At 42.3% G+C, this 50481-nt stretch overlaps 1 protein-coding gene across 1 annotated transcript; it reads right to left on the bottom strand.

The window, feature by feature from the left end:
- Window positions 1–11460: 11460 nt before the first annotated feature.
- LOC145347658 (MOB kinase activator 3C-like) lies at window positions 11461–47721 on the bottom strand. The gene is made up of 4 exons (XM_080195335.1): window positions 47529–47721; window positions 42156–42721; window positions 29112–29314; window positions 11461–11766 (listed from the first exon to the last, which is right to left on the bottom strand). Exons 2-4 carry the CDS (start codon window positions 42571–42573, stop codon window positions 11737–11739), a joined length of 651 nt encoding a protein of 216 aa, XP_080051461.1. The 5' UTR covers window positions 42574–42721; window positions 47529–47721; the 3' UTR covers window positions 11461–11736.
- Window positions 47722–50481: the final 2760 nt, after the last annotated feature.

Here is a 50481-nt window from a genome sequence, read left to right as displayed (position 1 = left end):
AAAAACCAGAGCACCTGAAGGAAACACACACAAACACAGGAAGAAGGTGCAAACTCCACACAGACAGTTCCCCAAGGCTGGAATCGAACCCAGGTTCCCAGAACTATGCGACAACAGTGCTACCCACTGAGCCTCTATGGTGCCCATCCACATTTTTTTTTAAAAATGTACAAGCAAATGGGTTATAGACATTTGAGAAAGCCAATAACACAGGTCCCTGTTCAAACTCACGAGAAGCCACCTGCAACCTATTCAGTTATGTGTTAACCACTCAACCTCACTGCTGCAAACATTAATCACGTACTGATGGGACATATGTTTCAATCTGTGCATTCTTCATCAGCAATCACAAGGGGAATTAATTTATGCTGCTACTGCTAATGAGATCAAAGAGCAGGTCCAGTGCTTGCGCTAGTTTAAAATGGTAATATGCTGAGCTTTTTTAACTGCTTTCAATATAATCACGCACAAAAAGCAAGGTTAACATAAACTGCACATAAAAAAAGTAAAGAAATAAATATTTAGTGTCTACACAGTCAAAAATACAAGTTGCATAAGGGAAACCTAGGTGTTAAAAGGAGTGTGGAAATTAAGGTAATTAATATTACAGAGAAAAGTACTGGAGAGACATAAGGGACTAAAATTTGACACATTCCCCAGGACCCGATTACCTTCAGCCTAAGGTTCTAAATGAGCTGCAGAGATGTGGATACTCTGGCTGTAACTTTCTAAAATTTTCTAGGCTGTGGAACAGTCTTGCCAGTTTGGAAGTTAACAGATGTGACACCAGTATTCAAAAAAACAAAGAGAGGGAGAAAAAAGGAAACTACAGGTCTGTTCACCTGACATCAGGTATTGGGAAAGTGCTGGAATCTATTATTAAGGAAGTCTTAAAAATGTAGTTGGAAAATCACAGTACGATCAACATTTTTCAAAAGGGAAAAAGTATTTGACAAAGTTTATTTGAGGTTTTTTGGGAATGTAACTAGTAGAGTAGTGAAAGGGTTATATGGAAAATTTAGTTAGCTAAGAAGGGAAAGTTAATTAAGGGTTCTGTTGGATTAGAAACATGGGCACATCAGCAGAAACCAGGAAGGTCTTATTAAGTGACTTGTAAAGGAGAAGACTGCAGAACTGAGATTATAAGCAGATGTTCTGTCTGGATAATGATAAAGACAAACAGAATGTACTGGCAGAGGACTAAGGATAAGAGATAAACTAGACTGCACAATCAGCAGAAATGGACAAACAGGAGAACACCTGGTCAGCCTATGAAAAGTCAACAACTGAGTAATGAGGGGTTGACATGACAGAAGGTGCAATTAAAGCAGTAAATCTTTGGAAGTAGCAAAATTCTGTCTTAGAATGACTAAGGCAGCTGTCTCACCATGAGCTCCCTTGAATAAATGATCAATAATTTGTTTGTTAAGTTTGTAAAGTTGCACCGTTTGGCACAGTCAATGGTATTGGATCATCTGGATGGAGCTGCTAACAGGTGAGTATATTTATCTACCACCCTTGGATAGTGCATTAAGTCAGCCTGAGCATAGTCCAGCTGAGTATCCAAACAATTAAAAGAGGCCAAAGTATAGGAGACACCAAGGAGAGAAGGCAGATTCTTGTCTTAATGATTGTCCAGTGGTGAGTTCCGAACTACATTCGAACTAATAGGGAACGTAACCATTCATGGCCAAAACTTTATTTACGGAAGAAACAACATAACAGGTTCATGCAGCTAAAACTGCAGTACAGTTAGGTCAGACCCCTGGACACTGCACGTGGGTAAGTCAGTCAAAGCCACGCTGGTCGAGAAACTAGACCACACAGGGGCCCCCCAACCCACCCTCCCCATTTACCAGAATCTTATGAAAATATACCATAGGAGAGAAACCACGTTAGGAAGGATGATGTGCTGGCAGGAAGTGGGGAGAGTTGTAGTCAAATGTTGTCAGCAATGCCTGCTCAACACAACTCACGGACTGATCAAAGTCCACATGTCACACTAGCCCTGACCAAAAGGACCACGTGAGCAAATGCAGATAAATGTTGCAAATAAACTTGACTATGGGAAAGTCATTTGTTTAATTTGCAGAATGTTACTCATCGTTTTGATGCCTCTGGGGTTGGTTACTGGGTTCCTGGTGGCTGAATCCAGGATCGATACTTGACTATGACTGTCTATTGCACTCTGGCACGCCACAAGCAATGTTGAGTGTGACATGGAGCACAGAATGGTGAAAGGGCACTGCCTTGCCATGTCCCTCACTACCCAAGGGCTACACTTACCTTTGTGCTCCCAGCATGGTCATCAAAACTGGTTTTTCATTTTTGAAAACTAGTAGTGGCTCCCCCAGAGTGACATTACGCTGGCGGGGCAGAACAATTAACACCCTTGGAAGCATCGCCACTAAGCCGTTAAATCATATTTAAATGTATTTAAATTGATTACATCACTGGTGGGGAACAGGGAAGATCTCAAACTGAGATCCCACCACCGCAAATCCCATTATAGTCCTCTTGTGAGAGTTTGCAGTCATTAAGGGATTTGTGCCTGCGATGAACCGGTGCTGAGAACCGCAGTCTATATGTTCCTATTGGAATCATAGAATCCCTACAGTGCAGAAGGAGGCCTTTCGGCCTATCATGTCTGCACCGACTACAATCCCACCCAGGCCCTATTCCCGCAACCCCACATATTTACCCTGCTAAGCCCCTGACACTAGGGTCAATTTAGCATGGCCAATTGGCCTAACCCGCACATCTTTGGACTGTGGGAGGAAACTGGATTACCTGGAGGAAAGCCACACTGACACGGGGAGAATGTGCAAACTCCACACAGACGTAACCCAAGACTGAGAATTGAACTCTGGGCTCCTTGTGCTGTGAGGCAGCAGTGTGCACTAGGTCACCCCTTCAGTTTGAATCTGGACACCAAATGTGCCTAATTGGGCAGGTGGTCACTGCTGGCTGCATGGACTTGTTATATTGTTTCTTCTGTAAATAAAGTTTTGGCCATGACTGAATACGTTCCCTATTAGCTCAAATGTAGTTCGAAATTCACCACTGGACAATCACTAAGACAAGAATTTGTTCTTTCGCTGAATATTTCTGAGCACAAGCTTCTTTCTGCAGATGCTTCATTGTAAACAGCAGCAACTATTAATGAAGTTGAGCAGCTGAGTAAGTGAGATACCTGTTTCAGGCACCAAAATGTAAGCGATTGTGAGATATTATTTTAGAACTCTCACTGTTTTGTTGATCAATTTGCACCATCTCCTCAATGTAAATGCTCTTTCAAATTACTTAACTTCTTAAACTGTAGCGGAAAGCAACTATTGGAGCAAATTACTTCATTAAAAGGGATAACAGGGAAGCTGAAATTATTTCTCTCATTTGTTTTTGGTGGAATAATTGCACCAAATCAATTATCACTGATGAAAAATGTGCATGTATGAACATCTCACAGTTATTAAGAAATCAAATGTCTATTGTTCAATCCTATGTAAGTTCGAAAGATTGCAAATGCTGTAACATGCCTTTAAGGGATTGCATCATGATAAAAACTAACTTTAGGACAAAAAGCAGAAGTTTCTTTTTCTCACAGAAAGTGGTCCACATGTGCAATGAACGTCCAGACAACAGTTGAGGCAGAAACCTGGAATTGTTGAAGTGGGTAGATTTTTTTTTCCTGGATGAATTAAAAGAAGTTGAATGGGATTCCTCATCTGCAAATATCTGCTGTTGAGTTCTTATAATGGTAAGAACCATTATATTTGGCCGGACCGCCTGCCCAATTAGGCAAATCTGGTGTCCAGATTCAAACTGAAGAGACACCATGGTGCACACTGCTGCCTCACAGCACAAGGGGCCCCCAGGTTCATAGAAGAAATGTGTCATGTGATCCAGTTTTAAGAACATAAGAACATAAGAAATAGGAGCAGGAGTAGGCCATCTAGCCCTTCGAGCCTGCCCCGCCATTCAATAAGATCATGGCTGATCTGTCATGGCTCAGTTCCACTTTCCCGCCCTCTCCCCATAACCCTTAATCCCCTCTCTTATCAAGAACCCATCAACCCGCGTCTTAAAAATATTTAGCGAGGTAGCCTCCACCACTTCAACGGGCAGAGAATTCCAGAGATTCACCACCCTTTGAGTGAAGAAGTTCCTCCTCAACTCTGTTCTAAACCGCCCCCCCCCCCCTTTATCTTGAGGCTGTGCCCCCTAGTCCTACTATCCTTTCTGAGCGGGAAGAGTCTCTCCACCTCTATCCTATCCATCCCATTCATCATCTGATACGTCTCAATGAGATCTCCCCTCATTCTTCTAAACTCTAACGAGTACAAGCCTAATTTATTCAGCCTCTCCTCATAGCTCAACCCCCTCAACTCCGGCATCAGCCTAGTAAACCTCCTCTGCACTCCCTCCAAGGCCAAAATATCCTTGTGTAAGTACGGCGCCCAAATTTTTAAGCAAAGCACATAATCTCAGCTCTGTTGCTGAAGTGTCTTCAAGCTTTATACCTTATGCAGCTGTTTACGTGTGCCTAGACTTAGTAAATGACCCCACAACATTTTTACCCAATTTCTTATTCGTGCCTTTTATACCATTATAAGAACTCAACAGCAGATATTTGCAGATGAGGAGTCCCATTCAATTTCTTTTAATTTATCCAGGAAAAATAAATATCTACATGCTTCAATGATTCCAGGTTTCTGCATCGACCTTTGTCTGGAAATTCATTGCACATATGGATCTCTTTCTGTGAGAAAAAAAACTTCTGCTATTAGTCCTAAAGTTTGTTTTTGTTACTTTTGGTCTATGTCCCCTGCAATGGTCAGGTTAGAAACTCCAAAGTGTTCTATGGAATCATAAGTTTTGGGATTTGAAATTGGCTAGGGTGAGCATGATATGCTTTACTTCAGGTATGATTGAACTGACCCACTAGGGAGCTTTTATCAGACAAAGTTTATTTAAGAACATAGTTAACATGTATATTAAGAAAATTAACAAGAATTTTTATCAATTATAAACAAGAAACAATCATGAGAATGTATAACCCTTAGTGAAGATGTCTACAATGTTCCAATCAACCCAATCCCATAGACAAAAAAGCCCTTTTCACATGTTTAACACAACATGGACTAAGGCTCATGTGATATTAGAAATTGAGTCATTTGGATGGAGAATTGAAAACTCTCAGCCTTGGTCCACTGAGGACAGGTTGAAGTCAGAACAGCTTCCCAGAACATCAGGGACTTTAAACAAACCACTAACAGCAGATTCTTCCCTTCAGGAAAGCAAAACCTTACATTAAGATCACCAGCAGAATTTCCAACTAAAATAGGGAGAGAGACTTCTGTTCAGCTTGCTATCTCTGTTAAAACCCAACTTCAGCTCAGAACTGAAAATTCTGAACCTTTAACTCACTGGGAAAAAAACCTGTCCAAAAACACGTGACCATCTTCCTACCAACGTAGGGTTGTAAAACTAACCCCAGAGTAAATATAAAAAATCCCATTTAAACCACTTACGTAGCAAAAACGGACTCATCATAGTCAGCCCAACAACGTAATGACACCAGCTAAGGCTGTGAGCTGAGAAACACTGACTGTGAGAGCTGCAGAAATCATGATGTTAAAAAAATCTCTCAAAGGTACACTAACAGCATGTCCCTTGCTCTTGAATTATACTTTATAGTATCCTGATAAATTATTTTCATTGCCATTCACTACTTCACACCCATTTATGAGGCCATTTCTTGAGTTCCTGCTTTCCAAACTGAAAAGCCATGGATGGCATTCTCTGGCAACGCTTACCCCAAAACCGGAGAATCCCACCCACGGTCAATGGACCTTTGCGTGATCCATCCCCCACCTGCCACAATTTCTGTGGTGGGCGGGATGGGAGAATTTTCCCCCACATCCCTCTAATCTTTCCTCACAACATTTTGACCCACCACTGGGGACCAGCCTTGTAGCTCTTTTTTGAACTGTCTCCATTTAATACCTCCTTTATTTCTTAGCAATCAGGACTAGACAAAACAATCAAGTTGTGCTAGCAGAGTACAATACACTCAGTCATGTCTTCCTGGGATTTAATATTTCACCTGAGGAGTTGATAGCCACTCTGTGATAAATTGGACAATTAAGTGTAAGTGCAATTCTGGAGGTCTTAATCCCCTCCATGTGTCTGTGTGCATTTCCACAAGCTGCTCTGGTTTCCTCCCACAGTCCAAAGATGTGCAGGTTAGGTAGATTGGCCAAGTGAAATTGGCCCTTAGTGTCCCAGGATGTATAGGTTTGGGGGATTAGTGGGATAGGGCCTGGGTGGAATTCTCAGTTGAAGAGTCGGTGCAGACTGGATGGGTAGAAAAGGCTCATTTGGCACTGCAGGGATTCTATGAAACCTACAACAGTCCAACAATTATACTCATAAGCACATATGATTTGAGAACTGTACCTATTCCATGACTTCCCCTCACAAAGAGTCACACCTAAGGGCTAAATATTACTCTACCTGCAACAAACTTGGACGAAACATAATTTTAAACATTTCTTTTCAAAGTGGCAGAGAGAACCAATGATTTACAAAGTAGTTATCAATAACTTTATTTTCAAACAAAATAATAAAATTCAAAAGCAAGAAGTATTAAAAGTACATGTAAGAGAAACATAATGAGAATATCTGTAATGTCTTAATTATTCTTATAATGGTAGATTTATGGTTCATACATCTTTGTCCATTACAAAATCTAAGCTCTCCACAACATGCTGTAATTTCTATCCATCTCCAATTCAATGTAAGTTCTTGTAGGAAAGTTATTCACAATTTCTCCAGATCATTCACTTTTAGAAGATGATCTTTACTGTTCAAAGCTCCTGCTTCCACCACCATTGATGTCAAAAGTGACATTTCTGGCGAATATCATCTTTCTCATATTAAATTAAAAAAATAAACTTGTACTTTTGTGATTAATAGATTTCTAGGGATGAATGTTCTGTACAAAAATAGATGCTGCTTTGCATGATTTTAATTTACAGGCATTTGCCAAAGGAATGGAGAGTTTGCATGTCTGAATTGGAAGCAGAAGATTTCACAATAGATTATGTCAGTCATTAAATCAAAGAAAATAAACTTCTTTTATATTTGTCTGTGAGATGTGGGCATCACTGGCTAGGCCAGCATTTATTGCCCATCCCTCATTGCCCTTTGAAACATTTAACATGAATTTAGCAATTGAAACTAAGGCAATGAAATTTGACTAACAGCTCAGCAAGTTCATATACAAAGTTATCAGAGTCGTTCACAACAGGAAGGCTCCTAGTTTGATTTCCAAAATCTGTACTGATTTTAGTTGGGTTCGGGCAGAATGGTAGTAGGCATGCTACAATTAGCTTTGGTGATGTTCGTTTGGAGAGGGGAAGCTACTTACAGTATTTGCTCTTGATTGCGATACAATGACCTCTGCTGGAAGTGAACGTATGTAGTTGTTCAGTACAGACAGTATCAGTCTTGGCAATGACTCCTCCATTCTTGAGCAACGAACTTACACTCAGCATCAAGGCTTGCATTTGAATATTGACTGCATGAGTGAATTATCCGTGGACAACTACCATACATCAAGGAATCAAGAACTTTGGAAGACGGAGTAAACTGGTGAGTAAAAACAACTTTAAAAATTACCAAACAAACTTTGTCATGGTGATCCCATCATAACATCATTGAAATTAAAGAAAGCTTTCAAATACTACTTATTCCTAAACACTTATATAAAATTATAAAACACAAGTAAGAAATAAAACCATGTAATTTTTAAAAGATGCAATTTGTTGAATATCAGCATGAAGTCCCAAGGTAAATTGACATATTTTAAACTATGAGGCTAATTTAATTATGGCTCAGTCATCACAAATTGGAGACTTGCTCAGGCTCCATACATCTAAGTCAGTGACTGGTATACAGTTTGCAGTTCTCTTGAGCTGAACTCAAAAGTGTAAATAACTAATAAGATCAAACGTTACTAGCTGACAATCTAATTGGTTCTTCACCAATGTGCTCACAACACTAATTGGGGTGTGATTGGTGCATGTCAAGAGGATCTTTGAAATGTAAGTATTTCATTATTGTGTGTGGAATTCTGGTCAAACTACTTTTCAACAATCTACTGCCACCCATATCCCACCTATAATCTTACAACGGAAATGCTGATCCCACATCACATTCTTTGGTCATGACAGGACCCACAGAAGATGATGAAATCACTAATAGCTTGGCATATGCGAACACTGAGGCATCTAACACTTTGCCAAACCTGGTCTCATCGATAATTCTATATAGCAGATGGATAAATATTTTCTTTTCAATGTGGCTCAGTTGTATTACTCTCATCTTTAAGTCAAAGATTTTTGGTTTAAGCAACACTACAGGACTTGACTACGTAATCTCGACTGAGATTTCTATGAAGTACAGATGTAATGGAGTGCTTCCTTGTCAGAGGTGTAATTTCTGAGATATTAATCCAAGGCTCCACCTAGCTGCTCAGATAGGCATAAAAGATCCCACAGCATGATATGAAAAAGTATGTTGAGTCCTCCCATTGTTCTGGGCAATATATACTTCTCAGCCAAAACTAAAAGGAAGCAAGGCAAGGAATTTTGTTTTGATGATGCATTATTTGTAATGATGCAGAAAACATATTTTGTCAAAACATTTTTGAGTCAAAGAAGTGACACTGCACATTGAAATTATATAAAAAAAAAAGTTATTTCATGTTTGACCAACAGAATATTAAGGCAGACTTTCCTGGATTTGTTTCTTGGGTAAACTGAATCATTTGATGCAGTGAATATCAAAAAAATGGTGCAACTTGGAGGACAGCCCTGTAAAGGAATCTGTATGTCTTTCCTCTCAGTCAGGTTAAGTGACAGACTTTACAGCAATCTGATTATATTTCATTTTCAGTAAATGGATGGTGTGTTACATGTTGTGCATAAGCTTGGTTATAAGTAACATGCTTATTTGGTAGTATAGTGAATGTTCCTGGGATAAAAGATTGTCCAAAGATGAGAGGTTGGGGATTTTATAAGTATGAGGGGTGATCGGATTGAAAAAAATACAATATTAAAGGGTAGACACTGAAACGTTGTTTCTACTGGCTGGGGTATCTGGGCACAGTCTCAGGGTAAAAGGTCAATCATTTTGAACCGATATGAAGAGAATCCTTGGAGTTGTCCAACTTAGAGGGTTGTGGATGCTTCAGTGTTGAGTGTGTTTAAGCTGAACTGGACAGTTTTGTTTTGTTGTCTCAAGGAATCAAGGGATTTGGGGAGCGAGCAGGAAAGTGAAGATGAAGGCACAAGATCACCAATGATCTATGAATGATAGAGTAAGCTCAAGAGCCCTACGCTTTAATCTTGCTCCTATTTATTTTACCCATTCAATCCACTGTGTAGAAAAACATTTCAAAGCATTTGGCAATTTGATTAAATGGCATTTTAAAGAATTGAAATTCTTTAGGTAAAACACTGTAAAAGATTCCAAGACAAAAACATTAACAATAGTTTTTTTCTTTTACAATATTGGAGTCTATTGGCTAATGTTTATCAAAAGACATGATTCTGATACAACTGTTGCCAGTTTTCACAAAGCCCTATTGCTACTTTGAATCCAGTCTCCGGTGTGTTCTGAAGCTCATTTTTTAATATTCATGAGATACAGCGTTGGCCAGGCCAGCATTTTTTGCCCATCCCTAATTGCCCTTGAGAAGGTGGTGATGAGCTGCCTTCTTGAACCATTGTAGCCCATGTTGTAGGTACACCCACACTGCTGTTAGGAGGGAATTCCAGGATTTTGATCAGCAACAGTGAAAGAATGGCAATCTATTTCCAAGACAGGATGGTCACTTAGAGGAGAATCTCCATGTGGTGATGTTCCCATGTATCTGCTGCTCTTGTCCTTCTAGATGGTAGTGGTTGTGGGTTTGAAAAATGCTGTCTAAGGAGGAGTTCCTGCAGAGCATCTTGTTGATTGTACACAGCAGCCATTGTGCATCATTGGAGAAGGGACTGGATGTTTGTACATGAAGAGCCAGTCAAGCACGTTGCTTTATCCTGCATGGTGTCGAGCTTCTTGGGGTCTCTGATACTGCATTCATCCAGGCAAGTGGAGAGTATTCCATCACACTTCTGACTTGTGCCATGAAAATGATGGACAGGCTTTGGGGAGTCAGGAGGTGAATTATTCACCACAGGATTCCAAGCTTCTGAACTGCTCTTATAGTATTTATATGGCTAGCCTAGTTCAGCTTCAATGATAACCCCCCCACAGGATGTTGATAGTGGGGTCTTCAATGATGATTATGCCATTGAATGTCAAGGGGAGATTCTCTCTTGTTGGAATGGTCATTGCTTAGCACTGCATGGCGTGTATGTTACTTACCACTTATCAGTACATTTAAAACAATGGTTTCAAAAAAATGACTTGTATCCAATTCAAAATTGGTTTAGGTATTTTAAGTTTTATGCTAAGTCCCTTCATGCAGTTATTTGCTAGATTTAGAAAATACAAAAACTGACATTTCACTCTCATCTGGTGGTGTGTGACTAAATTGCATCAGTTTTAAATCCTGTACAAGTACAATATATACTGGACTAAAGCAAAACCTTTCATTTGTGTCAAATCTTATTATTTCTGTATTTATCTCTTCATGTCTTGATTTATCAGAGGTGAGTGATTCGTCTTCTTGGTCCAACACTACATGGCTTGTGTATATCTCTGACGTTACTATGTTATTGTTCTTGTAAATAAAGGAAGGCCACAGTTTGACCACTGCACCATTAGTTATTATACTACCCTGTTCATTGGAAGACAATCAAAATCAATTTATAAACTGAAAAATAATTAAATATTTTGAGTCATTTAAACATTTGATTTAAAACTAATCTATCCAGACAGTGATGGTACAGTGCTGCTGGCATTTGATGCTAAGGCTTATGTGATACATGTCTGATACCTGGTGGTCCAACATTGAGGTGGTTCAGGTTTGATCCTGTTGCTATTCGTCTATTCTAGTGCTGGGGTAGAACATACCTATTAATTTATGGTATGTGGTTTCTGATTCTTGGCACCCTGGTTCTGGAGCAGCATATGCTTTCTGTACAATAGCTAAGTGGACCAGGGATTACTGTGATGAACTGTAGATTCACTGTCAATGTGACTTGGCACTAAGACTATAGAGAATAATTGGTGGTGGCCATTTAGGCTCCAAGTTCACGGTCACACGTGTCTCTGAATAAACAAAAGAGTGCTTTATGAACCAAATAGTTTCGGAACAGATAGTCTTTTTGGAACGACATCAGATCCTTTTGTTTTGAGCAAGTGTATTTTGTTAGATAAATCAAATTGTGCAGGAGTTGCTGAACTGCCTTTAGTTGACTGATTAAATCCATCCATTGAGGGGGGGAGGGGGGGAGCGGGTGAGATAGACAATGGCCTCCCTAAGATGAAGGTATTTTGATAGCAGAGTTTATTCTATCACTATAAATGTGATCCCTTGAGGGCGTTTTATGAATTTTTGATTTAGGCTTCGAAATGACTTCTCTTGGTGAACTTTTGCAAGGACTCAGATTGTAGATTTTCACTTTCTGGTAACCTTCTTTGCACCAGACAGGACGTGGCTCAGTTGTTGGGTTTTGTGTCACTGGGGAGAATCGCTGTGTGACCTCTCTCAAGCTGGAATCAGTGGCAAATTTTCTCTGTCATCACTTTCTGTTAGAGAGAAAAAGAAAAATGAAATACGTTTTTATTTCCCTCTTAGAAGAGGACATTTTACAGTTCAGGAGTCTTTTCAAGCACATTGGGCAGAAATTCGTGCCCAACCTTCCACGTTTCGTGGCAGCGGGAGGTGGCCAGCCATAGACCGGCAGGGAGATCACCTGGTCCCCACTGTTGTCAATGGGGTTTCCCATTGAATGCACCTCTCACCACCAGCAGGGGCAAGCCATCAGTGGGACTGGAAGATCCTGCTTGCATGAATGGCAAGAGAATTCCAGCCGTTCAGCTTCTGGAACAGACAAGCCATTGGAAAATTCTGCTATCAATGCCACAATGCAACTAAAAACAGCTTGCTTTTGTAATGTAACAAAACGTCCCAAGGCACTTAACATGATTAACCGCTACAATATGATTATACCACTACCACGCAGGAACTTGAACTAAAAGTTCACTGGAACTGCTGTTTTGGGTTGAAACACTAATGTTACCGTCATATGGTGGTGCTGACCCTGCACCGTGTGGGAAACAGTCATCTGGCAGTGATGGCTCTGGGCAGGATCCTGCTGACAAATGAACAGACCAGTTGATGGAGTGATTTTTTGCACCCCTCTGCTTCCATACTCATTTGCAAGTGGGACCAAAAATTGTATCCAAGAGATTTTTATAGCATTTTGCGATGTGGTCAACTGGTTTCGTTTTGGTTGTCCAATGCACTCGAATAAGTTCTGCAAAATACTCTCCGGTTTAAAAGGCCCACAGAACAATTTTAAAGTGAAACAAATTTCAAAAATTATAAACATGATTATAAATAAATTACAACATCGGCCTAAACAGAACTGTTCCATTATGCCACATGTAGCAGTCAACTGTTCAGTTTTTTTTGGCTACTTTTGTTACGATGACATCCATTGAATCACTAGATACTTCATTGATTATAAAACCATCGTCCAATGGTTGTGAAAGCAGTTGTATAAGTATATCAATTTCTTCTTTTTCTTTGACGTAATATTAACTGATACTGGACACAGAAGGCCTCAAGTGTAAGTATGCAGGGGCTCAACAGGGGATGGAATCTTACCATCCCCCCTGCCAGAGTTGGCAGTTCTCTGCCCACCCCACTTCCCCCTGATCATCAGCCCCTCCCCCACCCAAAGTCAGAGCTGACACCCAAGACCACCTCTTCAGCCCCCATGGCCATCACCAGCATTCCCTGCTCTTCCGCCTGCTCCAAATCGGAATGAACCCCCCCTTCCCTCATGAGGCTCCAACTAAGGCCCACTCCTTGGCACAGGTTGGCATTGCCATATTGACATAGGTATGGTGCCAACCTGTGCCAAGAGACAGTGCCAGGGTCTTTGTCAAGCCACTGTCTGGCTGTGACCCTCTCCCTTGGAGTCTATACTTATCTTTACTCCTCCGGGAGGATCCACAACAGGTTCAGATCTAGGTGAACCTGTTGTAACTGGCTCTAGCGTGACATCACACCAGCACCTGCTGAATAACTGGTGAGGGGGAAATGTTCTGGAGAGCGTCCCCAAATTTGAGCATGCGCTGCCTTTCCCATGGATGAAGAGAATGGGCTTAAATTCAGCCCCATAATTAAATTTGCTTGGTTTCCATTTTATGATATTGTTTTTCATAAGTTCATAAGATATTGGAGCAGAATTAGGCCATTCGGCCCATCGAGTCTTCTCTGCCATTCGATCATGGCTAATGTGCTCCTCATCCCCATTTTCCTTCATCCCATAACCCTTCTACCCATTACCAAATAAAAAAATCTGTCTACCTCCTCCTTAAATTTACTCACTGTCCCAACATTCACTGCACTTTGGGGTAGTAAATTCCACAGATTCACAACCTTTTGGGGGAAGTAGTCTCTCCTCAACTCTGTTTCAAATTTGCTACCCTTTATCCTATGACTATGATCTCTCATCCTAGAATGCCCCACAAGAGGAAGCATCTGCTCCACATCTACTTTATCCACACATTTAACCACCTTGTATACCTCAATTTGATTTCCCCTCATTCATCTCCCCTCATTCTTCTAAATTCCAGAGAGTATAGGCCTAAACTGCTCAATCTCTCTTCATACGACAAACCCCTCATCTCTGGAATCAGAGATTTTGCGCCAATAGTGGCCTTTTTTCCGCCGCTGTTTGAAGAGTGTCTCCTTATTGTTTTATTTAAGAGGGATTCATTGATTGAGTCCCTTTGCCACTTACTTCTCATTATCCACAATCAATAAAACCTTTCATACGTTACTGAATTGATTTGGGATTTTGTGGCCGACTTTTGCTCTCACCAGATAGTGCTTAGTCAATACAGCTCTTCCCTTTCACTGTCAGTTAAAGGATGTCTATTAACAATAAAGGATCTTTGTGTTCAGCAGAAGGTATTGTTAAAATGATGTTGTACATCTTCTTGCCAATTACTGGATGATTTGGCTTACACAATTGAATAGAAGATCATTGACATCGGTGGATAACCTCCGGGTGTGGACACGGAGGGATTTGAAGCTAAAGATGATTGTTTTGAAATCAAGGCATTGTTGGACAATGGCTTCAGCCTTCCCAGTATTTAATTGCAGAAAATTTCTGCTCTTTCAACACAGGATTGATAAGCAGTCTGATAATTTAGTAACAGGGAAGGAGTCCAGAGATGGTGGCAAGATAGAGCTTGTCGTATAGATGTGAAAATCGACCTAGGAGTTTTTGATGTTGCAATGGGCAGCATTTAGATCAGAAATAGAAGGGACCAAGGATAGATCCTTTGGACGTACCAATGGTAACAGTACAAGAGGAAAAGGATTGCAGAGATGGAATATACAGGTCAAAAATAGGAAACAGAATTCTGATTCTTACCATTCTGGCTCATATCCTCCTCTCCTGCTTATTTTTGCGCACAGTTTAAAGTTTTTATTTATTAGTGTCGCAAGTCGGCACTGCAATGAAGTTACTGTGAAAATCCCCTAGTCGCTGCACTCTGGTGCCTGTTCGGGTACACTGAGGGAGAATTTACCATGCACTTAACCAGCTCAGACTGTGGGAGGAAACCCATGCAGACATGGGAAGAATGTGCCAACTCCACACAGATAGGGACCCAAGCCGGGAATCAAACCTGTGAGGCAGCAGTGAAGCTGCAGAAGGTCAATATGAGTAAGTGGTGGGGCAACTAACATTCAATAAAGAATCATTTATTTGGATTTGAAAAGCTTTGAGGGTGTCTTTTATTTTCAAATGTATCAATATGGATTAGTGACAATTAGTGATTTTTTTTTTACTTGTTAACACCATTCCTTGCGACTAAAGCTGCATTTTCAAATCAGGAAACAAATATCTTACTACAAAAAAGGACCTGAAAGGAGTTGGCAGGTACTTTGAGTGATAGCGTAAAGGAGTAAAGAAATTTACTGTAAGCTTACTAGAATTTTTATTGAACTGTGAGGCGTGTTGGTTTAACTTGATCCACTGGATGGTGATGCAGTGGTCACGTCATTGGATTAATAATCCAGGCTGATAATGTCTAAAATTGTGACATGGGTTCAAATCTCACCATAATAGTTAAATCAATACAATCCTGGAACTGAAAGTTTGTTTAAGTAACCATGAAACTATTGATTGTTGTAAAAACCCGTCTGATTCACTGCTATCCTTTAGGGAAGGAAATCTGTCGTTCTTACCTCGTTTGACCTACATGTGGCTCTAGGCCCACAGATATGTGCTTGACTTTGAAATGCCCTATAAGATGTTCATTTGGGGATGGATGACAGGTGCATCCCATGAAAGAATATTTTTTTTCACAAGGCATCATAAAACAAATTAGAAGGGTTACTAAAAAGTTAAAGATGTGCCCTTATTCCTTCTTTGAACACTTTTTACTGTCAACTTCCAATGGCAACATTACCGTTTACAGTAGCACGTACAATTTTTACTTTGTTAACTCTAAAGTATGCTGTCTGTCAAAATGTTTACCACCAGTACTAATTTGTCCCCAGTGGCCATACAACTCCCACGCATGAAAGGAGTTTGGGTAGTGGATTGAGAAATCAGTGAGGAAGTGTGATTATTAATGAGTCAATGAGTGGATACAACATTGGTGTGGAAAGCTTTTTAAGTGTGCACAGTAGGGAGTTTGCCTTCGGGAAATAGTGATAATTGTAAATAACACTACAATTGAAATTTGTGAAGGACAAGCAGGAAGAGAAGCACTTGTGTGAACTCTGTCACTGTTTTCACAATCGTTGAATTCTCATAAGTGCCTTAGAATCCCTCCCTGCAGAAGGAGGTCATTCAGTCCATCGAGTCCTCACTAACCACAATCTCACCCAGGCTCTATCCTCATAATACCATGCATTTATCCTAGCTCGTCCCCCTGACACTAGGGGCAATTTAACATGGCCAAACAACCTAACCCGCACATCTTTGGACTGTGGGAGGAAACCAGAGCACCCGGAGGAAACCCATGGGGAGAATGTGCAAACTCCACACAGTGACCCGAGGCAGGAATTGAGCCTGGGTCTCTGGCACTGTGAAACAGAGTGTTAACCATTGTGGCACCATGCCGCCCTTCTGTCTAAGGAAATGCTTGCATCATTGCTCAGAAGCTGATTGCAGGCTGTTTTTGTGGCGACACACAAGGACAGGTAACATTCCAGTCATCCGTTTTGGCAAAAAGAAAGACGGCCAGGATAAAGTGGAATTTTGTACTCTTCAGTAAAATTATCCACAAAAGGATTTTGATCTCCTAAAAACTCGCAATAATGTTTTTTGTCATGATAGTGGAGGAAAAACACCAAATTACGTGCAGACAAAAATGGACTTCAAATAATAACCTGTGAGTTTAAAAAAATGGACATACAAGTCCAAAGCTGGTTGAGGATGTAAATTCAGTCACTGGCTATTTGCTGCTATTAAGAGAGACAACGGAGCCACAACTTGTTTCCAGATAAGGATACCTATCTCAAGCTAAATAAAACTCAAGACATACAGTAGCAGTAGCTAATGACTGGGATACAGGCCAGCCACAAAGCTTGGTCAAGTGTGGACTAGTGCTGGGTGTGTCCGAGTGTGGGTGTGAAACTGAAGCTAAAAGCCAGCCAGCGGCAAACACCCTTGCAAATGTCTTTTTCTCAGGCGTTATTCTCCCTCTGTTTGTTGAAGCAAGTTAGTATCAAATGTGTGAAAGTGAGACCCCTTTTAGATTATTGTTTTCATTCTTGATTTCTGAGATCTGCCAAAATGAATGCTGTTTGAGCAGCTACACATGAAGGGCATATGACAAGAATGGGGACATGGAGATAGTACAGAGAACATGAAGCAGCATGGGGGTAAAACTACAGCTGAAAACAAAATGGAGCAGCTTCTCAGCCAAACTACAGAACATTGGAATATTGAAACCTATTATTCACCTGCTGAAATCAGCACTACTGGAATCACAGATTGCAACACTACATCATCTACTCCTCACAGACAAGTCAACAGCTGTTTCATATTATTTTCTTACTTTGGACTCAATTCTCATTTCTAAGCTGTATGAACGTATATGCCAGTGTTTGATAATTTTCTTGCATTTAGTAGTAAATAAACTCATCCTTTCTTTAATTCCAGAAAGCCTGGTTAAATTTTAAAACATAAATATTGGGCTGGGAAAAGGCATTTGCAAAGGGAGGGGCGTTTAAATATTAATCTTGTTGTGACCAACCTTGGGGGCTGAATAGAGACGGAGAGCCAGTTTATCCCTCCTCACCCGGGTGTGTAACAACTTGGTAGTATCCCAGGCGGATGTTAACAAATTGCGGCTTGTACTAAGATAATTACTACGGAGGGGAAGGAGGCTCCTAACAAACAGAGCAGTCTTGTGCAAGTTAACAGATTTGGGGAACATCATCTGAGAACCGATTGTAACATCTCTTAAATTCCTACTAGAAATTTTAGCCTTTTGGCTAAGATCAAGTGTAGTATTGACATGCTGTACTTGGTTGAAGTCATTAGGTTACATTTTAGCTTCATTTGAGGCCATTTTTAAGCGGCATTTCGGCCTTTTGGCTAAGATGCAAATAAGATCAAGCCTTGGAGGAGGAGCTATGCCTACCCCAATCAGCTTGGATCATGTAGATCAAGCCCAAGACAGGAGGTGAGAGGCCTGTCTTGTCAGCTTGGATCAGGAATGTCTCAACTTGTTGACACTCTGAATTGGACTTGATTGGATTGAATTGGATTGAAATAAAGTATACAACATGGACAGAAATCTGATGATCCTGTAAAAATCACACACTAGTTTTAAAACATATCATATACAATACTTTTTTTATTTTTCACAAGTAGACTTACATCAACACTGCAATGAAGTTACTGTGAAAATCCCCCAGTTGCCACACTCCGGCACCTATTCAGGTGCACTGAGGGAGAATTTAGCATAGCTCATCTTTTGGACTGTGGGAGGAAACCGGAGCACCTCGAGGAAACCCAGGCAGACAGTTACCCAAGCCGGGAATCGAACCCGGCTCCCTGGTTCTATGAAGCAGCAGTGCTAATCACTGTGCCACCATGCAGTTCAGTCATGTGAACTACGTTTTGGCATTTAAAAAAAAAAATTCTGGACAGTAGCACGGATGTCCAATGGCCTCAATGGCACATTTTCTACCTGTTTTGCCAGCAATACATGTGGCTGAACCTTCGTGGAGAAGGTGTGGAAGTCAAGTAAGGAGATATCCTATCCCTGCAGACTCATCTTCGATATTTTCATTCCTGGACAGTGGGGATGGGATAGAGTTGGGACGCCCTCCTCTCCAGGCAACCAGGAAAGTGGGCAAGTGCAATAGTGAGCTGGTTAGAAGACCCACATTAGTTCTCTGGGAAATCAATCCACTTGCATAAAGGATGTTAGACCATCTAATCCTCATCCTCCTCCACCCCATGGTGCTCTGTGTCCCTCATACTACCTCCATGTTTCCATATGTCCTCGATGCCCTCCCATGTTTAGCCACTCACCCAACTTTTACTTTGGTAGACATCAGGAGCCATACTGCAAATGGAATGAATAATCTAAGAGAGATCTCATTCATTGATACTGAAAGAAAAACCCAGTCATGAAACCCATTAAAGAAATTTAAATCCACTCAAGTGGTTAATTTGCTGTCAAAATAAACATCTTAATTTCACAAACCACATCACACATTTAAAAACCATCAGTCAAAATGTGAACTTAGCCCCTTGCTGAGATAAGTGGTTCTGAACCATATGAAGCTCAGGTAAGCATTTATAATGAGCTCAGCTGTAATAACAAAGCCTGGGAAATGTAAACAATGGAGTCTATTGAAACTGAAAACCATTTTTTCTAAGCTATATCAGATGCCCTGTCAATCAAAGCAGTGCATGTGCAACTGCAAGCAATTTCTTTTTCCAAGTGAAGGCTGCTGAAGACCTTTTTTATTTTAAAAAGGATAGTGGACTTTTAAATCTGTTCAGATTATTAACCAGAGATCCTAATAAAAACAGAGCTAACTTACAATACAGTATCTCACAAGTGAAACCAAAAGAATTCCTTTGTATACACTTCAAAGCCTGTCATTAAAAGAATTCCAGGTTTGGGTTACTGGATTCTTGGTTCCCCACTAGGGATTGGAGTTCCTCTCTGGCTCAAACCTGCTCTTAAAAGCCTTGAACCATGATTACTGATGGAGCTTGAACACATTGAAACTGCAGGATGGATTTAAACTGCTCAAACCTGCAATGGATCTGGCAAGCACAGGACTGCTATGTGCAGAATGACTATCTGTATCCTTGTCTCACACTGACAAAAGTGCTGGAATAACAGGCAAGAATCCCAGAATCAGGAATCACCCACCATTTTAAAAGGCTCCTGAGTCACTTTGACTTAATAAAAATCTGGGCCACAGTATCTGACTCAAAATTAAACTTTTCCATTGTCCCCAGCAAAGATAATTCATGCTATTACTTGAGCAAATGAAGATTAAGAGCAGAATTTTCCCATCCCACTGGCCAAGTGAATTGCAGCGGGCAGGGCTCGGACCATGCAAAGGTCTGTTGATTTGATTTGTTTATAGTTGTCACATGTATTAGCATACAATGGAAAGTATTGTTTCTTGCACGCTATACAGACAGAGCATACCATTCATAGAGAAGGAAATGAGAGAATGTAGATGTAGTGCTACAGTCATAGTTAGGGTGTAGAGAAAGATCAACTTAATGCAAGGTAAGTCCATTCAAAAGTCTGACGGTAGCAGAGAAGAAGCTGTTCTTGAGTCAGCTGGTACATGACCTCAGACTTTTATATCTTTTTTCTGAAGGAAGAAGTGGAAGAGAGAATGCCCGAGGTGCGTAGCATCCTTAACTATGCTGGCCGCCTCGCCGAGGCAGCAGGAAATATAGACAGAGTCAATGGATGGGAGTCTGGTTTGCGTGATGGATTGGGCTACATTCATGATCTTTTGTAGTTTCTTGGGGTCTTGGGAAGAGCAGGAGCCATACCAATCTGTGATACAACCAGAAAAAAATGCTTTCGGGTGGAATTTTCCAGCTTTTGGATGAATGCGGCCAGAAAATCCTGCCCTAACTTGATGAAAGCAATGAGGGCTGCCCAATGATGTCATTATTTCGTGATAATAGGAGATCTACACTCAATAACAAACTTCGGTGTCTAAATGGCATTGCTGCTTATTAAAACAGGACATTTAACTTCAATCTTAGAAAGAAGGCCCACACTTGCAGTTAAACGTACTGCTATGTACTCCAATACTCCATATCATAATCACCCTCCCCCGTGCCCCAGTCCAATTTACTGGCAACAGCATTGCTTTATAAATTCAGATTCAATTCTTAGCCTGTATAAACCTTTTCTTGGCACCCACTGACCTTTCTCAACAGCATACTTTAATATCACCAGTTTTAAGGCCACTGATATCCTGAGTAATTGGTTTGAAGTCAATCTTCAATTCTTTTTCTTTCTCCAAACAGAATTAAATTTCTGAACATGTCATACAAGTACCATTGGAAATAAAACTGTCTGAAATCATTATGATCACATTCCAGGCATTTGATACTGGACTCTTCAAATGTCATTTTTCTACCCTTTTATTTCTTACTTTACGGTGCTTTTATTTTGATGTTTGATGGATTTGATCTTTCACAATAGTAATTCAGATTCATATAGAGTAAAAGATCCATAGAGTAAAAGGTACTTCACAAGGGCACTATCAAATAAAATTTGACATGGAACTACATAAGAATTTAGGGCAGATTACCAAAAGAGGTTTGGAGCAGTGTCTTAAAATAAGGAAGGGACTGTAGTATACGATCAGAGCTGCCCTCTCTGTTGGGGGTATGTAAATAAACTAGTTCAATATTGGCTGTCCGCTGTGAATCCACATGGTGGGCCTTCTCTTTTGCATGTCAGCCATGACTCTTACCAATTTATACAGGCGCACCATAGAAAGCATCCTTTCTGGACATACAGCTTTGTATGTTCCAGTTCCAAACAAGACCGCAAGAAACTAAAAAGGGTTGTGAATATAGCTCAATCCATCGCTCAAAACAGTGTTCCATCCATTAACCCAGTCTAAAATTCCTGCTGACTCGGAAAAGCAACCAGCATAATTGAGGACCCCAAGCACCCCCAGGCATACTCTCTTCTACCTACTTCCTCAGAAAAAAGATAAAGTTCTGAGGTCACATACTAACCGACTCAAAAACAGCTTTTCCCTATTGTTGTCAGACTTTTGAATGGACCTACCTCGCACTAAACTGATCTTTCTCTACACCCTAGCTATGACCGTAACACTACACTCTGCAGTCTCCTTTCCCTCTCCTCTATATACTCTCTGAACGGTTTGCTTTGTCTGTTTAGCTAGCAAGAAACAATACTTTTCACAGTATACCAATACATGTGACGAGAATAAATCAAATGACAACAGAGAGATGGAGAGGATCAAGGCTTGTGAGCTGAAGGCACAACTGCCATTGGTGGAGCAATAAGAATTAAGCGAGGGGGATTAAATATAAAAGTAGGGAGGTCTTGCTGCGGCTATATAGGGCATTGGTGAGGCCGCAGCTGGAGTACTGTCTGCAGTTTTGGGCGCCGTACTTACGCAAGGATATTTTAGCCTTGGAGGGAGTGCAGAGGAGGTTTACTAGGCTGATGCCAGAGTTGAGGGGGTTGAGCTATGAGGAGAGGCTGAATAAACTAGGCTTGTACTCGTTAGAGTTTAGAAGAATGAGGGGAGATCTCATTGAGACGTATAAGATGATGAATGGGATGGATAGGATAGAGGTGGAGAGACTCTTCCCGCTCAGAAAGGACAGTAGGACTAGGGGGCACAGCCTCAAGATAAAGGGGGGGCGGTTTAGAACGGAGTTGAGGAAGAACTTCTTCACTCAAAGGGTGGTGAATCTCTGGAATTCTCTGCCCATTGAAGTGGTGGAGGCTACCTCGCTAAATATTTTTAAGACGCGGGTTGATGGGTGTTTGATAAGAGAGGGGATTAAGGGTTATGGGGAAAGGGCGGGAATGTGGAACTGAGCCACGACAGATCAGCCATGATCTTATTGAATGGCGGGGCAGGCTCGAAGGGCCAGATGGCCTACTCCTGCTCCTATTTCTTATGTTCTTAAGAATTAGGGATGCTGAAGGGGCGAAAATTGGTGCAGACATGTCAGAGAGTTGTGAAACTGGAGGAGATTACATGGAGAAGGACAGGCAGACCATGGAGGGATTAAAATTGAAAAGCCACTTAACTGGAGCCAATATTGATTAAGGAGCATAGCACTGTTAGATGAAGTAGATTTTTTGGACCTATGTTTTTATTTACCCTTTTTTTACCTTTTGTTTCCATCTGGGACCAGAGTTTTAGATCGCCTCAAGTTTACAGAATGTGGGAGCCTGGCCACGAACATATTGGAATAGTCAAGTCTAGAGGCATCAAGACTATAGAAGAGTTTGAGGCAAAAATGGAGTCAGGTGATGGTAACAAGGTGGTAATTGGTGATTTTACTGGATGGGCTCTCATCTTGGTGTCAAATATGGCACGCAATTGGAAACAGTCTGGCTTGGCCTCAGATGGTTCCCAGGGAGATGGATGGAGTGAGCGGCTATGGAATAAAGTTTATGTGGGGATGAAAATATTGGGTGCAAGAAAGCTTGTGTGACATTTGCTGGCCTCAGTCATTTTTTTCTTGTCTAATTTAACAGCATTCTGTGAAATTTCAGAGTGCTGGTGAGGATTATACAGCCAGCTGGAGGGCTGGGAGTGAAACCTGCCAGCAACTCTGGGATTCTAAGATCGAGGCACCCTTTTAAAGTTATGATCACCACCCACCACCCCCCCCGCGGCAATGAAAAACAGAACTCCACCCCCCCCCCCCGCCCAGAAATTGGACATCATACTCATGGAGATCAGGACCTCTGTCCTCAGCATGTAGGTTGGAAACCAGCCCCCCCACCCATAAAAGTCAGATCAGCAGACAAGCAGAACAGTCCCAAACCTCACACACAGAAGAGGAACCCACCAACTCGCAAACGTTGGGCTACCATCCCCTGTCACAATGCAAAGATCAAGTCATCCCCACTATGCAAGTATCGGGGTAATCTGATATTACTCCGACATCAGAGCACTTCCTCACCCTCACAGGCATTGAGGTTCCCCCCTTTACAATCTTTGGCACTGCCAGGGTGCCCAGCCATGCCCTGCACCACCTGTGGGCTGTGCACCACCAACGTGGTCATCACATAATAGTGATTCATGCTGGTGTGACGTCACCCCACGCAGGAGGTGAGGGTGGGATGCAGGGAGAAAGAGGTATGTCCTAGGTAGACGCTCTGACATTAAGCCTGGTAATTATATGATAATGTGTTAAAATGTATGGAAATCAGAAAGGGCATGAACTTGATTCCGTCTCTGGGAAGGCGAAGATCTCAAACTGAGGTCTCACCAGTACAAATCCCGTTTCTGTCCACCCACAAGATTTAGTGGCCATTTCAGGGTTTGCACCTACAGCTCACACGACTGCTCTGTCACAACCAATAGCTTCAGTCTTCCCAATACTTAGTTGAAGAAATATCTGCCTATCCAGATGTTGGATAAGCTGTCTGACAATTATGGAGACAATGGAGGGATCGAGGTGATGGTAAGGTAATACTGGATGCCATTAACATGCATCTGGAAACTGACGCTGTTTTTGAGATGATGTCAGTACATAGATTAAACATAAGAGGAGTCCAAGGATAGACCAGAAAGAGATGTCATTGCAATTAATTCTATGGCTATGATGAATAGAATGAAGTAAGTGTCATCCCGCCCAGTTCAAAGATGGTGGAGAGATGATAGAGAAAGATGGTGCAGTTAATAATGTCAGCGGATGCAGACAGATTGAGAAGGATGAAGAGGAAGAGTCTGCTGTAGTTAGAACTGATATCTGATGTAGCAGAGATACTGATGTGGGCTGTTCTGGTACTGCAGCAAGGCTGGAAAACTGAGTATTTAATTATGGGGTTTGATTTTTAGCCCCCCACTAAGGCCAGAAACAGGCAAGCAAGAGGGCACTAAAAATAGCAGCACCAGCCTGTGTGCAATTCCCCAGCTCTATTCAACCCCGGAGCCATTTTCATGGAGGTCAGATTGTGTGTGTGTGTGTGTGTGTGTGTGGGGTGGGGGGCATACTTTGTTCAGCAGGGCCACTCCCTCACACAGCAGGTAGCCAGTTCAGCTTAGTAAGGGCCATTTCAAATGCTTGGAGGAAGCCTATTGGTGGTAGACCAAGGCCTGGACACCCACTTCACCCGCCTGGGTACAATCACAGACTGCAAAGGAGAGGGGCATCCCCCGCCCCCCCCCCCGCCCCCCCCCCCTGCCACCAGCACACAGTGGAAGGCTGCAAGAGCCATCTTTTAATTTAAACCTCAGTAAAGGTTGGAGACAACGTGCCTCCATTTTCAAGCACCCTCTTCCTTACTCCCTTCCCATTGCAATGCTGCTGCTCTCAATCTGGAAACTCCTGATTGCTCTCCAGCCGGTGAGCTTGCTGTCTGACTGTTATTTGACCTCTCTGGGGAATCATCATTTTCTAAATGGGAATGGATTAGGAAATTAGAAACACAAAAGGATTTGGGAGTCCTTGGTTAAGATTCTTGTAAGGTTAACATGCAGGTTCAGTTCGCAGCTAGGAAGCAAATGCAATGTTAGCATTCACATTGAGAAGGCTAGAATACAAGAGAAGAGATGTACTTCTGAAGCTGTATAAGGCTCTGGTCAGATTCCGTTTGAAGTATTATGAGCAGTTTTGGGCCCCATATCTAAGGAAGGATGTGCTGACCTTGGAACGGATTCAGAGGAGATTGACAAGAATGACCCCTGGAATGAAGAGCTTGTCGTATGAGGAACAGTTGAGAACTCTGTGCCTGTACTTGTTGGAGTTAGAAGGATGAGGAGGGAGATCTTATTGAAACTTGCAGGATACTGCAAGTATCCTGAGTGGACATGGAGAGGATGTTTCCACTATTAGGAAAAACTAGAACCAGAGGACACAACCTCAGGCTAAAGGGATGATCCTTTAAAACAGAGATGAAGAGGAATTTCTTCAGCCAGACAGTGGTGAATCTGTGGAACTCTTTTGCCGCAGAAGGCTGTGGAGGCCAGGTCATTGAGTGTCTTTAAGACAGAGATAGATAGGTTCTTGATTAATAAGGGGATCAGGGGTTATGGGGAAAAGTCAGGAGAACAGGGATGAGAAAAACTCAGCCATGATTGAATGGCGGAGCAGACTCGATGGGCCAAATGGCTTAATTTCTGCTCCTGTGTCTTATAGTCTTCTGGTCTCATAGTGGGAAAAGAGTTAAGGGAGGAGGTAGATTTTGTGGACAAGCTGACTGAGAGAGCAGGAGGGCAGATAAGAGAGAAACTAGGGGGGTGGGAGGGAGGGGTGGGTGGCAATAGCCCAGTGGTATTATTGCTGGAATATTAATCCAGAAAGTCAAGTAAAGTTCTGGGCACCTAGGTCTGAATCCTGCCACGAAAGAACATAAGAACATAAGAAATAGGAGCAGGAGTAGGCCATCTGGCCCTTCGAGCCTGCCCCGCCATTCAATAAGATCATGGCTGATCTGTCGTGGCTCAGTTCCACATTCCCGCCCTCTCCCCATAACCCTTAATCCCCTCTCTTATCAAAAACCCATCAACCCGCGTCTTAAAGTTATGTAGCGAGGTAGCCTCCACCACTTCAACGGGCAGAGAATTCCAGAGATTCACCACCCTTTGAGTGAAGAAGTTCCTCCTCAACTCCGTTCTAAACCGCCCCCCCCTTTATCTTGAGGCTGTGCCCCCTAGTCCTACTGTCCTTTCTGAGCGGGAAAAGTCTCTCCACCTCTATCCTATCCATCCCATTCATCATCTTATATGTCTCAATGAGATCTCCCCTCATTCTTCTAAACTCTAACGAGTACAAGCCTAGTTTATTCAGCCTCTCCTCATAGCTCAACCCCCTCAACTCCGGTATCAGCCTAGTAAACCTCCTCTGCACTCCCTCCAAGGCCAAAATATCCTTGCGTAAGTACGGCGCCCAAAACTGCAGACAGTACTCCAGCTGCGGCCTCACCAATGCCCTATATAGCCGCAGCAAGACCTCCCTACTTTTATATTCAATCCCCCTCACTATGAAGGCCAGCATCCCATTTGCCTTCCTGACCACCTGCTGCACCTGCAAGCTGGGTTTTTGTGACTCATGCACAAGGACCCCGAGGTCCCTCTGCACCGTTGCCTGCTGCAGTTTTTCTCCACGTAAGTAATAATCCTTCCTACCATTATTCCTACCAAAGTGGACCACCTCGCACTTGCCAACATTAAATTCCATTTGCCAGTTCCTGGCCCATTCGCCCAGCCTATCTAGATCCTTCTGCAGACTCTCACCACCCTCCGCGCAATTTGCCGTTCCACCAATCTTGGTGTCATCAGCAAATTTCGACACCATACACTCGGTTCCCTCCTCCAGATCATCTATATAAATGGTAAATAGCTGAGGCCCCAGCACCGACCCCTGGGGCACTCCACTAGTCACCAACCGCCAATCTGAATAGCACCCATTGACCCCCACTCTCTGCCTCCTATTTGACAACCAGTCCTCTATCCACGCTAACACCCTACCCCCAACTCCCTGTCCCCTGACCTTCTGCAATAACCTCTTGTGAGGTACCTTGTCAAACGCCTTCTGAAAATCAAGGAAGACCACATCCACTGGCTCTCCTCTATCCACCGCCCTAGACACATCCTCATAGAACTCCAGTAAATTTGTCAGACACGACTTCCCCTTAAAAAGATGGTGGAAAGATGGAAAGATGGTGGAATTTGAAATCTCTTAAAAAAAAGTTACAAATCTACTGATGACTATAAAACCATTGTCAGAAAAGCCCATCTGAGTCAGTAATGTCCTTTAGGGAAGGAAATTTGCCTGTCTTACCTACATGTGGCTCCAGAGCCACTGCAATGTGGTTGACATTCCCATGACTGAATAAAAAAAAATTGTGAGCACTGCAGTAGTGTAGGGATAAATCTTAAGGGGAAGCTTCACTCAGTGGGCTAGGGGAAGGAAAGGGGATGGTACAAGGTGCTGAGTTTCAACCTTAGTGACAAAGCAATCCATTAACTCCTTGCACTTATTCGAGATGAGGAGGGGGGGCAGGATCTTTGCCCCTATATGTAGGTGAGAATGGCGGTGGGTGTGTAATTTTACATTATTCATCTGTTTCTGCAGGCAGAATCAGAGGTGATAGCATCACCTGCCCACAAGTGGGAGGAAGCTTCTTAGAGAAAATTAAAGCCCAATTATTGGAGGTTCAGTGAAATATCCAGTCGATCTGTGCAGGACACTGTGACATTTTGAACATGCCAACTGCCTAAAAGGTGGCAGACTTGGTGGGGAGAGAGGACAGGGGAGCATCCTTCTGGTCACAACTGTGGTAACAGCCTGCCCTTCACAATGCTACTTTATACAATTAAAGTTTTTTAAAGTTGCTCTTTTCCTCATTTGCACGCTGCACAGCTCTGCTCTGGATGGCCTCCAATTAGCCCACACACTGTCCTTTATTGAAGGGTAAGCACACTCTCTTGCCACTAATTGGCAACTTCAGGCAAAATCACTGTCGATTAGCTTCTCCGACATGGAAGGGATCAGGATTCTGCGTTCTGATTCAAAATAGAAAGTCCGAGCCGAGGAGAATTTGCTGTTGAGAACAGAAGCTGAGGCCTGCTTTACATTTCAGAATTCCAGAAGCATCCTGAATTAACTTCAGTATTGTTGTTAAAGATGTTCCTTCTTCGACGATAGTTTACATGCAGAGTGGACGGGAATCACTACAAAGGGATAAGCTTCCTTTGATCAGGCAATCTTTAATTATTCATGCAGGGTTCTCTTGTGTCCTGTTGTTACTCCATTTGTTTTAAATAGATCAACAACGATGTTAAAAGAGTGCACCAAGGAACAGGCTGAATAATTTCTCCCATGACGACAGTTCAGAGTGTAGAAATTCTGCCAGGGTTTTTTTGGATTTTTTTATGTTGAATTCCAGCTAATATAACCGTGTAATTGGATTGAATGCTGCCATTCGATTCGCACAGCTGCTCTGTCAGGCCAGCCCCACAAATATATTTATATCCCGTGATCTCAAACCCTTAGGGCTAGCTTTTTCAGAGAGTGTGGTTCCCCACAGTGCCACTCGAAGAGTCAGGGGGAACAATATTGTTGTCAATCAAGGCATCCCTGCAGACATTTAATGCTCTCTGTTGTGTAAGTTAATTGGAGGCAAGACATCCACCTCTCACTTGGAATGGGGTCCTGGCTCTATAGTACCAGAGACACCACTGATAGCCAGTTCTAGGTGCTAGGAGTGCAGGACCAGGTAGGTGCAGGGTATCGCAGCAGGGATGGGAGGGGAAGCCCAGTGGAAGGATGGGTGGTAACTTTGATAGCAGGCCTGAAGGGTTGAGGGGTTGGGGGTTGGGGGGGAGGCAGGGGGCCTGATATGGAAAGGGAGGCCTCTTGATGGAGGCTGCCCTAGCACCACCCTGCAAAATTGTGGGCAAATTAGGAGTGGGCATCCTCTCTCAATAGAAATATTAGTCGTATAGAAGAAATTTGTGGACAGTTCTGCTCTAGTGGTCCATTGCTGCGGATTACACTATATTCTCACTGAGAAATAGCCAACATTCACTGCAGTTGAGAGGTTCTATGCCATTTATGATTCACAAATGGCTGAATTACAAGACTACTATTTTACACTGAAGCCATCAGAAATACAAGTTCAGACAGCTTTACAATCATATATGTAAACAAACATACCAGTGGCTCCAGCTCCCGTTCATCAATCAAGTCAAATTCCGTCACAAAGTAGTAAAAATGCTTGTAGCAGGTATTGACATGGGCTTCAGCTCCCATGGTGGTAATCCGATCAAAATGGTGGATGTAAACATGAACAAAGACTCGGAAAAGTCTAGTGAGAATCTTCTTACAGAGCTGCATAAAATTCTTAGGGAAGGGAACACCTAGGGAAAAAAGAGACAGCGAAGTTAAAAAAAATGTTTTTGGAAAAAAACCATCAGACATTTTTTAATGATATCATCACTTTAATGAACTCTCCCTGCTCTAACCACTCAGGTGGAACAGCAGCATACAAACTTCAGTACATATTGCTGAAAAAGGAGACATTTTTTGTCAAAGCTTTTCATCTTGCACTCATCAGGACAGGTCACAAGAATACTAATGTCAGAGGAAACAATAAATTTATACTGCACGAGTAGAGAGTGCTGATTCGTTGGCAAGTGGACTCTGATTGGTATAGGCTTTCCCATGGATAATGCACTAGTTGATGGTGACTGACAATTAACTGCCAAACAGGGGTTGAAATTTAAACCAGGCAGCTTGATTTTGATGGGTTAAGGCTTTGCCCTGAGGGATGAATGTCATTTATTTTGTTTAGCTGAGAGAGCTGCTAGTGTAATGTACATGTTCGTTAATACCAAACATAATTCACAGTTTCGAAAGCTGGTACAGCCCTCAACAAACAACTTACAACTGAAGAAAGGGCTTCAGTAAAGTTCCTTGACCAGGCTTCAAGGAGTCTAAATAAATTCAGGTCCTTTTCATTACACTGACTTGCAGAATCATTAATAGTGTTTTGGAATGACATTCTATAATTCAGTTTGCTTTTCTTCAGAAATGGAAATCCAAGAGCCATGTACATTGGCAGTCTTACTAGAATGGCTGGCACTGAAACTGGAGCAATTTCACACTAGTGTTTTGCAAGAGTCTCATCCCCGATACTTATGTCTCCATTATGTTGCTAAATACCAGTTTCATTGTTTTCTCCAAATAGTGAGCGGCAGAGAACAGAACCATTGTACGATGAAAGAGTTCTCACGGCATTCATAGGCTGTGCTAAATTCTCCCTCAGTGTACCTGAACAGGTGCCAGAGTATGGTGACTAAGGGATTTTCACAGTAACTTCATTGCAGTGTTAATGTAAATCTACTTATGACACTACTAAACACTTTAAAGTATTTATCATCAATTTACCCTTGAAAGTCAGTTGCTTGAAGTATCTATATTGCAATACTGGAGCAGCAAACCCAGATGACAGCATTGTTAGACTATCTTCTTTAACACACAATGGATAAAGTTTGCTGGTTTTAACCATCTTGCTGCTAAAGGATCACAGATTTTGTGATTCTTCATGATGGAAAATCCTCCATCTTGAATTTTCCTGATATTGACATCACTTCTTCTGTGTTTCATTCATTGCATTAAAATAGAACTTGACAAAAATGGACAATTCAGAATACATACCAGAGACTAAGTAAAAAAGGTAAATTGATGTTGAATTCTTTAACGTATTTAGTAGTGTCATAAGTAAGTTTACATTAACACTGCAATGAAGTTACTATGAAAATCCCTTAGTCACCATACTCTGACACCTGCTTGGGTACACTGAGGGAGAATTTATCATGGCCAATGCGCCTAACCAGCCCATCTTTTGGACTGTGGGAGGAAATCCATGCAGACAGAGGGAGAACATGCAGGCTCAGTGCAGACAGTGAGCCAAGACAGGAATCAAATCTGGGTTCCTGTGAGGCAGTAGTGCTAACCACTGCCACCGTGTCTACCTTCTGGTCATAAGATAGACAGTAGTTCACAAAAACAGATCACCACTACCTTCAGGGGAAGTTAGGGTAGCACATTCTGGCTTTGATAGCAATGTAAACACAGTAAAAAGTCTGACAACACCAGGTTTTAGTCCAACCGATTTATTTGATAGTAAACTCACAAGCTTGTGAGTTTACTATCAAATAAATCGGTTGGACTAAAACCTGGTGTTGTCAGACTTTTTACTGTATTTGCCCCAGTCCAACACCGGCATATCCACATCTTTGATAGCAATGTCCAGTGAGCAAACTATAAAAGGATAACAATGAGCATTGGTCTATCATGAAGTATCCAACACACTATTCTTTCCAGGAATTTAACACATCCCCACAGAGGTTAAACTATTTCAAATAACAGTCATATCCTAAATTAAATGTAACACTATTAGGTACAGTTTGGTGCATCGACAAACCGTGAGTGTAAAGGGAGCTAGAAATTTCTAATTAATATGCTAATGGAATCATTTTGATCTAACTCACCAGGTGGGAAACAAAGGCTGGGTGGAATGCTGTTTTATTATCACACAGACAGTATTAATCTCCACTAAATTCAATAGAAGATATAATCAGGCAGGGTGAGAAAAACAAAATTGCAACTACTCTTCAGAAGAAGGGTTCCAAAGAGGACGCATATCGGACTCTCTCCACGGATGCTCAAAAGCTGCACTTTGTTTTCCAGCACTTTGTTTTCATTACACATCTCCAGCATCTGCAGTATTTTGCTTTCGTCATTGCAGCCAATCTTGCTGGTTTCCCAACAGGCAAGCTGGGTTGTCCTTGCACCCTTTGTACTTGCTATCCTATCCCACAGCATGAGTTAAACGTAGATGAAAATTCCCAATTCTTACCAAAGAGGAGGCAAGGGAATGGAAGTACTGAAAACATATAAACAAACGCTAAATGCTAGGAGTGGCAAAGTGAGGTAGGAAAATCTAACAGTAAACTCACGGGCACATGAGATCCTACAGTTTGGCAATGGTCTATACCAGTGTAATATGAATAAAGGTTCAGATTTAGCACCTTTCTTATTGCTATGAAGAAACAGCTGAGTTTCCTTTGGAGCAAGATATGCTAAACTTGCATTGAACCTTGGAGTACTGTGTGCAGTTCTGTCATTATTTAATAAAATGGGGAGAGTGTGCAAAAGGGATTTTCAAGGATGACACAGCACTATGAGAATACATAGATCAGGTTGGATTTCTTTTCCTTCAAGGAGAGAAGGTTGAGGAGTAACTTAAAAAACATCTTTAAAATGAATAGAGGCTTTTTTGGAATAGACACAGGACTGAATGTAGTGGGGGAGGGGAGGGAGTTTTGAGCAAGTGCATTACCGTTTGACAACTGCAGCCTAAAATAGCATTCATCATCTTCCCCTCACTCACAAACATATGCAGAATGTTCCGCTAACTTTCTCAGGCCTGCCACTGACCCAGCCAATATTCCAGGCTCAGAGCCAATTTTTGATAAGTTCTTCAGGCTCTGCCCAGGATGTCTGTGGGAAGGAAGGAGAGGTAAGCTCCTGCTTTTTAATCACATAATATTGATTACATCAGTCATTCAGCATAACCTGTCCAGCCTTTATTTCACTTGAACCTGCTTCCTTGTTACATCAGCATAACTCTCTTTTCCCTCCTTCTACATATGCTTACATAGCTTCCCTTAGATGCACTGACTTCAACTACTTCCTGTGCTGGCAAGTTGTACATTCTCCCCATTCTCTGGTAAGGATATTCCCTATCTTATTTCCTGCAGGTGATTATACTGGTGGCCAATGGTTTTGTTCTTCCCCACAAGTGAAAACACTCTGTGCTGAACTTTTAGCTCCCTGCCCCCGGCTCTAAGAATGGAGGGTCCCAAAAATGACATGTGTGTGGAAGCTGCCTGAGCTTGTTCTGTCACCAGGCATTTTTGCCAGGTTCAAGGTCATGCAAAGCTAACCTCCCTCATTAGAAAGACGGGCAAGTTTGTACGTTTTACAGGTGGATAGTGGAGGTCGACTGGAATTTTCCAGTCAGCCCCCCGATATAGGGCAGATCAACTGCCTGGAAGTGGGTAGCAAGCTAGGGTTCCAGCTCCCCTGGCAGGTCTATATGTAGCCCTCGCTGCCTGCCTGGCTGGAGGTAGAACCATAAACTGCCTGTAAAGAGGCTCCTCCCACCATCCCCCCTCCCCCCCCCCACCCCCAATTCCCCCCCCAGTGATGGCCGGAGAAAATTCTATTTTTAAATTAAACTCCAAAGTGGCTGAGAGGGCACCTTCTTGTTGAAGGTCTCTCCATGTTACTTATCTTTTAATGCAGCCAGGAGCTTCTCTGAAGCTGCTTTGGGTCTTCAACTTCAAGGGTCCGCATGCCACCCTTAATTGGACAGAGAATCTGTCTTCATGTCATTTAAAGTCTCACCCATGTGAAAATGTTAACTTCAATTAGATTCCCACCAGAGGTGGACTTGGAATCCAAATTCTGATTCCCGTCACATTCAGCCCCATGTCTATTCCAATGAAGCCTCTATTCATTTTAAAGGCCTCTTTTAAGTTACTTCTCTACCATCTCTTTTTGAAGAAAAAGAAATCCAACCTGTTTTGTTTTTTCTGTAGGTGCATCCTCATAGTCCTGTACCATCCTTGAAAATTCTTTTCGTACTCTCCATTTTATAAAATAGTGACAGAACTGCACACAGTGCTCCTAGAATCATCATCCAAGGTTCAATGCAAGTTCAGCATATCTTCTCTATTTTTAAATTCTATCCCTCTGGAAATAAATCTGTTTGGTTTATTTTGTTATGGCCTTATTGACCTACACATTGATGCAACTGATTTTAAATACTCCACCCCCATCTGCCTCCCCTCGTAATACTGGTTGTCAGAAAGACATTGGTTTACACTCAGTATTGCTAAGTTGTAAATTATGATAAATCGATCATCAGTGTTTTCCAATCATTTGCACTTCAATTATTGGGTGGGTATATTAGACAGCCAATGCCACTTCTGATAGAAGATTATGAAAGTGGTAGGAGTGAGTATTTAGAAGTCCCTAGGAAAAAGTGCCATTGCATTCCTATGGAGCTAATCAGACAGTTACACATAATCCTACAGTGTAAAATCTATATTGTTATCTATGCTCGGATTTGATACTTTCAAATTGCTTTCTTTGGAATAGAGTCATAGGGCAGGATTTTTGGACAGTGGGATTTCCCACCTGATGAGTCATCAGGGAAAGCATCCCTATCAATCAAGTCATCCCAGCAGCTATTTAACACTGCATGGACATCTGTTTCTCATGCAGGAGGAAGCCCCTTCTCAGAGCACTGCTTGCTAATCTTCACCCTGGAGTGGGGGACACTGCTGGGACTACAATCAGTCTCAGAAGCATATTGGACCAGGTAGGTGCAGAGTAGGGAACAGGAGGATAGAAGAGAGGAATGGGAGCCATGATCGCAAGCGCAACTGGGGGGGACGGTTTGTCAGAACCAGGAATGTCTGCCAGGTTTCCCCACTGTCCCTGAACTCCTACCTTTGTGCTAGGCCTTGCCCAATGTGTATAGAATTGCAGGCATATGGTGGACAGGTTGGAAGGCCCAATCCAGCTTCAGAGAAGCTCCTGGCTACATTAAAAGGTAAGTAACATGGAGAGATCTTCAACAAGAAGGTGCCCTCTCAGCCACTTCGGAGTTTAATTTAAAAATAGAATTTTCTCAGGCCATTCAGGCATCTTTACATCTGGCAATGAGGATAAAATTATCCTGATACTGCCTCTGGCCCAACACCTGTGAGTATCCTGTTATAATTGAAGGCTTTAGTATTCACCAGAATCTCTCTCTGGATGAATAGACCCATTTGAGATATTAGATATTGTCAGACACTGAGTAATGTAGAATCAGAAAAGACAAACAGTTAGATATAAAGAAGTACTTTCCACTTTGGAGATTTGTCTCCCAATTACAAAATCCCTTAGAATGATTGCATTTCTATGTTTAGTTATTCCCACTGTGCAGTCTACTGCCCAGTGGTGCTATGATCTGGACTGTTTTGCTTTAAAGTATTGTCACTCACTGCAGTCTCCAAATCTAAAGTTTACTTATTTATTAGTGTCACAAGTAAGCTTACATTATCACTGCAATGAAGTTACTGTGAAAATCCCCTAGTCACCATACTCTGGCACCTGTTCAGGCACACTGAGGGAGAATTTAGCATGGCCAATACACCTAACTAGCACGTGTTTCGGACTGTGGGGTGAAATTGTTCACACTGCTTTGGGTGTCCTCTAACCAAGGCTGTTACAGTTGATAAGGGTTGGAGAGATATTGGTTAGAGATGGAGGTCAGGAAGAGAGATTGGTGATCGCGATCATGGGAGATTAAGTGATCAAGCAGTTGGTATTCTGATCACTGCAGAATGCAGAGCCTGTGGAATCCAAACACCAGCAGGGAAGTAGGCAGCTCCAGGAGGGAAGGAGATGTACTCCTGCTAGGCCCTCAAGCAGTGCTGGAAAAGTGCTTAGCTCTTTTGTGCAGCAGCCTTCATTAAAATATTTTAATAATGTGCTTGCCTCCTAAAAGCAGAAAAGGTGCATGCACCCCCTCCTCACCTCCATTAGAACAAGGACTGGCTAGGTTCGAGGTGGGTTAGGTTTGGGTATGCGATGCTTAAAATTTTAAGCGTCCTACTTGACCCCAAACTATCCATTTTATTGGGTTTAAATTGGACCCTGTATGTTTCTGTGACTCCATCATAAGTTAACAGATAATTAGTAGAGTCGTAAAATCATTGAATACAGAAGGAGGCCACTCAGCCCATCAAGCCCATCCTTGCTCTGGAATACCTACTCGCTTTGAGCAGAAAGCATCCCTTCCTTAAATAGTTTAACAAGAAAGTATACAATGAGCAACTGAAAAGGAGATTATGTAGACACGCAACATAAGCTCAGCAAAACATTGGTTTTGAACCCATTGTGGTTCTCTATTGTATTTATGGCTGAAAGTGTTCCTCAGTATGGAATGCTAGTGTGGCACTGTCAATGAAAAGCAGCTCTCTGATGAGTACTTGTGTACCTTTGTCTTAAATATCAGGCAATAATTGTTGAAAAGCTTTCCATCAGTTCTAGTATGATAAGTAAACACCTTCTGTACCTGAAGCACAGAATTATGAGTGCAAAAAAGGTCCTTTGGCCCAGAGTCTGCACCGCCTATAACTAACACGAATGGCAGCTAATTCCATTTTCCAGCACTTGTCCCATATCCTTGAATGTTATGATGTTTCAAGTGCCCACCTTAATATTTTTTAAAGGTTGTAAGGTTTCCAGCCTACACTACCCTGACAGCAGCAAAGTGAAGAATATGACAAAACATGTTGATGCCAGAACACAACCCTGTTTGACCACACTGTGGATCTCACAGCGATCAGATGTTACCAGTCACAGTGGACCTTGCCTGTCATGTTGCCATGGAAAGAGGAGATCACATTGAGCAACTTGGAGGTCACTTTTCGCCAACCTTTTAAATAAGCCACCTCTGTTCATACGGTCAAATACCTTGGCAACGTCATTGAAGGCAGTGTAAAGTGGTCTCCTTTTGTCCCTTGCTGCTAGACTGAGATATGCTAGTTGTAGATCTGAAGCCACTCTGGGATTTGGGGTAGATGCATTCTGCCAGGATCTGCATTCTGGCAAGAATGACAAAAATGGGTAAATACTTCCTCCATGATGTTCAGTAGGGAGTTGCCTCAATAGCTGTTGAAATCAGTACAGTCACCCTTGTTCTTGTGCAAGGACGCAACATTTGCATCACTCAATACTGCGGCAATGCCTCCTACCACCAGCACAGATGGAGAAGGTCATGCAGAAGATGTAGGATAGGCAATTTCTTGTGCTTGATGAGTTCCCATGGTATAGCTTCAGCACCAAGAACTTTGCCCTTGGCGCGCAAATCAATAGGTTTGCTAAGCTCCTCCACTGTGGACTCAATATCCAGCTCTTCCATGACTTTCAATGGGATCTTAGAGCTTCCTCAAAAGTACAACTCAAAGTGACATTCCACCAATCTCCACTTTAATTGGTGATGACCTCCCTTGCCTGTGTTTTCAATGGAGCCATTCACTCTGGCAAAACATGGGGCGCGAATCAGTTTTTTTTACCCTTGCATGCCATCTTCCCAGCTTGCCAGGCTAATTGACCAGCGTGGAGAGCTGGTAGGATCATGCCCAATAAATATGCAATAATGTGGGTAGTACTAGGAACCACAAGTTCTTACCACTAGTTATATGGGAAGAAATTAGAATAATTATAAATCATTCATTGCTTTATTAGATCAGAGCAGATACATTTGACCAATATATAGTTTTAAAAGAATGTTTCCAATGCTCCTTCTCTTGAACACAAGTGTCAGTGTCCTCCCAACTGATCACACTGCTTCACTTTTCTTTAAATACCTGAAAATTAACTTGATGGAAAAAGCAACTGTAGCATACAGTTTACATGGCAGCAGTTCAAGTTTGCAGAGGCCAATTTCAAGAGCAGCTAGTAGTGGTGGGGTAATGATTAGGGACCGCAGATGAATGGGTTGAGCTGGTAGTTGTACAGTGATATGCCTTTTGAAAAGATTCTGAAAAAGGACTAGTTCATAAAAACAGCGGCTTCTATTGGATGAGAGCTTTTTTTCCCACCCAAAGTATAATGTCTTGGCTGATGATCCCTCAGTGGCCAATTAGTGCTCAAGCCAAATGAGACTCAAATGAAACAGATCCCCAAAATAAAAGCAAATTACTGCAGATGCTGGAAATCTGAAATAAAAACAGAAAATGCTGGAAAAACTCAGCAGGTCTGGCAGCATCTGTGGAAAGGGAAATGGAGGCCAGAATTCTGTTCACACTGGTGGGATCTTCTGGTTCTGTCGACAACACATCCCTGCCACAGGTTTGCCAGTGGCGTGGAAATCCCATTGACCGTGAAGGAACCAGAAAAGCCCGCTGCCAGCTAATTGCACCACCCTGCATTCACTTCGCACCCCCCACTCCCCTCCCCATCCCACAGTTAACGTGTTGAGTCTGCGTGACTCTTCTTCTGAGCTAAAGAGAGGGCTAAATGTGATGGATTGGCAAATAGGCAGGATATCAGGACTTGTTAATGGGAAAACAAAGGGTCAATATTCAGTGAAAGCAAAAGTAAAGAACAAGTGGCAGATGGTTCAGTGGGGGAGGGGTCAAAATTAACACTTTGCTTCTAAAATTGAACAAAGGCCACTCAGGCCATCTAGCTGCCCATTCAATAAAACATGTTTAATCTAATATCATTATTGAATCCGCCTAATTTATTTAAATTGCCTGAGGGAAGTGAGTAGCTCCACAGTATTAGATTTAATTTGATTCCACTTTGAAATCAGAAAGATGAACTGCCTACAAAATTACAGATGTCATTTTCTGTCAGACAAACAATTTGTCTCAAATCTCAGTGACAAAATAATTAATGTGTGGTTCGCATAGCTTTATTAATCTATTGAGCAGTGGAAATTTGTGTCATAATTAGAATTATGCACGTGAAATAGTTCCTGCCAAACCCATTACTGGAATTCCATTGCTTAAAAAATAATTATTCCAAGAAGCATGTGAACAACAAGCTAGGGTTCAATCCCAGGGGTAAGTGCACAGAGCTGGAGTTTAGCTGAAAACAATAGTGTTTGTAGGGCAAGTTCACCTAGCAGTGTAAACAAGAATTAAGAACTTGTGCTAGCTGATACAGTGCGATACACTATAAAGGAGATTGATAGGATGCAGTGATTATATTCTCGTCCATATATCACGTGAAGCTGATAATCTTGGGAAGAGCAAAGGACAAGCATTTCATTGCAGGAAAGGGAAAACATGATGCAAGATCATTTAACGTATTATTCACTTTAAGCTTCTCTCACACACACCTACTTGTCAGAGTTCATTGTTGTAATGTCCAGGGAGTAAGACACAGCCCATTTACTGGATGCGGTGTCATGACAAAGAGCACACCAAATAAACACAACATTTGTAGAATCATAGAATCCCTGCAGTGCAAAAGAGGCCATTTGGCCCATCAATCCTGCACTGCCAACAATCCCATCCAGGCCCTATCCCCGTAACCACACACTTTTACCTTGATCATCCCTGTGACATTAAAGGGCAAGTTAGCATGAGCAACCAATCTAATCAGCACGTCATTTGGAGTGTGGAAGGAAACCAGAGTACCCAGAGGAAACCCATGCAGACAGGGGGAAGACATGCAAACTCTGCACAGACTGTCACCCAAGACCGGAATTGAACCTGGTTCCCTGGCGCTGTGAGGCAGCACTGCTAACCACTGTACTGCCCCAAATTCTGGATGCTATAATTCCGCATATTCAATCTATTTGGTTATCTACTTACTTTATTGAAATCCTCATTGACCCCATTTAAACAATGCAGATGATTTTAGTCTCTCTGTTAGCTACAGTGATTCAATAAACAACCAGAGGAACATATTCTGGCCATTTAATAGATTTATTTACAGATACTTTAAAAAAAATCTTGATTTTGGAATTCTGCTTCTGGGATTTATAGGCTGAATTTGTTGGCTGCAGGGCACATGCGCTAGATGAGTGGAATCAGGCGTGAAACCCACTTCTGCCCAAAATTCCTGTAAAGATATGGTAACAGGTCGGATGGCAAGTTAAGGCCCACCTATCATGGAATGCCCCTGTTGGTTGGGTCAGTACTGCAAAGTGGGAGGAGCTGAGAGAGAGATGAGAGGATGTCGGGCACCATGTCCAGTGGTATCCTCCAGGACTCTGGTAACCTCAGTTAAACATCCAGTGGAGGAACATATAAGTCATTCAACATGGGAACGAATTTGATGTTAATACTGCAGCTTTTTGGCTATGAACTGATCCTGACTAAAACCTTCACTGACTCAATGCATTTGTAGACAGTAGCTTCGAAATATGTCTTAAATCTGCAGGTCCTGCCCAGCATCTGCCTTGATCCAACTCAACGATCTGGCAGCAGTGAAAGGTGCTGTGGAAAGGAGTTTCCTTTGTCTACTTACATCAATGAAGCAAGGTAAAATAATGAGTCAGCATTTCCCTAGCGCCTTTCATGAGTTCAGGACATTCCAGAGTGCAGTTGCTACTATAATATGGAAAATGTGCCAATTTGCACACAGCAAGCTCCCATAGTCAGCCATGTTGGAACTTTTACATCCATCTGAGAGGGATGATGTGTTTCAGATTAATATCTCACCTGAACACTGGCACCACAGACAGTGCAGCACTCTCTCAGGTCTGCGCTGGGACTATAAACCCACATGCTCAACTCTCTGGGGTGTTATTTGAATGAATAACCTACTGAGTTCCAAAGAGCTCAATGCTCCAACATAGTAGACACCCATCTCATTAAAGGTACATCTAGTCTTCCTGCTATTGCAGCAGCTTTGGTTTGCTTGGCTGAGATGGTGCAACTCAGTCTAGAGCTGTGGTGAGGGGTACCAGCTGAGAAGGGGTTGGTTGCTGGGCGTTGCAATTAAGTGTGGTTGCTCCCTTTTATAAGAGAATCCTTTTTTTAAAAAAAACACTGTTTTTAAATGTTTTTTAATCTGGTTGTTCTGCATCTACCGCTGGGTCAGTTGGGACACCCCTGATAACAAACATACAATATCTGTACATTGGTTCAAGAGTTAAGTATGGAACAAGCAAAGGCAAGTCAAGTAACAGGCCTATTTGTCCATGAAACAAATTCCTGAATGATCAAAGATAAGACTCCCACATTATCCATAGCAAAAAATGAAATGAAATTCTAAAACGTTAATCTCAAATTGCAAACCATGCTATTCACCCTGACTGTATTCCACAGACAGTCTTATCATTGAGAATGGCCCTTGGTTGAGTGGTGGAGTACCTGTGGAAGTCCAAAGCACTATGGTTTTAGCTTCAGCAACAATTTCCCAGCAAGCCACGGGTGCCAAAGCAATGCTATTGCCATTGTAAATCATTTGGCTGCTGCATACAAATGGCTGCTAGATAAGGGCTGTTGGAAGGACACAGGTGCCGAGGAATGAGAAAAGATTGGCAGTGAACTGGAATATTTGAGGGAGCTGGAAACGACATTCCTACTTCTGACTCCACATAACAAAAAGATTAGGCCACTGTTTGGGAAGAGGCCTCCAGTGGTCCTGTTGAAGATCATACATTCCTTTTCGATGCTTGGTGAAGACAGGGTTTATATGATTTTTCACCCATTTCTCCTCGAACTTGTGATCAGAGTCTGGGACCCATATTTGCACATTTAAACAACCTGCTTTGAAACTACCTGAAAATTTAGTTGATACACAAAATTAATATTTTCAAATGCCTTCATCAATGAGTTTTGTGGCGTTAAAGTAACCCATTTTAAATTTTGAATTAAGTGGCACTATTTAATAAAAGCAATCAAGCTTAGAAATTCATTGGCATTTAAATGCCCAAAGTGTGGTGTGACCATGGCAAAAATTGCCACCCACTATTTAGTCAAGCAGAAGACATCATCAGTATTCAGAAGGATAATTAAAATATAACAGCTTGACAACACTTTTGCTTCGCCTGGCCCCACACAACATCATCAGTGAAAGACAAAAGCTTACCTACTGTGAGAGGCTGTCCTAAAATACCTCAAGGTATTTGGGCTCAAGCATCTGAAGGTTAGGGTGAAGTGATAATGCTTTCTGTATTTCTCCCTATCATTTATAGCCAGGACCCAACATTAACACCTAGAAGAAACCAAGTTTGCTTCTCTCCTTCTGATTATTTTGGGTATAGAGATACCATGTGCCCATTTAGAGACCTATCTGAAATTCTGTTCAGGAGGTCGAATGAGTGCATGAGGTCCCCACAGGCAGTCATCGACTGGTCAAATGTTTATCAGACAAGAAACAGTAAAATCTACTGAAAGGCTATCCCTTTTTAAAAGACTACCCCTTTTTCAAATTCAAGGCAGGCTTTTACTTGTGCACAATGACTGAAAATTTTAAAACCTTAGGCAAAAAGTGTCACTCTCACCATGTTCACATTCTAAACAGTAACATTGAGTAACAGTTCTATTTCAAAGGCTTTAAAACATTCCACGTTGTACTTATTTTTGCCATTTGGCCAATTCTCCAAACGCTAACATACATAACCTCTTCAATCGTAAGTTCTTATTTTTCTCTCAGAAATCTTACCAACTCGAGTGGGAAAGTTGTCCTCGTTATTGATCAGGGCCTCGATCCAGTCCATGAGCAAATTCATGTACTGTGGGGCAGTTACTTTGGTGGGCTTCTTGTACTTGTGCTCGTCCTGCCACCTGTATTCATACTTCAGCCCGCCTGACATGATGGGACAGCTCCTTTCGGTGCAATATTCACAAATGGTACCGTAGATGAGGTTGATGCGGTTGAAGAAATCGACCGTGTTGACTGCAATCCAATCGTTAAGGTTCTCCCCTGCGGGAAGCTGAACTACAGTCTTGAGATCAACGCCGGATTTAAGCGAGGCCTGCGCTTTTTTGTACAGCTCGAAGCGCTGGGTTCCAGGCTCGAACTTCTTTCGGGGTCGGAAAGTCCTGTCTTTATTAAAGACCTGCTTCAGGCAAAGGGCCATCTTTTAAAAATTACTGAGTTGCGATTGCCTCCCCTTTAAACACGATTCAATATAAAAAAAGGGCTATTTTTCTTGATTTGAGTTGGCAGTATTTAATAACTTCAGTGGCCGCTTGTTCTCTGCAATGTACTGCAGCAAGCTGAGTATTCTGCAAGACAGAAGAAGCAAGGCAGGTTCCAGTAATTTTATCAAGGTATCTGATCAATTGTTACACCATCTCACATTAAAGCTTCCATTATATCAGGACGTACGTGTAATCCTCAGGTACAAGTGAAAATATTAATTTCTGTGAAGACTCATTTCTGAAAGAGAACATTCAATGAAACATTCTCCCCAGTGTTCCAGATGTGGAGTGACTCTGGGTACTCAGGGGGAACTTCATCTCCAGAAATGTGCAGTTTCCATGGCGGGGGAGGTATGTGTGTGCTGTGAGGGAGGTTAGGGATGACAAATATGGGGGTGGGGAGGTGTAAACAGGGAAGGAAGAATGGGCAAGGGCTGTGAGGGGTGAGTGGGCACAATGGAAGGAAAAGGGGCAAGTGATTGGAGGACGAATAATGGTAAGCAGATGTCAAAGCACCCCCCCCGCTTCCTCCCCAACTTTCCTCCTTCCCCTTGGTGTCAGACTCCCACCATGCCAGACTGCCCTGTCCTCCTCTCCCTTCCTGATATCAGACCCCGCTTCTTTCCACTACCCCGCAATGGCCTATTCACACACCTTCTCCCCGGCCTGTTATTTTTAATGGAACATTTGAACTCATCTGCTTTACAGCAGCTCATGCTGTGTCCTCCTCCTTTTATACTTTGACACTGGAGCCAGGGTTCTCCTGCATGGCCTGAATTTCACCCAGCCTGAGTCAGGAAGCTCGACCTAGACAGGTCTTCAGAGGCCAGTGCCCTTTCACCAGATTCCCCTTGTTTACAAACTCTATTTTACATAAAGTGCTTCAGTCAGAATCCAAACCTGACACTTCCAGTTTCACATATAGAAGAAGTCCCTGATTGGGCAGGCAATTATAGCCTTTGATGTTTCCATGGAGAACATTCCGGCATTTTTCTTGCTGCCATTTACAAACATATCCCTTGTTTCGCCCAACCACTTCATACTCACAAATGATGTGAAGTTGTTGCATTTAATCTGCATCAGGACAAGGCAGCTTCCCTTCACAATAAATTCTGGTCTTCTCTCCCAATTTAGTTGCTTTATGCGAAAAACAGGGGCCAAACCAACAGCAATTATGGCCTCAATCAGGGAGCTCATACTCCAAGAGGCCAACCTCATGGGCTTGTGGAAGTCATTACACCAGGCTCTTTAGAGTTTCAGTGCAGATAGGTGAATATGGCATAGCAATCTGATGTTGATTGCCACTCTGAGAAAGTTTTCTATATATTCGTATATACCGAGCATATATTGTACACAAGGTATCACAGGCTGGGTGGATCAGTGGGTACTTACCTCACTCTCAGTAATGCCATTCTATTCTCTCTCATCTCCATTAGCTGCCTAGCCACCAACACCATTATTTCTAAATCCTTATTTTCATCCTCAATCTCCATTCTGTTGTCCTATTCATATTAAAATTAATCATTTCTCCATCCCGCATCGAGGGTGCACAGCCTTTCCCCCACTGACAGCAAAGACTTCAGCCATCTTGGCCCTGGTCTCTGGAGTTCTTTGCTTAAGGTTGTGGGATAGCAGGGTGGCACAGTGGTTAGCACTGCTGCCCCACAACACCAGGGGCCTGGGTTCAATTCCCACTTGGGCCATTATCTGTGTGGAGTCTGCACATTCTCCCCAGGTCTGCGTGGGTTTCCTCCAGTGCTCAGGTTTCCTCCCACAGTCCAAAAGATGTGCTGGTTAGGGGCATTAGTCATGCTAAATTCTCCCTCAGTGTATCCGAATAGGCACCGGAGTGTGGCAACTAGGAGATTTTCACAGTAATTTCATTGCATAAGTCTACTTGTGATACTAATAAATAATCTTAAACTTTAAAACCAGCTTCCTACATCTCTCTCCACCTTTAAAAATCTCTTCAAACCAAACTCTTTGATCAAACCTAATTGCTTTGACTAATTCCTGCTTAGTATCTAACACAGAGTGTGCCTATCTGTGCAGGTATTTTAGATTTGAACTTACATTTAAGTATGTAAGTAAAAAGAATGACATGTCATATTAAAACACCAATGCATTCTGTCAATTTTCACTTTCATTTTTGAAGCACAATCACACTTCCTGTCTAACATGATTCAGAGGGCTGAATATTCAGGGGACGAGGGGCAGGGATGGCTTGCAAACCCTTTCCCCCACAACCAATCCCACCACAGCAGCAAAGTCAGCATGGACAACGCACTGCGGGTGGGTTAAACAAGGGCTGAGAGGGACTTCTGCCCATCGCTGGGGACAAAGTCCCACCCTCAGGAGCTGCTGGATAATCCAATCCAACAGCAGCTCCCTCAATCCTGGGAATGCCATGAGTGCTGGGATAGCAGGATGAGTAGGCAAGAGGCCCCTTAGAAACACGGAAGTCCAGAGTCTTGGGCAGGGAAGGCAATGGGTAGGAAGAAAGTGGGGGTTTCTATTTTAGAAGGGGTCACCACCACACCCCCAACTCCCCCATACACAAAAGGTAGCATTCAAAGATAGAAACCACTCTCACGTCTTTTCTGCCTTTTGGCGATAGATAGATAGAAACCCTACAGTACAGAAAGGGGCCTTTTGGCCCATCGAGTCTGCACCGACCACAGTCCCACCCAGGCCCTATTCCCCATATCCCTACACATTTACCTGCTAATCCCTCTACCCTACCCATCTCAGGACACTACGGGGCAATTTTAACATGGCCAATCAACCTAACCTGCACATCTTTGGACTGTGGGAGGAAACCGGAGCACCCGGAGGAAACCCACACAGACACGAGGAGAATGTGCAAACTCCACACAGACAGTGACCCAAGCCGGGAATTGAACCCATGTCCCTGGAGCTGTGAAGCAGCAGTGCTAACCACTGTGCTACCGTGCCGCCCGAGAGACTATTTTAAAAATCAAGCTGCCCACCTAACCCTAACCCATGCAAATACTTTACGAAGAAGGCAACGTATCATCAGGTCAGTACATGGTGACAGAGTGGTTAGCAACGCTGCCTCACAGCACCTGAGACCCGGGTTCAATTCCAGCCTCAGGTAACTGCCTGTGTGGAGTTTGCAGATTCTCCCTGTGCCTACATGGGTTTCCTCTGGGCGCTCCAGTTTCCTCTTGCACTCCAAAGATGTGCAGGTTATGTTGACTGGCCATGTGAAATTGTCCAGTAGCGTCAGGGAGATTAGCATGGTAAATATGTGGGGGTATGGGGATAGGACCTGGGGGGATTGTTATTTGTGTAGACTTGATGGGCCAAATAGCCTCCTTCTGCACTGCAGGGATTCTATGATTCTATGATCAGAGTCAATTGGCTTGACAACAAGTCTAATTAATCCTTGATTACCTAGAAGTGTGAGGTTATGCACTTTGGAAGGAGGAATGGAGGCATAGACTATTTTCTAAATGGGAAAATGCTTAGGAAATCAGAAACACAAAGAGACTTGGGCATCATTGTTCAAGATTCTCTTAACGTTAACATGCAGGTTCAGTCAACAGTTAGGAAGGCAAATACAATGTTAGCATTCATGTCAAGAGGGCTAGAATACAAGTGCAGGGATGTATTTCTGAGGCTGAATAAGGCTCTGGTTAGACCCCATTTGGAGAATTGTGAGTAGTTTTGGGTGCCATATCTAAGGAAGGATGTGCTGGCCTTGGAAAGGGTCCAGACAAGGTTCACAAGAATAAACCCTGAAACGAAGAGCTTGTCATATGAGGAACGGTTGAGGACTCTGGGTCTGTATTTGTTAGAATTTAGAAGGATGAGGGGGGATCTTATTGAAACATACAGGATACTGCGAGGCTTGGATAGAGTGGTTGTGGAGAGGATGTTTCCATGAGTAGGAAAAACTAGAACCAGAGGGCATAACCACAGGCTAAAGGGACGATCCTTTAAAACAGAGATAAGGAAGGATTTTTTTTAGGCAGAGAGCAGTGAATCTGTGGAACTCTTTGCTGCAGAAGGCTGTGGAGGTCAAGTCATTCAGTGTCTTTAAAACAGAGATAGATAGGCTCTTGACTGATAAGGGGATCAAGGGTTATGGGGAAAAGATAGGAGAATGGGGATGAGAAAAAAATTAGCCATGATTGAATGATGGAACAGACTCAATGGGCTGAGTGGCTTAATTCTGCTCCTTTGTCTTATAGTCTTATTTAAGTATGGCAAGTAGTTTGTCACCTTCTCATCCTCACCCCACTATTACGGGGGAGCTGAGGGGTGGGTGGGAAGGTATGCACTGGGCACCCATGTTGCCTGCCCCTGCCAAAAACATATCAAGTGGGGGCATACAAAATGCAACCTAGAAAATACTTTTCGCACTTCTTAAAAGTAAGTACCATTGAACAAGTGTGGAAGGTCAGGAATTGCTTAGCGTCCCTGAGTTTGAATGCTTATCTATCCAGTCTCCTCTAGTGTGTTTTGTCTAGAGTTGCCCTTGGGCAAAAATCTTATTTCAACAGTATGTATATATCTTAGAGAAGTACCTCATTTAAAAATCAAACCGAGCAAAAATAGCACTCTTAGCCTGTCACCATTTTAAACCAGTTGTGACTCTCGCCCCAATCTTTTTCTCTGCAGCACAAAAAGAAGTTGTTTAAATTCCGCTGCAGTGGAGTGTGAATGAACTGTAACAGCTGTCTTTTACTTCATGCTGCATACCACAGATCACTGGACAGTCGATTCCAGCTCTGAGTTGAACTGTGCAGTTCATTCGTTGGGGGAAAAAAAGTACAAGTTTTTACATAAAAGTTTCAAACAAATAAAAAACAGAGAATAAAAATTTAGTACGAAGGCTAAATGAAAAGAAACTTTTATCACTTACCTCACACACTGTAAGAGTTGCTTCTCTCTCTTCTGCATAAAGAATCTGCACAGTTGTTACAGGAAGCAGCAGCTGTGGGGGATTTACATTGTTATAGGCTCAATTTAACACAGCCATTATTTGTGTTTTCCTCTGCAGACACATTCCAGCGTTTAACACAGAGCTGGGATAGGAGAGGGTTACATAAGAACTGGCTGGGCTATTCTCCTGTTTTCCTGTTTATGATGTCACATCCTGAGACATCCCCCCTCCCCGATCACATCTGTTTATCTTTTTCTGACGTTTTTTTTAAGAAAATGCTTAAAGAGATGGTTCCCTCGTGTCGTTTGGCTCCACCGCAAGTGACAAAGAAGTCAACCAAAAAAAAGGCGGTGAACTTTCATTCAACCACTTCAGCCCAAGTATCTTTTTGTAACAGTTAGATAAAACTGTCACTTTTCGAGGCTTCTTCACTTTCCTCCTCTTTAGCTGCCGAGCTTCAGAACAGACATGTCAGGGCGACAAGAGGACAAGGAGCCACACCCAGAGCAATCTGCTTCTTGCCACAGGTTTTAGAAAACACGCAGCAATTTGAAAATGCATGGAAATATTAAACTGAAACCTGTGATAAGAGGAAGTGCACCCATCTAGACAGCACTTGTGGTGTCTGCAAGCCTCCCCCTCAGTGCATTCACTGAAACACAAGAAAAATCTACAACTCGTCTTATTTTTTCTGGTTGTAACACAGCTTGGATGGCTCCTGCTCTGGCCAAGACCGCAAGGAACTACAAGAGATTGTGAATGTAGCCCAATCCATCACACAAACCAACCTCCCATCCATTGACTCTGTCTACACTCCCTGCTGCCTCGGCAAAGCAGCCAGCTTAATTAATATCACGCACCCCAGACATTCTTTCTTCCACCTTCTTCCTTTGGGAAAAAGATACAAAAGTCTGAGGACACGTACCAACTGACTCAAGAACAATTTCTTCCGTGCTGCTATCAGACTTTTGAATGACATACCTCGCATTAAGTTGATCTTTCTCTACACCCAAGCTATGACTGTAACACTACATTCTGCATGATCTCATTTCCGTCTCTATAAATGGTATGTTTTTGTCTGTATAGCATGGAAGAAACAATACATTTCACTGAATGTTAATTTATGTGACAATAATAAATCAAATCAAATCAAAATTATTAAGAAGTTGAAGATCTGCATGCACTTTATGTCTGCACAAGTTCCTTTCCCATTGATATATTTTAAGATAATTTTTATATTAGGTTTTTTGCTGGTAGTAAATCCACTTCCATAACATGTTTATTTAAACTCCTCAGTGAAGTTGTGTAGTCTGGACACGAAGTTTCCACCAATTGTTTAAAACGTGTTCTAAAAATCTTACAACCATTTTTTCCTCTAATTCTGTCATGAATACATGCTTTATGTCAAATAATGATTTTTAATCCACCTGCTGGAAACCGGGATTGAGCTTTTGAAATCAGAGACACTTTTCCACGCAGAGATTAAAGGTGACTTGAGCCTAGAGCTAAAGATGGCTACCCCAATTTACATCACTACTTTCCAATCCATTGCGAAGGAGCCAGCAGGCCTCCTTCTTGGGGACTATGAGTAAACAACATGCCTCCATCAAGAACAATGACTTGGGGACTATGAGTAAACAACACTCTGGGTGGAATTTTCCCATTCCACGGAATTTTAGTGGGCACAGGGCGGACCACGCAAATGTCTGTAGATCTCGGGTGGGACTTGTGGCATGCATGGCCAGAAAGTTCTGTCCGCTGTCTCTACTCGCAAAGCATCAAAGCAATCACCTCGGTATTCAACTGGTGGAGAAGAGCCTAATTGCTGGGAAAATAGGTCCCCAGCCGAGAGGGGGGTCCACAGATATGAACTCGGCGAGCTATAATGCCTTGACTCCTAATAACTTGAACAGGATTGTTGCTTTGAGAGGAGATTCCCAGATGTGAAATGATTAAAGATGCAAGGGGGAATACTGTTGTGAAGTTGAGTTTGTGAAGTTTGGTCCCTTTAAAAGCTGGTTTTGTGTTCAGTGCTTGAATGTTTAAAATGCAGGCATACAGGGTACATAGATTGCAACATTTATAACCAGGACCAAGCATCAGGCTTGCCTTAGCAACAGGCTTTGCAGATTTTTGCATTTTTGACAGCATGTCAGTTGAAATAAGACACTCAGCCATTGAGAATTTATTGTTATTGACCAATCATGGTATAGAAAATCAATAGGTCATCAAGGATACAAAAGTAGGAACTCAACTGCTTGCCTTCAGTTCTGCTGTTAGTTAGTGAGTTAGTTCAGTTTAGGAGTTGAACTAGAAAGCTGCCGCTTCCCAGCACTTGGAGAGGGGCAGAGTGACTCTCTGTGAACTAAAGAAATATCTGTTAAGAGAAATCTCCATCTATCTACCAGAAGGGTACCAAATTAGTAAGGTTACTGACAGCAACATCAACAGAAGAACACCAAAGGTTTTTTTCCAAAACCACACAACCTATTAATATATGTTTCTTTTAGGATGACAGAGTTAGTATTATTGTCTGGTAATGAATGGTCCTTGTACTTAATTGTATAGCGTTCCAGTCAAACCTTACTTTAATTGATGTACTCATTGTTTAGTTAAAGTTCCCAGTTGGTTAAATAAATCACTTGTTAATTATTCACTTTAAAGTGAGTGTCAAGTGTTTATGTTGATGAACTCTAAACGTCAATGAAGAACAGTTAACACTTTCCCAAACACTTTAACAAATTACAAAGCGAGGTAAAGGGGATTAACCTCTGTGTTGTAACAATACATGAGTGATGGCCACATTTGAATCACTGGTGATGATCATGTGACAGGTCCATCCTTTACACGTTTTAAGCTTCTGCCCCCTCTGCAATAGGACAAGCAACTGAGACACTGACAAATGAAGGTTGATATTGGGGTGCCTCCTTCC

Source organism: Carcharhinus amblyrhynchos, chromosome 9, assembly GCF_965287045.1.
Source record: "Carcharhinus amblyrhynchos chromosome 9, sCarAmb.v2.hapA, whole genome shotgun sequence".
Taxonomy (NCBI): Eukaryota; Metazoa; Chordata; class Chondrichthyes; order Carcharhiniformes; family Carcharhinidae; genus Carcharhinus; species Carcharhinus amblyrhynchos.
Note: the sequence above shows the minus strand (reverse complement) of the source record. Positions and strands in the feature narration are given on the sequence as shown.

Coding starts and splice junctions, on each gene's coding strand:
- LOC145347658 (XM_080195335.1), bottom strand. CDS start 42,573: ATGGCCCTTTGCCTGAAGCAGGTCTTTAATAAAGACAGGACTTTCCGA. Junction 29,315..42,155: donor CAACTTTCCCACTCGAGTTG/GTAAGATTTCTG, acceptor TTTTTTCCCTAG/GTGTTCCCTTCCCTAAGAAT. Junction 11,767..29,111: donor AACGGGAGCTGGAGCCACTG/GTATGTTTGTTT, acceptor TCTCTCTAACAG/AAAGTGATGACAGAGAAAAT.